At 29.7% G+C, this 72,089-nt stretch overlaps 4 protein-coding genes and 1 pseudogene across 4 annotated transcripts; all 5 read left to right on the plus strand.

Moving 5' to 3' along the window:
* Positions 1–2,479: 2,479 nt before the first annotated feature.
* On the plus strand, positions 2,480–8,705 carry LOC124930404 (annotated as a pseudogene).
* Positions 8,706–17,344: 8,639 nt separating this feature from the next.
* Positions 17,345–22,563, plus strand: LOC124932128 (importin subunit alpha-4-like). The gene is made up of 10 exons (XM_047472732.1): positions 17,345–17,654; positions 17,989–18,085; positions 18,165–18,256; positions 18,356–18,487; positions 18,919–19,104; positions 19,207–19,370; positions 19,545–19,623; positions 20,530–20,658; positions 21,193–21,320; positions 21,896–22,563. Exons 1-10 carry the CDS (start codon positions 17,436–17,438, stop codon positions 22,278–22,280), a joined length of 1,611 nt encoding a protein of 536 aa, XP_047328688.1. The 5' UTR covers positions 17,345–17,435; the 3' UTR covers positions 22,281–22,563.
* A 5,314-nt stretch (positions 22,564–27,877) lies between these two features.
* Positions 27,878–28,721, plus strand: LOC124931583. The gene has a single exon (XM_047472086.1). The coding sequence runs from the start codon at positions 27,968–27,970 to the stop codon at positions 28,529–28,531; it is 564 nt and encodes a 187-aa protein (XP_047328042.1). The 5' UTR covers positions 27,878–27,967; the 3' UTR covers positions 28,532–28,721.
* A 5,805-nt stretch (positions 28,722–34,526) lies between these two features.
* LOC124931503 (factor of DNA methylation 1-like) lies at positions 34,527–38,503 on the plus strand. The gene is made up of 7 exons (XM_047471982.1): positions 34,527–34,598; positions 34,996–35,880; positions 37,025–37,206; positions 37,360–37,449; positions 37,531–37,818; positions 37,915–38,130; positions 38,209–38,503. The coding sequence occupies exons 2-7, from the start codon at positions 35,004–35,006 to the stop codon at positions 38,440–38,442; spliced, it is 1,887 nt and encodes a 628-aa protein (XP_047327938.1). The 5' UTR covers positions 34,527–34,598; positions 34,996–35,003; the 3' UTR covers positions 38,443–38,503.
* A 24,683-nt stretch (positions 38,504–63,186) lies between these two features.
* On the plus strand, positions 63,187–69,012 carry LOC124930406 (factor of DNA methylation 2-like). The gene is made up of 8 exons (XM_047470751.1): positions 63,187–63,325; positions 66,879–66,940; positions 67,243–67,431; positions 67,577–67,789; positions 67,951–68,040; positions 68,123–68,395; positions 68,493–68,708; positions 68,785–69,012. The coding sequence occupies exons 1-8, from the start codon at positions 63,187–63,189 to the stop codon at positions 69,010–69,012; spliced, it is 1,410 nt and encodes a 469-aa protein (XP_047326707.1).
* Positions 69,013–72,089: the final 3,077 nt, after the last annotated feature.

Raw genomic sequence — 72,089 nt, forward strand, 5'->3', positions numbered from 1 at the left:
AACAATTCTTGTGGATCCATCATCATTTCTCAACTTGATTGAAACTATCCTTTTTATTTTACTTGTATTATCATTTTCTATGTAAACAACTCCATCATCTAGTTCTATAAAGTTAGAGAATCACTCTTGAACTAGTGTCATATGATAAGTGCAGACTGAGTCTAATATCTATGCGTCATAATGTGATGTTATGTGTGACATCGCTAAAGAGAATTCTGAATATGCATCGCTTTTGTTTTATGCAAAATTTGCATTTTCATAATATTTCTCATTTTTTTTCAACTTTGGGCAGTTATTCTTCAAATGTCCTTTCTCACGACAGAAACCCACATTCATCTTTGACATTTTTGTTTTTCGATCATTCTCCTCTCTCTTTTGATTTGCTTTGTTGACGGCCCTTGCCACCAATGTTTAATCTGATGTAACTATTTTTTTATTTTGTCATATTTTCTCAATTCGTGACTATATAAAACAGAACTTACATCATAAAAAGATACATTTATTTCCCATTAAATAATGTTCTTTCTAAATGTTCAAATTTATCAAGATTGGACGATAATATCATCAAAGTCAAATTTCATTCTCAAATTATACATCAAGATTTAAAAAACATGTTACTAATTGATTAAACTTAGTAATGTGTTCATCAATGGTGGGATTTGATTGGTAATCAAACCAGAATAAACGTTTTTTCATAAGGAGCATATTCTGACCACTCTTCTTCAAAAATTTATCATTCAATGCTTGTCATAATTTTTGTGCAAAAGTTGCGTTCTTCACGGCATACTTCTGCTCTCTAGACAGACACGGTCAAATTATTTCGCACGTCAATCAATTCATGATACTTCATTCTTTTTTCTTTTTTCTTTTATATCATCTAGTTTTTTTGACCTCAATAGCAGCATTTAGACTCTATTGAAAAATACAATATATAACCTCACCTTGCCACATGCCAAAATTCTTAGTCCGTCAAATATTTCCATTGCAAATTTCAAATTTGACATTGGGGTCCTCGTCCAGGATGTGAAAGGAGTTGATACCTTTTCTAAAGACTCATTCGCCATGACAATGAAGAATCTTCGGCTCTGATACTATTTGTTATGAAAACTAACAAATCAAATTAAAAAAATACATAAAGAATTTAATAACGGAGTTTAGCCAAATGTTGTATACGTCTCTGAGTACTAAGGTTATCAATTAATAAAAAATAAGAGATACAAATATTATGAGCATCAAATCAAAGGGAGAAGAGTTTCTTTTATAGATTAAAAAACTTCTCTTCCTCCATCATCTTCCGATGTGGATTCTAATTATGAGGAGATTTTCTTTTATATACTAAGAAACTTTCCCTACTCCTATCGTCATCCTATATGGATTCTAATTATGCAAAAAAAAAGCTTTTTTATAGAAATTTTGTGAAATAATGTCTTATTTATAGAAATACATCAATAGATATAAAGATTAAACTATTAATCTTAAACCAATTAAAAACTTAAAATTTTCTATAATATAAATATTAAAAAGACAAATAAAATACAACACTTAAAATGGGAAGAATGTATAGCATATGAAATATATCTATATAAATATTAAGAAAAATTATAAACTCAGCGAAGATGTAGCGAAAGTAAGTCTAGGAATCGGACGCGGCATGCCATGTAGAAAGGAAAGAGAAAAATTAAAAATGTCCCGAAAGTAACATTTTGGGTCTCGAAATGTCCCCAAAAGTCACATTTCGAGTCCCAAAATGTCAGTTATTTTTCAAATTCTAACGTGGAGGCAACGTGGTAGACAACATCGCATTCGTGGTCTTGTTTTCGCTGCCCCTTCGATGAGTTTATCATGTCTCATATACTTATATAAAGAAAGGTAATATAAGAATCACGACTCGGGCCATGAATGCGACGCTACCAGTGACGCGAAAATGTGACATGGACTATATATTTAAATAAGTTTTAATAAATGAAGTATACAATTAAATAAGTTTTAAGAAATAAAAATTGAATGTTCTCTCTCTTCACTCTAAATCTCATTTTTTTCCTTAAATAGTCCCAAGTGAAGTTGTCCATTGTTGTCTCATTTATCAAAATAACATAATTTTGATAAATTAGACAAATAAAAAATTATATATATGAAATAAACCATAAATCTTAAACCTTAAATCCTAAATTTTAAACCTAAACCTTAAATCTTAAATCTTAAACCCTAAAAAATTATATATATGACATTTTATTTTAATATTCAATTTTCTCTTTCCTCTCTTCACTTTCTTGTCTCTTCAATGAGACAGCAAGTGGGACATTATCTTGGGACAGTAGATCCGAATTCCATTCTCGGAGCGAGGTCGGAGTACTATTCTAGGGTGGGACAACAATATTGTATCCCATAGTATAAACATTGTTGTTTTATCTTAATTTTTTATACTTTTATGTTTTCTTACGTCATCATTTTCCTTTTATCTCTTTTCTATCTACTAATAATGATACCAAAACGCTCATCACAGAGTCGTCGTCTCTTAATTGTCTACGGCTTTCGAGAACTGCGACGATCTAATCCCTCACCTCGTCACCAATCTCCAATCCACCTCAATCGACGAACAAAAACAAGCATCCATCGAAATTACACTCCTTGCCAATAATAAATCATAGAATTGAATTAAAATTGCAAGAGTCGGCGCAATCAAACCGCTCATCAATCTAATCTCATCTTCCGATCCAAAATTAGAGGAATATGGCGTCATGATTCTCAATCTCTTGCTCTCTCTACGATGATAACAAAGATACAATAGCATCATTCAGTGCAATCAAACCACTTGTTAGAGCCTTGAGAATGTGTGCATCGATGATAAAGGAGAATGTTGCTTGCGCTCTTCTCCGACTATCGCAAAATGAGGAACACAAGTTAGTAATTAGACGTTTAGGAGAGATTTGTCGCAGATAAACCTACTAGAAACATGTAATTTCCGAGGGAAGAAAGACGCATCAACTGCGTTGTATTCGTTGTGTTCGTTAAATCGAAGAACCGAATTAAATACAATAGTCGGTGCAATCAAACCGCTCATCAATCAAACTCATCTTCCGATCCGCAATTAGCGGAATACAGCGTCACAGTGATTCTCAATCTCTCGCTCTGCGTGTTGGGTTTTGTTTGGACTCCCAACTATGTAAAAGGATTGATAGAGTTCAAGTTCACTTTTAATTCATTAAGGGTATTATAGTATTTAAAGAGTTATGTTATAACTTAATTGCTCTAGTATTTAAAGAGCGACAGCATCATTAAGAAGTAGAAGTCAAAAATTAAAAGAGAGGAAGAAAGAGAAAATCTTGTAGCAAATTTTCACCTACAGCCGCGCAGGTTCATCAAACTCACGATTGGAGATTTAAACGGAGTTTTTCTGGGGCTTAAAGGTTCTTCCTAATTTAAGGTTTTATTTGACTTGTTTGAGACCAAAAGGTTGTATCTTTTTGGGTATGCCCTTTTATCTTTCTGCGGTATTAAAAGGTTGTTAAACCTTGTTTGTATTCCCAACTCTGATTTTAGTGAAGCTTTAATTGGACGTAAAGTCCCGTGGTTTTTACTCCTTGATTTGAGGAGGTTTTCTACATAAAAATTATGTGTGTGCATTGTATTATTTATTTCCGCTTTTACTTGTGCTTTATTTGCTCCTAAGTTTTTCAATCAAGTAGGGAATATAATATACATTTTTTCCTACAAGTGGTATCAGAGCTTGGTTAGCTGTTTAGGACTTGATTGAATTATGGAGATAAACACAAGTAGGATGATTTTGCTCAATGGTTCAAATTATCAAATTTGGAAAGGAAAGATGAAGGATTTTTTATTTGTTAAGGCTTTACACTTACCTGTTTTTGGTAGTGAGAAACCTGCATCCAAATCTGACGAGGAATGGAATTTTGAGCATGAACAAGTATGTGGTTTTATTCGTCAGTTTGTTGAAGAGAATGTTTATAACCACATCCAACATGATACAAATACACAATCTTTATGGAATAAACTTGAAAAATTATATGCTTCAAAGATTGGAAGTAATAAATTATTCTTGCTTCAGAAATTAATTCATTTGAGATATAATGATAGTGCTCCTATGGCTAATCATTTAAATGAGTTTCAGGGTGTTCTTGATTAAATGTCAGGCATGAGAATAAAGTTTGAAGATGATATTCAAGGACTTTGGTTATTGACTACTCTACCCGATTCGTGGGAAATGTTTCAGGTTTCTCTTTGTAATTATGTTGCTAATGGTGCAGTAACTCTATAGATGGTCAAAGGTGGCGTCATAAATGAGGAATTAAGAAGAAAATCTCAAGGCTCTTCGATAAATTTAAATGTGTTAGTTACTGAAAATAGGGGGACAGATGAACGGGGGTTGAAAAGACAATACGAGACATAAGAGTCGAAGTAAGTCCAAATCCAAGTACAAGTCAGCTAAATGTTATCATTGCGGTAAAAGGGGGCACATTAAGAAAGACTGTTTTAAGTTGAAACGCGAAATGAGCGGATAATCAAAATAAAGATGCTGGTGAAGATCACGCGTCAATAGTGACTTCAAATGATCTTGTAACTGTCCACGATGAGAATACAATTAACCTTGTATGTAATGAGTCGAGTTGGGTGTTTGACACCGGAGCTTCCTTGCATGTTACGCCAAGGAAAGACTATTTTACGTCTTATACTTCAGGTGATTTTGGAGTATTGAAGATGGGTAATGACGGCTTAAGTAAGGTTATTGGTATTGGTGACGTTTGCTTGGATTCTGGTAATGGGTCAAAATTATTACTTAAGGATGTTCAACATGCTCCAGATATTATGCTGAATTTGATATCAATTGGAAAACTTGATGATGATGGTTTCACGAGTAGTTTTGGTTCTGGAAAATGGAAACTTTCAAAAGGTAACTTGATTATAGCTTGAGGAGAGAAATATTCTAATTTATATTTGATGCAAATTTCGATATGCAAGGATAGTGTGAATGTTGTATGGAGTAAAGATGCTTCTAAATTATGGCACAGAAGACTTGGTCACATTAGTGAAAAGGGATTGAATCTGTTGGTTAAGAAAAATGCTATTTCTGGTTTGAGTGAGACCGATTTAGAGAAATGTTCTCATTGTGTTGTTGGAAAACAAACTAGAGTATCGTTCAAGCATAATCTTCCTTCAAGAAAGTTAAAAGTCTTAGAGCTGGTGCATTCAGACGTTTGTGGTCCTTTAAAGGTACGAACTATTAGTGGTGCTCTTTATTTTGTAACGTTTATTGATGATCATTCCAGGAAGCTTTGGGTATATATTTTGAAGTCTAAAGACGAGGTTTTAGACAAGTTCAAAGAGTTCCATGCTCTTGTTGAAAGAGAGACCGGGAAGAAGATCAAGTGCATTCATAGTGATAATTGTGGTGAATATTGTGGTCCATTTGATGCATACTGCAGACAACAAGGGATCGGACATCAGAAAACACCTCCAAAGACTCCTCAGTTGAATGGTCTTGCAGAAAGGATCAATAGAACAATTGTTGAGAGGATCAGATGTTTGCTTTTAGAAGCAAAGTTATCTTAAACGTTTTAAGATGAAACATTACTCACTGTAGTACATGTTATTAATTTGAGTCCTACAGTTGCTTTGGACGGTGAAGTTCCAAATAAGGTATGGACTCGTAAAAATATTTCGTATGATCATTTACGAGTATTTGGATGCAGGTGCTCTGTTCATATTCCAAAAGATTAAAGATCAAAGTTGGATGTGAAGAGTCGAGAATGTATTTTCTTGGGCTATGGCCGAGATGAATTTGGTTACAGATTATACGATCCAGTTGCAAAGAAGCTTGTCAGAAGTAGTGATGTCATCTTTTTTGAAGATGAGACTATTGAAAACATTGATAAAGCTAAAAAAAGTGAGTTGAAAGAAAAAGGTGATTGGATAGATTCAGATCCAGTTCAATTATCTGAATCACCTAATTCAATAGAAAATCAGTTGCAACAGGATGATTCTCAAGATGAACATAACGTTCAAGTGGAGAATATTAGTAACGAGCAAGAGGAATTATCTACAATTCCATCTAGAAGATCAACAAGAGATAGACAACCTTCTACGAAATATTCTATTAATGAATATGTTTTAGTGACCGGTGGGGGAGAGCTAGAGTCGTATGAAGAAGCTATGGATAGTGAATCCAAGCATAAATTAGTTGATGATATGAAAGATGAGATGCAATCTCTACATGATAATCATACTTTTGAGTTGGTAGAATTACCAAAAGGAAAGAAAGCTTTGAAGAACAGGTGGGTATACAGACTGAAGCAAGATGATCATACTTCAGCACCATGATACAAAGCTCGTTTGGTTGTCAAAGGGTTTAGTCAAAGAAAGGGAATTGACGTTTAGTCAAAGAAAGGGAATTGACTTTGAAGAAATTTTCTCTCCTGTTGTTAAGATGACTTCAATCAGAACTATATTAAGTTTGGCAGCTAGTCTTGATTTGGAAGCTGAACAGATGGACGTGAAGACGGCATTTCTTCACGATGATTTAGAGGAAGAGATTTATATGGATCAACCTGATGGTTTTGAGGTCAAGGGTAAAGAGAATTGTGTTTGCAAGTTGAATAAGAGTTTGTATGGATTGAAGCAAGCTCCACGACAATGGTACAAGAAGTTTGAGTTATTTATGAAGCAGCACGGATATAAAAAGACTATTTCCGACCATTGTGTGTTTGTGCAAAAATTCTCTCCTAATGATTTTGTTATTATGTTACTTTATGTTGATGATGTGCTTATTGTTGGTCAAAGTGCTATGAGAATTGATAGGTTAAAACAAGACCTAGGGAAATCCTTTGCAATGAAGGATCTTGGACAAACAAAGCAAATTCTTGGAATTAGAATCAGTTGTGACAGAAAGATGAAAAATTTATGGTTGTCTCAAGAAAAATATATTGAGAAAGTGTTACAAAGATTCAATATGGAGAATGCTAAAAGTGTCGGCACACCTTTAGTGGCTCATTTTAAATTGAGCTTCGAATATAGTCCTTCAAATGATGACGAGAAGGAATATATGAATAATGTTCCCTATAGTTCAGCTATTGGTAGTCTTATGTATGCTATGGTTAGCACGAGACCAGATTTAGCTTATGCTGTTGGTACTGTCAGCAGGTTTCTTTCAAATCTAGGAAAAGAATATTGGGAAGCGGTGAATTGGATATTGAGATATCTTAAAGGCACATCAAGTATGAAACTTTGCCTTGGAATTGAGAATCTGAATTTAGTTGGTTATACCGACTCCGATATGGCAGGAGATGCTGATTCAAGAAAATCCACTTCAGGGTATTTGATTAATTTTGGGGGGGGCTATTTCTTGGCAATCAAGACTATAGAAGTGTGTTGCATTGTCAACTGCGGATGCTGAGCTTATTGCAGCAACGGAAGCTTGTAAGGAGCTAATTTGGGTTAAGAAGTTATTATTTAAACTTGATATTGTGCAAGAAAGGTATGTGCTTCTCTGTGATAGTCAAAGCGCTATTTATCTGACGAAAAATTCAACATTTCATTCTAGATCTAAACATATTGATGTGAGGTATCATTGGATACGGGATGCGTTAGATGAAAAGTTGTTGATTTTAGAAAAGGTGCATATAGACGATAATAGCGCTGATATGATGACTAAGGCACTACCACTAAGCAAGTTCAAGTTTTGTTGTTCAACCGCCGGGTTGACAACATCTTTCCCATAGTTGTGAGGGGGGAGTTTGTTGGGTTTTGTTTAGGCTCCCAACTATGTAAAAGGCCCAATAGGGTAAAGTTCACTTTTAATTCATTAAGGGTATTATAGTATTTAAATGGTTATGTTATAACCTAATTGCTCTAGTATTTAAAGAGCGACAACCGTCATTAAGAAGTAGAAGTCAAAAATTAAAAGAGAGGAAGAAATAGAAAATCTTGTAGCAAATTTTCACCTACAGCCGCGCAGGTTCATCAAAATCACGATCGGAGATTCAAACGGAGTTTTCTAGGGCTTAAAGGTTCTTCCTAATTTAAGTTTTTATTTGACTTGTTTGGGACCAAAAGGTTGTATCTTTTTGGGTATGCCCTTTTATCTTTCTACAGTATTAAAAGGTTGTTATACCTTGTTTGTATTCCTGACTCTGATTTTAGTGAAGCTTGAACTGGACGTAAAGTCTCGTGGTTTTTATTCCTTGATTTGAGGAGGTTTTCCACGTAAAAACTTTATGTGTGCATTGTGTTATTTATTTCCGCTTTTACTTGTGCTTTATTTGCTTCTAAGTTTTTCAATCAAGTAGAGAATAGAATATACATTTTTTCTCAACACTGCGATGATAACTAAGATATAATAGCATCATCCAACGCAATTAAACCACTTGTTAAAGCCTTGAGAATAGGTGCATCGACGACGAAGGAGAACGCTACTTGCGCTCTTCTCCGACTATCATAAAATGAGGAAAACAAGTTAGTAATCAGACGTTTCGGAGCGATTTCACCGCTGGTAAACCTACTAGAAAAAAGGTAATTTCCGAGGGAAGAAAGACGCATCAAATGCGTTGTATTTGTTGTGTTCGTTAAAGGAGAATAAGATTAAAGTTTTACAAACATGGATAATGAAACCTTTACTTGAATTAATGACGGATTTTAGTTCAAACATGGTGGATAAATCTATATTTGTGAGAGCGTTTTTGTATCATTATTAGTAGATAGAGAAAAGAGATAAAAGGAAGATGATGAGGAAAGCCAAAAGTAAAAGTACAAAAATAATTAGACAAAACGACACAGATTAGACTGTGGGACATAATATTGTTGTCCCATCCTGGGACAGCAGATCTGAGCTCTCTCGATGATGAGTCCGGATCTGTTGTATCAGTGCGGGAAAGAAATTTTGTGTCCCACAACAAAAACGACATCGCTTTATCCTTTTAAATCTCTGGCTTACACCATCATTTTATTTCTATTTTTTCTATCTACACTACACATGCTCTCGAGAATTTTGGAGGTGATTTTAACGGTAAACGTAAGTGATTAGATAAACAAATTAGCTTTAACAATATATATATAGATAGATAGATAAAAAAAAGAAAAAAAAAATGTTTTCTTTGTTTACAATTTTAAATTTGCAATTATTACACCCGCATAAATAACCAGGTCACTTGATTATTGCTTTCAGATTATTCTGCATAAAAACCAAATGGTTAAACGGTGATGTGTATACTCCAATAAAAACTCTAATTAATATCAAGCTTTTAACGTTAGATTAGAACTTTCTTTTAGAGCAACTATCTGTTGTGGAGTCATATAATATAGATTTTTCTTGATATTCCACTTTTATAATGATCTTCTTGAACGTTCAACCTTTCATTTTCAGTAGTCAAGGGTGTAGTGCGTACGTATTACTAGATTCATTTAACTATTTCCCCTTTTGATTATCTAAAACAATTGTGTTAGGAGCAGAAAACTAAATAGATAAATTTTGGTAATTCGATTGCAGTATATTGAAATCTTTCAGTTGGATAAGTAGGTAGCGATGAGCCCAATTGGTCGAGCCAAATGACTGTAACCATAAAGTTTGCCTAGTGTATTAGACGACTGAAAGATTGAATGAGGAGTGTTGTACGTAATTCAATATGTCCATTAAAGATTTTTCAAGTAAATTTGTAGTGTTTGGAAATGCTTCAGAGTAGATAGAGAAAGTCTTATATGTTTTTAGAGAGGAAGAGGAAGAGGAAGAGGAAGAGGAAGAGGAAGAGGAAGAGGAAGAGGAAGAGGAAGTAAATAAAATGAAAGTAGATAGAGAAGAGAGATAAATTATGCAAGCCAAAAATTAAAAGGATTAAAACAAAATTAAATTGATAAAACGATGTCGTTTTTTTGTGGGACAAAGTTGTTGTCCCACCCTGGGACGAGGTTGCATTTTCTACTTTCAAACCCTCTATGTTTCCTCTCACAGGGAGGGGGGCAAAACAGACATTTTACAAAAAAAAAAAAAATATTTCACTTTTACCCCTCTCCTGTGAGAGGAAACAGGGGAGCATGGATGGTTTGGTAGCAGAGAATCCTTAGTGTCCTGAGACAGCATATCTAGACTCAAAAAACTCCTATGTGCTCCATCGCAATGCTTCCCAAGAGCTCGGATCTGTTGTCTTAGGGTGCGACAACAATTTTGTGTCCCAAAGTAAAAAAAAAAAGTGTTGTTTTATCCAATTTTTTATATTTTACCTTTGATTTACATCGTTCTTTTACTTTTCTCTTTCTCCCTACTTTTCTTTTAGCAATACATCAACATCTTCGTCTATAAATTAGATGTTATAATTTTTAATCTAAATCTTTATTCTTTAGTTCTATAATTTTAATACTCTATGTCGATAAATTGAGATAAACATAAGTTGCGGAAACGTACCTGAATCTGAAATGAAGAACGGTTCTTCTTGAAATAAACATAAGTCATTCTTCGTTATTCTCTTCTTCTTGATCTTCTCTTAATCTTGGATTTTCTTATTCTGGATCTGGACTTGGATCGGAATGTGGATCTTCTTGTTCTGGATTTGGACCTGGATCGGAATGTCTGATGTGGGTGGGGTTTAAGTCTTTCAACCCTATATTGATAGCCCTCTTGAGTGTTCTTGAGAGATAAATCGAAACTTTATTGCCTGATGAAAGAAATAAATAGGTAGACTATCTATATGGGTTGGGGACCTAGCCCTAATATACCCATTTATTATTCGGCTCATCAACGTAATAATAAATGATATTTCTACTTCTACACAAATAATCCACATATTTATTATAGATGTCTAAATAAGCCCCATAATATTTATATTTTAATAGATCACTTTAATTGAGCTTTAATCTTTATTATGATAACAAATAATATACAATTATAAATAATATATGTACCCAAATATTAGAAATAATTCCAACAATCTCCCACTTGGGTCATATAATATTTCCTTCAATTGTATATTATAACCTTAAGAGCTCAAAATATTGTTATCATTTCCAAATACATTTATATCAATCTCGTCCATCAATTATATCAACATAGGATTAAAGCGATTTTTTTTACATTAATTCATAACCAAACCCTCAATAGACACATATGTCAATAAAAATCAAATGACATAGATTAAACATGGGTGTGTAGTGTGGATTAAAATGTAGTGTGATCTTTAACATGTTTAATACCAACTGGTCCTCCTTTATTCCTTATAGAGATCAATCTGAATAACTTTATAATCTTGATTTTGTAAAACTAAATCTTTAATTTCTTTAGAAACTGATTCTTTAATGTGCACATAAATTCCAAATTATATTTATACAAGCATCACAATACAAACTCCCACTAAAACTGTATATCATCTAAATATGTAATATCCATATGAACAATATGCTCATGAAAGACCTCGGATAAAAAATATTTAGAGAATTGATCCGTAATTTTAGAGTTTGTCCAAATATGCTCATTAGATAAGTAAACATTCTGAATTCTTTATTTTCCAAATAGTTCGACTTAGTCGAACTCATATTACTCTTAAAGTAAAAGAACTGTAAATTATTGTCACGTAATATTTTTAGTGGTCTTTCTATATCATTCATAATTTGTAACCCCATGATAAAACTTTGCAGACAGATTCTTTAATTGGATGCCACAAAATACCTAATAAATTCTGCCATCATGTCGAAATAATTCCAGTGTCTGCTTAACACTCTTACAAGAATTAATTCTTTAAACTAATAATTAAACTAAAAGTATGTGGCACGAATTTCTGACTTATTTGGTATCCAACAAATGATCTTTATCCGATTCGATTTCACTATATGAGTATGTAATGTTTGTTCTTAAAATGTCACATTACTTGTTTGGTTACTTTTTTAATGATCCAAACCAAGATCCATCAATTATTTGTCCAACATCATAAATACACTTAATTTCTTTATTCATATAATCTTGAGCATACATTAGACTCTTATTTAAGAAGTTTTTTGTATTTAAGGTTAATCTTAAAGTACTTGTGAGGCTAAATTTGTCTCTAGATCTTTTAGAATATCCAACAATTAACATCTAACAATTATTTAGTCCAGTTTATTTTCTTTGGACCTATAAAGTTTAACCTTAATTGGACATCCTCAAAAAAATTCACTAGTTGTTTTAGTTGAAATTTTATTGCGTATACAAGTTGTAATTTTAAATTATTCTCTCCAACAAAATTAATTATATGGAGATATTCCATAAATGTTTGTTTCCAAATAAAAAGTATCTTAAATAGTTCTTTATTTCTTCATCTTTAATATGAATTGTCAATGTCCACGCCGATATTTCTTTCATCATCAATTGACTTTTGATAATTAACTTAACCGTACATGAACACATTTACTTTAGAACAAGAAGATTGAGTACTGAAGTTAAATTACTCTTAGAACAAAAAAAAATAAACTATAATATGTATTCTTTTATGCACCACTTTCTTTAGTAATTTTCTTTTAGGTGCAATATTTATAATTCTTACAACTTCATTTATTTATTATCTATTAAGGTATTTACTAAGTGAATACTATTTATATTATTTGTGTTTCGACTTTTTTATTTTTCTTACACAAAATATGATGTGAGTTCATATAGAGACTAAGTCTCCCTTTAGAGAGCGGCAATTCACATCAATTAACTTAAGTGTGAATAAGAAAATCCAAATTAGATACATGAAAATACATTAGTATAGCTCTAACTTTAATACAATAATTTTGAAACAAAATAAAACATATATTATGGTGTATTTCTTATGATATCTTTAGTCTAAAAATATCCTTAGCAATTTAAACCCTTTTAGATATAATTCTTAAAAATAACAATTCAGATACGCCTTAAAACTTTATTATATAAAATGAACTAAGATGTTGACAAGAAAAAAAAAATCGTATAAACAGAAGTGTTAACTTAATTAGATAACAAAATAAATGAACAACCATACTCACAAAATTTTAATAATCACATAAATTCAAAATAATGGTACGTCTCATCATAAGGTACCAAACGCAACATTAATATTTAGTCTTTGGACATTAAATATTAATTTGCAAACCGTACTCTTTTGTAGTAATCAAATATTAACAATAAGTCCTGTCAAACAATTGGTTATCTTTGGATAGTCTAATTATTCACATGGCACACCGAATAATTGTTACATATTTATTACCACATGTGCATAATGTTATTCTGACTAATTATTTATCTTCCTTTGGGCCGATTAAATAATCGCATGAATTACATACACACTACCTTCTTAATTTATAAAACATATTAACCTACACAAGAGAGCCTACTTTGGTAGGATGTTGCTTCAATTAATTGATTAAATAAATTAATAACTTATGTACATACTTTAAGTGTGTAACTCGACCAATTATTAAACTTCATTTTGTTCGATTAATAATCGCATAGTTACAAACACAACCGTCTTAATCTTATAAAACAAATATGTTTTATAAATTAATAATTTATACATTATTTAAATTTGCAATCCGACCAATTATTAACTTTCCTTTGGAGCGATTAACAACTGCATAATTACAAATTTAAATGGGCCTAAAATTGTACCAAATTTTTGAATGTGTTATTAATACTAAAAATCCGAATGTTATTTTATGTACCAAAATCGCATAAATTCCAAATGCGTGTAACACAAAACAAATAATTATAATTTTACTCATCACCCAAATACTTCTTAATAACAATCAACACAATATATATACATAAAGACATAAATATGTAAATATAAATAACTGATAATTCATTTAAATATAATAATATAAAATTCTTAATTCTGAATAAATAACTTAATTCTTGATAAATAAATTATTGACATTTATTTATTTTTTAATAGTAAATTATTATTAATAATAAAATAATAATATTTCTTTTATTTTCTTTCTCTTTATTCTTAACTTTTTCTTAATTTATGAACATATTTATATAAATAATCAATACATTAAATTCTTTATTTTTGACATTTTCTTAATTTCTAAATATATTCATATACATAATTAATACATTAATTAAGTCATAAATTAAATGTAAGTATTCATCAGTATTTATACTAATTCATTAAATATATTACAAACAATCAATATTTATAGAATATGATAAATAACTATTTTTTCTTTACTTAATCTCATATCATAATTTATATACACATAATTTCATAATTTACTTTATTTCATAATTTCTAATTTAAATTTTCATAAAATATTTAAATTTTATTTTTAATTGTATATTAATGTATTAATATATTAACAGTATAAATATTACTTAATCTTTAATTAATTAAAATGATTGTTATTTTTATTTTAATTTCTTAATTAATAATTAGTCATAATTAATTATTATTTTAAACTCTAAATTACTCAAATAATTATAATAATTAATTATTATTCTAAAATTGAATTCCTTAATTCCTTATAATATTATTATTATGAATTCTTAAATGTATAAATAATTTGAATATATATATAATATATTAATTAATAAATATAACTCCCGAATAATAATAAATATATATATATATATAACCAAAATATATATAATATATTAATTAATATTTCCTTAATTATCTAACTAATAACAATTAATAATAAAGAGATATTAATTTGACCAATTCTTAAAAAAATGTTTCAAACTTATGTATCATTAATTTCTCTCTATATATAATTAATTAATTCCTTAACTAATAATAATTAATTATTATTTTAAAATCTGAATTCTTTAATTACTTATAGTTACTAAATTCCATATATATATATATATATATATATATATATATATATATATTTAATTATGATTTAAATAATTAATATAATAAAAAATTTAATTAATTATATATATATATATATATATATAATTTCGTGAAATATATAATTAATTAATATTAAAATAATTGTTATTAATATTTAGAAGATTTTTTAAAACAAATGTTTAACTTCTTTAAGTATCTAATTAATTAGATATATATTATATCTAATTAAAATGTAAATCATTCTTTAATTATAATTCTTTAAATAAAATCTATTCATCATCTTCTTGAATGTTCATTTTCTTGAATTTCTTGAATGAATATGTAAAATTATTTAGATACTTTATGTCTTGTTCCTTTATTTTAATTTAACTCAAAAGTTTATATCATTATATACATCAAATATGGTTATTATTATTATTCATTAATTCATTCTATCATTATCCGTTCTAGCCAAATTAGATCAAGAACATATAAAAAAAATGTCTGATCATATTCTTAAACATTCTTATAAACTTAAATCTCAATAAATCGACATAGAGAAGGCTCTGATACCACTTGTTAGAATCTTTAATCTAAATCTTTATTCTTTAGTTCTATAATCTTAATACTTTATGTCGATAAATTGAGATAAACATAAGTTGCGGAAACGTACATGAATCTGGAATGACAGTTCATTAAGTCGTTCTTCGTTATTTTCTTCTTCTTGATATTCTTTTGATCTTGGATTTTCTTGTTTTGGATCTGGACTTGGATCGGAATGTGGATCTTCTTGTTCTGGATTTGGACCTAGATCGGAATGTCCGATGTGGGTGGGGTTTAAGTCTTCCAACCCTATATTGATAGTCTTCTTGAGTGTTCTTGAGAGATGAACCAAAACCTTATTGTCGGATGAGAGAAACAAATAGGTAGACTATCTATATGGGTTGGGTATATGGTTTGGGGACCTAGCCCTAATATACCCATTTATTATTCGGCCCATCAACGTAATAATAAATTATATTTATGTTTTTACACCAATACTCTCCATATTTATTATAGATGTCTAAATAAGCCCCATAATCTTTATACTTTAATATATCACTTTAATTGGACTTTAATCTTTTAATATGATAACAACTAACCTACAATTATAAATAATATATTATAAATAATATATGTACCCAAATTTTGAAAATAATTCCAACATTAGATTCATCGTTGCCGTCACCACCGGACGGCGATTTCATAGTATAATCGTTACGAGACGACCTACCTGCAGAAGCCAACCAAACGCAGGCACTAGTAGCATCGTTGTAATTCCAATAAGACGATGAGAAAGGCGCTTGAGTCCAGTTCGTCTTCATGAGGCCGCCTCGAGTGGCCCAATTGTCATCGTTCCGTAAATTGGAGTAAATCGTCATTGGTTGGCTCTTCAGGTAATAACCGCGTTCTTGAATCCTAATCAGTGTTTCGCCTACTGAAAATATGATGCGTCTAGGATTCTAGAGGATCCATACATTCTTCACACAAATGTGTTCAGTCAAGGAAAAGGAAACAGAGCAACAATTCTACCTTGGTTCGATCCTAAGAACTCGAAAAAAAATTGTCCCACGTCGATCCAGGCGACATTGAATCAAACCGTATTAGTTACAGTTCAAGAAATGATTAACATTAATGATTAATGATGAAGATTGATGGTGTACCGTTAATAGATAAGTAGGGAAATTAATAAGAAGTAAAATGATGATATAAGCTAAAGGTAAAAATATAAAAAAAAATAGGTCCGAGTATTTAACGTGGGACACAGAATTGATGTCCCTCTCGTTACTCTGTAACTGTATATTTTGAGATCACAAAATAGATAAAACATTGTCATTTTTTTAACACGAAAATGTTGTTCCATTCTGAGATAGCAATTCCAAGCTCTGTTCAGATGAGTAATAAAAAAAATAAAGAAACACCCTCCAATACTAAAAAATCAGAAAATGACACAAAATAAATAGAGGTGAATGGGGGTAAATTAGCTCAAAACCAATTATTCAACCCAACCACTTTTGATAAGCTTTAAAAATAATATCTTTTTGATAATATATCAAATAAGTTTGTGCAATGTAGTGAGTTTTTAATACTAGATTTTTTTCTCAATCAAAATAAATATTTAGCTAAAATATATAATTTAAAAAGTTATGCATATGTATTTTATATATGGTTCAAATGAGTTTATGTAATCCCCTTTTCTAGTTTACCTACAACAAAGATGTATATTCACAGTCTTTCTGAGGGTCTGGGTCGAGTCGAGTCGGTTAGATAACAAATTCTGCGTCTAATTAGATGGTTAAGTGTGTTTGCGAACTATTTGCTTAATCTGCAAAGTTTAATCGCATTCTAAAGAAGAATAGAAACTCGGCGTAAAAAAAAAAAAAAAAAAAACTATGTAATCATAATTATAACTTTTTATAAAATATTATTTTGTGATGAGAATTTGATGGCCAATTTGAGCTTTTTTTTTTTATTAATAAAAAAAATAATGAAAAAGAAAAGGAGCTTCTGGCCGACTGATTTGAGGTTTTTGTTCCTTTTGAATCACTAAACTCCTCTTCCTCCATCAAGACACAATTTGTCGAGAGAACATATTGAAGGAGAGAAAGCGCAGCAAAATCAACAATGTCCTTGCGGCCCAATTCTCGTACCGAGGTTCGGAAGAAGTCTTACAAAGTAGGAGTCGATGCCGATGAAGCGCGGCGTCGGAGGGAGGATAATCTGGTCGAGATCAGGAAGAACAAACGCGAAGACAATCTTCTCAAGAAACGTAGAGATGGGATGCTTCCTAATTCTCATCAGTTTCCCGATGCTTCTCACACTGCTGCTCTCACCGTGAAGAGGGTAATTCTTCGTTTTTTCTCTTCTTTATTTACTTTTAGGTTGTCATATTACGATGGGAGATTAAACGTGGGTAATCGAGTGGGTATTCTTTTCTGTTGTTATATAGAAACTTGGTGAAGTTGAAATCCATTACTGAATCTGGCAATTGAGCTTTTTTTGTTTAGTTCATATCTTGAACTCTCTTTTTCATATTTACTAGTTTGTAGAGGTTCTTACATCCAAAATTCAATGTATTTAAGGGATTTAGTTAGCTTCTGAATCTTATTTGGTGTATGCTTAATTATGTTGGTGTAATTTCTTGTTCATGTTCTCTCTTTATTCCCATTACTTACAGTTGGAAAGCATCCCTTTGATGGTTGAAGGAGTATGGTCTGAAGATCATACTGCACAAGTTGAAGCCACTACTCAATTCAGAAAACTATTGTCAATTGGTATGGTATCTTATTTTTGTTTCATTGATTCAATCAAGATTCTATTGCAAGAATGGTTGATTATCGATATTCTGTGTAGAACGTAGCCCTCCCATTGACGAGGTGATTAAAGCAGGCGTTATTCCCAAATTTGTGGAGTTCCTTGGGAGGCAAGATTTGCCACAGCTGCAAGTATGTTTCTTTTTGTTTCTCTTTCCAACACATCTGACATGATCCGTTTGAAGAATGAATGGAGGATGGAAACTTTTATATTCCGTTTCATTTTGGCAGTTTGAGGCAGCTTGGGCTTTGACGAATGTGGCATCTGGGACATCAGAGCACACAAGAGTTGTTCTTGAACATGGCGCTGTTCCTATGTTTGTGCAGCTTTTGAGTTCCGCCAGTGATGATGTCCGAGAGCAAGTAAACCCCATAAGTCTCTTGAATAACATCATTTTGGGCGGTTTATTTGAATTAAGTTAAAATCATTTAATTATTTAGATTCAGCTCAAAGTTTAAAAAAAAATCAAGCTAAAAGGTTTGGCTTTATTCAGTAAGCAATGAATGATTTAACTCGGTACTCTAGTAAAAGTGTCCAAAAGAAACCCGAAAATTAACCAAAATAGTCATTATAAGAGCAAAATAAGCTTTCAATGAAATCAACTTACTTATCAAGCACTTAAAATTTAGATGTTTTCATTTGGTTTATTCGGCATTTATTTTTGTAAAACTTTAACCCATTCGGCGCTTAAAATTTAGTATTCAACACTTAATTTCCAGATCCATTTTTAACTTTAAGCTTTTGATTTGATTAGTTCTCATGAAATTCTTCATTATTTCTTTTCATACAACAGGCTATATGGGCATTAGGTAATATTGCGGGTGACTCTCCAAGTTGCAGGGATTTTGTTCTGAGCAATGGCGCACTGATGCCCTTGCTAGTGCAATTAAATGAAAACTCAAAGCTATCGATGCTGAGAAATGCCACATGGACTTTGTCCAATTTTTGTCGTGGAAAGCCTCCCACTCAATTTAACCAGGTTCTAAACAAAAAAAAACTAGAGAAATCAGATAGAGTAGTTAATAAAATTATTTTTGGTATGATTCACAAATGCTACAACTTCTGTTTTGGCTTCTATCAGGTTTCACCTGCATTACCTGTTCTTAGGCAACTCATATACTTGAATGATGAAGAAGTTCTGACAGATGCATGCTGGGCTCTCTCTTACCTTTCTGATGGTCCAAATGAAAGAATTCAAGCTGTAATTGATGCAGGTGTCTGTCAGCGACTTGTGGAACTTTTGGGGTATGTCTCTTGTTTATTCGATCTTTTAATGTGGAAATTGACTTCCTGTTGATGAGTTCTAGAGTTCTGTCTTCAGTTAACTTTTTATTGGAGCCAGTTTCTAACGAGCTTTTCTACTACTATATGACGTCTGAATAGTCTGTTTAAGTAACTAATTTTATTTTTATTTTAAAGCCATCCATCGCCTACAGTTGTTATACCTGCACTAAGGACGATTGGAAATATCGTCACTGGTGATGATGCTCAGACTCAGGTATTGATGACTTCTTTGGATATTTTCCTTTTGGAGGACTTTGATGTGCATTTCGATATTACTAATAAAATCTTGTTCTTCTTCCATAGCCGATGCAACTTTCGTGTTTACTATGGTTTGAATTATCATTTAAAAGATAACAAACAGATTCTTCTTATCTTGCTTCTGGGTTTTTTGTTCTTATTCTTTATAGTCATTTACTTATAAGAAAAAAGGGATATAAATCTACTAAGTTACCTAACCTGATTAAATAGTTGAACCCTACTTGACATGGTAAACTAAGGCCTTGTTTGTTGTGGATTAGTTGTATTCAATCCAAACAATGGAACATCTCATCATCAAATCAATCATTTATTCCGTCAAATCATTCGATTGATTAGCTAAAATACCCTTTACTTTTATTCTTTATAACATTTTAAAATATTAATACTAAAGATATTTTTGTCATTCCATGTTTTTAATCAAACAAGATTTTTTGTCTAAAAAGCGAGATTCGAAGTAACCCCACATAAAACAATGCCTTGGTCGAGAATCTATGCTACGACTATGAGTATAAATCTTATGTCCAGACAAGCATGTTTTCAGTCCTAATATCAGAATTTTTTTTTCCTGTTGAAGCTTCGTTTTTCTATTTGTTGAACTTTATCTTTAATGCAAGAAGTCGTCATATGCCATGTAGGCAATCATACTATAATCTGGCTCATGTTCCGATTCTTGCACTTCTGGCTTTGGCAATATGTTATGTTTTACTTAACTGGAACACATTACCACGTGAAAACCTATGAAACTGCAAATAAATGCTGACATATTCCTTTGTTTCTTCATCTATATATATACATATATATATCCTTTTGTTAACCTCCTCAGTCCTCAAGGAGAAAATGACATGTATTTTTTTGTTTATAGTTTATTATTGACAATCAAGTCCTTCCATTCCTGGCTCAACTACTTATCCAAAATTACAAGAAAAGCATAAAAAAGGAGGCATGTTGGACAATTTCAAATATTACTGCCGGTAATAAAAATCAGATTCAGGTAAGAAAAGTTTCCCAAGTAACTTCATTTATCTTTCTTCTTCTTAGCGGCATATGCTTATGTAAAGTGAAGTATTTCTGGTTTGAGATGCCCTCCATGTGAAAAACATAGCTCGTTTATGGTCAATTTGATTAGTTGCTTTCCAGTCAATTATTCTCGTCTCTTTGCTTCAGCATTTTTCCTGTTTAGTATTTCAATCTGATTGGGATCATGAACATGCATGAACTACTTTTATGTTGTGCTAGTCTCCTCCAGAGAAAAAACAGATCTAAAAAGAAAGTATTTCTTACTTTTTGCTTGCCAATCTTTCTGCATTTTTTGCACATTAGTTATTTGCATGCTACTCGTGATAAGATAAACAACAAAAGAAGATGCTTGCCTGTCAAAACATCCTAACGTGCCAACCCACTTGCATAGTTGAACCGTTATCTGAGGAATTTTATTTTATTTTTGTAATGTTGTTTGTTCATAACAGTTTCTGTAGCAATTCTTAGCCTTCTATAGTTTGTAACAAAAATAAAATTATCGTCACAGGCTGTTATAGATGCCAACGTCATCCAGCCTCTGATAGCCCTTCTTCAGCTTGCTGAATTTGACATCAAGAAGGAAGCAGCATGGGCCGTTTCAAATGCCACTTCTGGAGGATCTAATGATCAGATCAGGTGCCCCCTTCACTCCTAGGCCTCATCTGATGTGGGGTTGTTTTGAAAATAATCTTCTTGTTTTGCATGAACCTATTTGGAAACTGGTATTTTGTTATAATCATGATTCCATTGAAAAATTGCCAAAACTATAACTGTTTTTTAACCTTTTTTGCGATTGTCATAAGATTTTTTCTTAGATCATAATTGTTTAGTTTAAGCACATCCAAGGCAATTCAAGTGGTAAGAGGTTGGGGTCTAAGGTTCGACTCCCACTGAAATCACCTTGATTGATCCTTCTCCATGGAAAAACCTTAGTAAAAAAATATAAAAAATTAAATCATATAATTTTCTGGATCATGATCGAAATTATAATGTGTTTTTTGTTGCTTCATTTGCTATACAAATTATTCTTTATTTCCCTATCCAAGTTATATTGTAGATTTTCCGAATCGTGATTAGATCACGATCCTAATTTTCTAGATCTTTGTGATTTTTGACAAATATAACCAATGTATTTTTTCGTGATTACTATCAACATGGCAAAGATTTATAACAAAAAAGTAATTATTTGGGTCAAATGAATGTCTTAACAGGTACTTAGTCAGCCAGGGTTGCATAAAGCCACTTTGTGATCTACTAGTCTGCCCAGACCCGAGGATTGTGACTGTGTGCCTCGAGGGGCTAGAAAACATTCTAAAAGCGGGTGAATCCGATAAAGAGGCAGGTATGAACGATGGGATAAATTTATATGCCCAGACAGTTGACGAATGCGATGGGCTTGAGAAAATCGAGAGCCTTCAGACTCACGACAACAATGAGATCTACGAAAAAGCTGTGAAGATTCTCGAAAGATATTGGGCAGAAGATGAGGACGAAGCAGAAGGTGGCTTTCAGGCTAACATGGATCCTAACCAGCTTTCTTTCTGTTTACCAAACAGTGTGCCCAATGTGCCTTCTGGTGGGTTCAATTTTGGTTAGAATCGGGATTTCTGTTTTGCGTGTTTTCCTCTGCTCGAATATGCCTCGTTCAAGTTTGGTTACTTTTTTTTTTGTTTGATTTACTTGGTAGTTTGTTTGTTTGTTTGCTTGCATGAGTTTCACCTTCTTGGCATATAGGATTGAATCTTACAGCATGGAGTTTATGACAATGCTCTCTATAAGGGTTTATTTTGATTTGTTTTCTTTATTATCATTTGTATTGCAAATAGCACTCAAAAGGAATGTCATAAATTTTATTGTTATTTTTTGCATTAAGATGTCATTATTGAGTTGTTTTACTATAATGATTAATTCTCTCGTTTTGGGATTATGTTATTTGGGTTATGCAAAAAAAAAAAAAATAGGCTGAATTGTTTAAAAGGGTTTACCATTATTATAAATATATAAATAAATAAAGCAATTTATCATTATTAAATATGTATATAAAGTATATATTTATTTTTATTTTTGAAATAGGTTCAAACTTTTATTAAAAAAATGCAGCGGGAGGTAAAAAAACAAAATTCTCATCTCGTACAAGTTCCTCTTTTTTGAATTGAAACGAACGTGTGTAACATAAGTCCTTTAAGACGCTCGTATTCATAACTTTTCGCTTCGAAAATTTTTCTATTTTTTTCTTTCCAGATTGTTCACCACATGATAAGAGGAATTGGTTTTCAATCGTCCGTGATTATGTTGTTATAAATAATTCAATTAATTTAATCTAGAAATCAACGACTTTTGATTGTGTATCTCATTGAAATTGAAGAAGTTTCTGCAGAAGAGCCAACATACTCTTGGCAATGTCAAAATGTTGAAGAATGTGATTAATGAATTCTTCACTCTTTAAACAAATGTTACATCTGTTAGCGAGATAAAATTCTTTCTTTTTCAATTTGTTAGTTGTTAAGATTCCTCCATTAATATAGTATATATATTAATTTAACATGTTAGATATTATTCACTTCAATTTAAGAGACAATTGAACTTATAACTAACATTTATCTTATTTAAAAATTAAATTAAATTTTATTTAAAAATGTGACTAAAAGAAATCAAATTTTATTTAGAAGCACCTCTAAAATTAGGTTTGGTTAAAAATTGGTATAAAAAGATATATGGAAATAAAATTTTAATTTAAATATATTGCTTATTTTATGGATTATTTTTTTCAGTTATAAAAATATTGAATCAAGACAATTAAACGTAAAATAAACTAAAAAAACATTTAATTATCAAAATAAAAAAATAAAAAATAAAAAATAAAAATAAAAAATCCTAAAAAATCAAGATCAAACAAGCCTACGTATTTAAATTGTTTTAAAAAGAATAAAAATTTACTAAAATTTGTAAAAGGGTCTGAATTTTGTTCTTTGACTAAATTAGTTGGATTTATGGCTACGATTTTGAAGTTTCCAAAATGTCAATATCATCAATAAAAAAAAATGTGATTTTTTATTTATTTAAATTAATTATTAATGAAATTGATTTTGTTAATATTATTATTAAATTTCTTTTTTTATGTAAAAAACTTATTTGTCCACAAACAAACATAATTATATTCCCTTTTAACTTAAAAAATTTTTAAGATGAAAATGAACTCAATCTAAATATTTTTTTTATATTAACTTTTACTTAATAATATAACTAAAAATAATTACTCCTTTATATAAGTGATCAAATGTTTTAAGTAAATATTTTATTCTTAATAATTTTTCAATAAATTTAAAATGGGACTTAACAATATTTCAAAAGACCCTTTATTTAGTTAACACAATTTTAACTTAACCTCAATTTTCTTAATTAAGAATATATTAAAAAAATTATTATTATGATGCCATGCCATTTTTTTTTCTCTTTTTCTCTTTTTCATTTTGTTAATTATGTTTGTAACTCTATTTGATTTATATATTTTTTTTCTAAGAATATTTGATAATAATTTACAACTTACAATACTAAACTCATAAATAAGCCCTTTTAAGTATTTATTAACTTTCAAATTTTCTTTAAACTATTATTTTTTACATATAAGCCTTAAACTACCAATTTATTTTTATAATGATAAATTTTAATTGATAATCTTAAACCATATTTTTTGGCTTAGATTTTTAGTTACATGTGACATTTTTTTCTAGTCAAATTTTTATCAAAAATTGAGTTTTTATTTTCTTATAAATATTTGTGTGATAAAAAAAAATATGATTTCCACAATAAAATATTTTTCACGATTTAGAGTTTAAATAAAAAAAGAAAAAATAATTACTAGAAAATAGTTCATATCAAAACAGTTTCAAATATAATATCTTATTTTTAAAATAAAAAATAGTATAAAAGTGAATTTTAAAATAAAGAATACTTTAAAGTTTGTGTATGTTTCTCTTTAATTACAAAATTAATAAAAATAAATACATTTTTCGCATTATTTACTTCCGCTCTCCTCTTCATCTCTTCTCATTTTGAGGACCATCTCTAGTTACAAAATATATTATATATATATATTAATCTAGTTATTATTCTTGTAACAAAATAATCCAAATAAAATCTAAGATTAATTTTATAAATTAATGATATCATAAAAATTAAATGTACCATAAAAACATATATAGAGTGTTATGACATGTGTAGTCATAACTCATAACCAAACACAATACCACAAACAACATATGATTAGTGTGTAAACAAACTTACAATACAATCCCATATAAATAATTCAAACCCATTGTCATAGAAAATAAAGAAAACAACCAATTTTGTTTAGCCGAGGTCAACACAGATCTTGAAACCTTGACTTATGCATCCTATGGTTACAATGTAAAGTTTATGAGCTTTCATAATACAATAATACTTGTTTTTATTAATCTAATTTGTTTTAGTACACCAATAAAAATAAATAAACATATCAAGTAAAGACATTTATTATTTAGTTAGTTGTTGATAGTGCAATTAAAATTCATGGTTGATGGTGAGACAGATGATACATATTAACATTCACCAGACAACATTGAAAGCTCATAAAAGAATGGTAGCTGGCTGGGCCTAAATGTGAATATAGCCATCAATCAAATGTTCACTACCAAACTTATACCAAAATCCATCAATCTTATTCTTCATACATTAATTTCCATTCATTTTAAATCATTTTTTTGTGATTAGCTGATTTATCATTCAAACCCACATCCACATTCAAGTTTCAACCATAAGATAATCTAATTTTCTTATGGACAGTTGGGTATTTTATTTAATGTGTTCATTCAAATATAGAGATATAAATGGAGGAGATCCCAATGTATATGGTTGTGTATTTAATGGGTAGAGTAATGCATCTAACCATTACTAATGTTTGAAACCACAAATTCTCTTATAAAGAATAGAATTAATTTATACATCTCCTCAAAGTACCTTAATTTGACTTTGAGCCTATATAGGCTATAAATGTATATCCATATGCAAAATGAGTGTACCTACAATTTTTACAAAGTGTGGTCCAATATTACTTTTAAATGTCACGTTTTTTATGGTACAAATCATTACACTATTTATTGTAAATTACATGAATTATACATTATGCACTCAAACCCTATAAAATGAATCATCTTGCTAATGATGTTTCAATTTTAACTTAGAGGTTCATCATAAGAATAAAAAATTGTAGTGTACCGACAAATATATATGAAAAAAAAAAGTAATATTACAAACTTAAAGTTGTAATAGTTCCTTTTTTGTCACCATGTCATAATAATTGTTATGGTTATTAACTTATTGGTTGTAACATCTACCTACTTTCTATCACCATTAATACCCTCAACTAAAAATATTTAATACTATCACATATTCACATCCTTCCCAATTAGCACCTAACCTTTCCTTAAATTACCTAATCTGCCACTACTTAGGTAATCAATTTTCTTATAAGTGCTCAATACTAAAATATGACCGAAAAAAACAAAATAAAAAAAAGTAATGTAAGTTGATTTTGAAGAGATATTTTTTTATATATATATAAAAAGATTTAAAGAATATTAATATATAATAATAATAATTTAAAAAATATATATATATTTTAGTGTTTTAGTTAATGAATTGATTAATATGATTGATGAGAGAGTTGATAAAGTAATATTTATGGGAGTCTAAGATGCCTACTAAAATCTCATTTTTTGGTTGGAGTGTTATTCACGGCGGAATTCTCACTGACCATAGATGTATAAAAAAATGCATGATTATTGTGAGTCGTTGTCGTATGTGCTATAAAAAGGTTGAGACAACTTCTAATCTACTTTTACATTGTCACGTTGCAAATATATATGAAGTCTTTTGTGGAATTTGACTGGAATACAATGGGTTATGCCGAAAACTGTTAGTGGTTATTGAGAGGCATGAATTGGGACGACTAAAAATGTGAGACTTAGAAGATTGGTCTTTATTCCTATAATTTTCTGGTGGATTATCTAGTTGAAAAGAAATCGGAGAACTTTCAACAACGAAAGTAGACCGTTAAGGATTATTCACAATGTCATTATCATGACGATGTCGGAAATTAGATCAGGAAAACCAGTGAATTCGTGTGCAGATCTTATTACCCTTTTTGAAGATTTTCAAGTCAATTAATTATTCTAATGTAATCAATTTATACCTAATTTGTTTTTCATGTCATGCTTTGGATTCATTGCAAGTTATTTAGATATTTAAGTAAATTAATAAAAGAAGATTATTTAATAACTTCTAGTTATATGGTTTCAATTTCTAAAATTATTGTTTTAATATTTGGGTATAATTAGAAACGGCATGGGTGGTATTATACAAGATATACTAATATTGTCAGATATTTTGTTACTATATATAAAGATTTTATTGTGATTTCATCAAATTCTTGAAAATTTGTTTGGCATTTAACCTAATATTCAGTTAGTGATCATCAAGAAGAAAACTAACTTATGACCTATGACATTTTGTTTTTTGAGAAGCAAAGTGAGCTTGATGATGAATGATAGTTGGTATATTTTTCTCAAAATGTTTCTAAATATCAATTTATATAGTTTGTCTATTTTTTTTATTATTATTGAAAAACACATTATATAAAACCGAGTTAATAAATTCAATTTCTTTAAAGATGAGTTGTGCAAAAATTCAACTTAGAATAATGATTTGTTTGCATTTTATTTTTATAAAATATTAAAGGAGAAAAATAAAAAATGTAAGAATTATAAAATTGTAATTAAAGGGATCACAACTTATATAAAACAAAAAATAATAATTCCATCCACCCTCTAAATAATCAAATCCCTCAATACATTCTAAGACATTCTCTATTCTTTAAAAAATATATATTTTATTATTATATATTAATATATTTTATTTTTGTTTACTAAATATAATAATTTTCTCAAAATCCAATGGATTACCAAACAAATAAAAAGAAATAATTTGTGGACAATTTAATTTTTATTTACAAACATAAAAAGTTGAATTCAAATTTCAAACACATGAATTTAAGGTTGGATGGTAATATACACAAAAACAAGGGGCAATAATAAAAGAACCAATCCATCTTCTTTGTCTACACAATCCAATCCACTATATAATAACAACATAAACCCTAAAATGAATCCACAATCACAAAACCATAATACAGAGAAGAGAAGATCAATACTCAACCCAACTTATTATCAAACATTTCTCGATCAATCATGTCTTCCACTATCATCACCGACGAAATCAGATCCAAAGCAGATGAATTCTACCAAGGCCACGAAAAATGTTCAGAGAAATCAAAGTTCTTACTCAATGAAGTTGGCTTACCCACTGGTCTTCTTCCTCTTAAAGACATGATTGAATGTGGTTACATTAAAGAAACGGGTTTCGTTTGGATGAAACAGAAGAAGAAAATCGAACATAAGTTTGAAAAGATTGGAAAACTTGTTAGTTATTCTGAATTAATCACTGCCCAGATCGAACAAAACAAGATCAAGAAACTTACTGGTGTTAAAGCTAAGGAACTTCTTCTCTGGATTACGATTAATGAAATTTGCCTTGAAGTTCCGTCCACCGGAAAACTCAAGTTTCAGACTCCGGCTGGACTTTTCCGGCTGTTTCCAGTTTCTGCTTTTGAGGAGATTGTGGGAGAGAAGAAGGATGCGGTGATTACTCAGGAAGAGGAGAAAGAGAAGGAGGAGGAGGCTGAGAAGAAAGTTGTCGCCGGCGCCGGCGCCGGAGCTGCTACGGTTGTTTCTGTGGAAGTGAAGGAAGCTTGATTGATTAAGAGGATTAATTAATAATAATAATTGTTTGGTTGTTCTAATTAATTATGTTACTTTTTTCTGGGTAAAAGAGGAGCATCATTACATGTTTTGGTTAAGGACTTATATCCTTAAGATGTAACGGATTTATTATAAGTGACTCCTTATAAATAAAATATTGAAACAAATCAATTAAAATGGCTAATTAATTTAATTTAAGTAATTTTAAATTAGTTCAATTATAATTTTAAGATTTTACTAATAATATATAATTAATATATATATATATATTTTTTTTTTTTTTGGGTTAATCTATGAATTTTTATGGGATTAGTTAGTTGAGCACTTGCCAATTGGCATGCGTATGCGTCTGTCCCTGCCAATTGAAGTTGTCAGATCCATCTTAGAAGGAAATTCTCAGTCGATTATTGACTTTCTCCTACTCTAATAAACAAGATTTATTCTTTTCTACTGTCGATCGAGGAAAGGTTTAGAATAAATGTTTTTACCAGTAATGTCGAATAAAAAGAACGTATTGTGCCTTCTCCGGGGCCAGTCATTCTTAACATCTTCAATTTTTTATAATAAATGTCTGTCTTTTTATTTTACAATTTTAATGTGATTTTTAAATTTATTATTAAATAGTTGCACATAAAATATTACAAAATTAGAATGGTTTAAACCTAATAAAAATAAATAATGACATAAATTTTTTTTATGAAAAAAAATCAAAAAAAAAAAAGAAAAAGAAAGAAAGAGAAGCAGGGACGGATACCAAAAGATTATAGCACAATATTTTTTTTAAGAGAGCGATGAGCTCCTAATCAATTTCACGGGCTTTTAAGAGAACGAATCTTAAAAAGTGTTAAAATAACGAAGTTATTGATAGGAATGACAACAGCCCAACGAATATCTTACGAACAGGCTAGTGAAGTGTCAATCTCCAAACTCGGTTTTCATTTTATTATCCGACTCTGACGAGTATCTATATTTCTATTTTCATTCTCGATTTATCGGGTACCCTATTCGATTAAATACTTACAAGATTGTAGAAAGATGGTAGAGTTTGAAGAAAGAAAAAACATAATTTATTTAAATAAGAAAATAATTTTAAAATTAATAATATTAAAATATTAAAAAAACTAAAAAAAAAAATACTTTCATTGAGTTATAGAGGTTGAAAAATAGAGTTAACTAAAAGTCAAAAAATTAATATAAAAAATAAAAATAAAAATAACATTTTATTATTAAAAGAAAGTTAAAGAGTAATGAAAAAAAGAAATAACTCTTTTTAAAAATATTAAACATAAAGTTGGAATAAAATGTGAATAACAGTAAAAAGAAATTATGAATTTAAAATATATATTTTTTTTATTGATGTGACATTTAAAAGGTTATATTAAATTTTAATAAAAAAATATTTTATTTTTAATATTAATATAGTTGGTAATGGATTTAGGATTCACACCTTCTATATTTTCAACTCGTATTTGATCGAATATTTTTTTTCCTTCCTATGTTCGATCGTAAATTCGATTTAAAATACCTAAACTCGACAATTAAGTGCCAATTTTTATCCCTAGTTATATATGATATGCAAAAGTGGCTTCTTAGAAAGAATACGAGGATCCATGTATGTAAAAGAATAAAAATATTTTATATGTTTCTCATCTCACCTAATTATGGTATCTTAATTGTATATAAATAATAAGTTTTATGAATAATTTATAAAAAAAAATACACTTAAAAGGTGTATTTGATTAAATAAAGATGAGAAAAGAAATGAGATTAATAAATATGAAGAATATGAATTGAATATAAAAGATTGAAGTGTGTTAATTATTACTATTACACTTTAAATTGTAATGTTAATTAATTTTAATTATGATTTTTTAATATTATTTATTCATTTTTCATTCTTTTAATATCTGTACTGTAATAATAAAATCTTATCATGATAATGCATAATAACATACATATATAAGAAGCTATTTTTTTTCCATTTTTCTGGCCTGTTCCACATACGAAAATAATATAATTTTGACAAATATTAGAGAAAACATCAAAATGATGTCGTTTAGATTATGGAAAAGTAAATGGTATGTTGAGTTGTGAAACCTACACTTATAATAAACTCTACAATTGTTAATTAGAGTTACTAGGTTTGTATTTGAGTTTAGGCTTGGGTCTGACCAGAGTTATTTATATTTTATTACATGAATGTTTACCCTATAAATATGTTATTACTAAGAGTTTACATGTTAAGACATAAATCTAGAGAGATAAAGTGTGAGACAAAAAAAATTATGTATTCCTTCTTCTTCATAATGAAATATGGTGGCTGCTGAAATGGATGTAGCTCAATTTGAGGGAACTACTATAAATATGTGTCTTCTTATGTTTTTCTTTATTGAGAACTTTTACACACCGTTTCAAATAAGTCGGATTTGAGAGATACAAATCATAACAATTGGTATTAAAGCAGCTATGCTAGATCTGAACAATGGAAACAATGACAAGCGAGAAAAGTATAGGATATGAGATTGGAATATTCGATTGGACAAATTATGTCTTCTAGGGGATGCAGATTGAAAATTATCTTTATGAAAAGAAGCTTTATGTTCCTTTGAGTGAGAAATCAGAGACGATGAATGAAGTTGAATAGAAACTTCTTGTTAGACATGTATTGGGAGTTGTCTGATTGACGCTAGCCAAGATGGTTGCTCACAATGTAGCAAATGAGAATACCACAATGGGTCTGATGAAAACTCATTCTGATATGTATGAGAAACCATCTACTAACAACAATGTACACTTAATGAAAAGACTCTTTTACTTAAGAATGGTTGATGGTACTTCTGTCATTACACATTTGAATGAATTCAATACACTTGTGAATCAATTGTTATTTGTTGAGATTGATTTTGAGGATGAAGTTAGTGCCCTGATTTTGTTAGCATCTTTACCAAATAGCCGGGGAACCTATGATGAAAGCAATTAGTAATTCAGTTGGAAATGCTAAACTGAAATTTGTTGAAGTTAGAGATCGTATTCTTGTTGAAAAGGTTCGTAAAATTGATTCTAGAGAAATGTCAAAGATTATACTCTAAATGTGGAAAACATGAACAGAAGTAATGATAGAAATTTCAACTAAGGTAAGAGTTGATCTATGTCGAGGAACGGAAGGAGTTAGTTCAAGTCTGGGCGAACATTTGAGTGTTGGAATTGTGCTAAACAGGGTCATTTGAAGAGGAACTACAAAGCACCGAAGAGAAACGGTGATAATAAAAATGATGTAGCCAACGTTGTTACATAAACGTTACTGATGCGTTACTTATGTATGCTGGTAGCCCGATAGATTTATGGGATTTGGACTCGGTCGCGTCTTTCCACACCACTGCCCACAAAGAATTATGTGACTGGAAACTGTGGGAAAGTTTATCTCGCAGATGGTGAACCACTAGATATTATTGGCATGTGGGACATCAAATTAAAGATGGAAAATAGTTCTGTTTGGAAGATTAATAAGGTGAGACACATTCCAGGTTTAATGCGCAATCTGATTTCTGTTACACAACTTAATGAAGAAGGTCACAATTTCAGTTGTGGGAATGGTGCATGGAATGTGACTAAAGGAGCAATAATTGTTTCTCGAGGTCACAAAACTGGAACGTTATACACGACTTCAACTTACAAAGAAACAATTACTATTGTAGTTGATGACTCGAAGAATAGTGAGTTGTGGCATTGTAGGTTGAGCCATATGAGCGAAAAAAGGATAATTTTTTTTTAAGAATGGACAGATTTCAGACTGAAGTCTGTTGAACATCGATTATGTGAAAACTACATTCTTGGAAAATAGAAACGGGTGAGTTTCTTAAAAATTGGAAGGAGCTCAAGAAAGAAATGCTAGAGTTGGTACACACTGATGTGTGGGGACCTGCACCTGTTTCTTCTATTGGTGGATCATATTACTATGTGACTTTTATAGATGATTCGACAAGAAAAATATGAGTTTACTTTATTAAGCACAAGTCTGAAGTATTTTTGTTATTTTCAAGAAGTGAAAGACTTTGGCTGAAAATGAAATAAACTAGAAGGTTAAGTGCTTGAGATCCGGCAATGGAGGCGAGTACATCAGTTCAGATTTCAGAGAATATTGTGCTATAAATGGGATTAGTATGGTGAAGACTATTCCACAAACATCTCAAGAGAATGAAGTAACTGAATAGATGAATCAAACATTGAACGAGCGTACTAGAAGCATGAGATTGCATGCTAGGCTGCCTAAAACCTTCTGGATAGAAGCTATCAACATTGTTGCCTACTTGATAAACAGGGGACGCTCTGTTCCTCTTGAATTCAGAATTCCTGAAGAAGTCTGGAGTAATAAAAAGGTAAACCTTTCTTATTTAAAAGTGTTTGGTTGTTTATCATATGTTCATATTGATGAATGTGATAGGAGCAAGTTTGATCCAAAGTCTAATAAATATTTTTTCATTGATTATGGTGATATCGAGTTTGATTATCATTTATGGGATAATCAAAATCGGAAGATCACTCGTAGTAGAAATGTTATCTTGAATGAACAAATTCTCTACAAAGATTGTGTTAGGAGGACATTATATAGTGATTCCAAGTTTGAAGAGTCTGGTACGATCGATTTGAGAGAATTTTCAGTTGAATATATACCGACTGTCGAAGAAGACCAATGTGTTGTTGAAGATGAAATCGTTGAGAACGTGGCCCTAGAGGAAAATATAAAACATCGGTTATACAGTTGAGAAGATCGTCAAGGAATCGAAACCAATCGAGAGGTGGTCTCTATCTCTGAACTATATCTTGTTGACAATTATAGGTGAACCTGAATGCTATGAGTAAACAATACAATCTGATGAATCACTTAAGTGGGAGTCTACATAATAGAAAAAATTTTACCAACGAACTAACAAACCAGAGTGACCAAATCCATTATATACATAAAAAAGTAAAAACAAAGAAACACATGCCACATAACTTCACAAACTAAAAGCAGAGAAAATTTACCAGCTAGGTTACAAAGCGATTTGTGTTGTGCTCGCATCCGGTGGTAGAAATACGGGGATAAATGATCAGCTAAAGAAAAGAATTAGAGTTTAAGAGAAAAAAGAATTAGAGTTTAAGAAAGTAAACTAAGGAAATTGGAGGAGTTAGAGGAATTGAAAATTTCAGCTTTAAAAAGTACGAGAAGATGGCCAAGGCATAGTTTGATGGAGTGAAGAAGATGAATAAAAACAATATCATACCCCAAATTAGAGAGGATTGAGCGAATTCTTAGTATAAGTTAATCATTTTAGTATTCATTAATTATATATATAATTTTAAGAAGAATCACATATTATTCCCCTTTTATTACCTAATACAAAACCATCAAACGAGGGTTACACAAGTTTTCTATCCTAACTCTATTTAGGTTGAATAGAATATGTAGGACCATTTTTCCTCTATGCTAACTAATACTTAAAAAAAACTTCAAATTATTTTTTTTAATATATATGAATAAAATAAAAAATAATAATTTAAAATAAAGGATATTTTAGTATTTTAGTTAATAAAATGAGTGATGTGATTGTTGAGAAGTGGTTGATTTGAAAATTAATTTTTGATGAGTTTTTTAAAAAACCCAAAGAAAACAAGGCCATAATATTTTGTAAGTTTTAATTTTTTTTATAATAATTTGATTTTTCAATATATTAATTAAACTATTTGTTATAGCTATTTATAATTACACAAATATAAAAACAAACATTATTTAATATTTTTGAGAAAGAATAGATTGACACGTGCCGAAATTGGACTATTCAGGATAAATATTAGTTTAAACAAGTTTAATGTCAAATATTATTAAAATAAAATATAGAGTAAAAAATGTACAAATAATTATAATTATAGGACAAATTTGAAATTTATTCCTATAAGGAAATGGAGACAAACAAGGTTTTATTTTAGCTCGGAAAAAGAAAGTTTTGTCTGAACGATTCCCTGCACGTTTTTTCCGTCGATATAGATTCCCTGTACAATTTTCCGGCGATATAGATTTCCGGTACTGAAGTTTCCGATCATTACTCTCTCCGTTTTCTCCTTATACACGATTATGCAAATAGGCTCTGTTATTTTGCGTATTCACAAACGATTGTAGGTTGATTTGCTTAAGTCATTGTTGTGAGGATTTCCCTTTTACTGTTTACTTCAGTTTCGTTTCTTAGTTGATAACTTGTTTAATACACTTATGAAGGAATTTGGGTATTTCTTTCTGAACAAAAGTTGTCCATGCAAAGCGAAAGCGAAAACTTTACTCTGTTTTTGTTCAGTTGTTGTAAAAGAACATACATGCAATTGCAAACTAAGGTTTTGTCTAGTAGGGTAGTAGTTAAATTGATATATTGTGAATGGGTACTGGGTTTTTTTCATTTCTTGTATTTATGTTTTGGTTGTTTCAGAGAAGAAGATGGACAGTAGTTCAAATGAAGAGTCTGATTTTAGCGATTCAGATATTAATGAATACACAGAGAAACCATATGAAGGACTGAGATCTGGTGAACTTAAGGTTAAGCATGTGAATGGATTCCTCAGGTGCCCATTTTGTACAGGAAAGAAGAAACAGGATTACAAATATAAAGATCTGATGCAACATGCATCTGGAGTTGGTGTAGGTTCAAAAAGTAGAAGTGCTAAACAGAAGGCAAATCATCTTGCACTTGCAAAGTATTTGCAAATAGACTTAGCCCATGAAGCAGAGGAAAAGCCGAGACGAGTTGAGAAACCTGAGAAGGATGAACTATATTATTGGCCTTGGAGTGGAATAGTAATGAATATTTCAAGTGAACCAAAAACTGGAACAGATAGCAGTGACTATTGGGTAAATTTGTTCTCTAAGTACAAGCCTGTAAATGTTCAGATCTTTTGGGATGAAAACCATGTAAAGGGCCAAGCTGTTGTAACCTTTGATAACGATTGGGTTGGTTACAGGAACGCTATGGAGTTTGAGAAGTCCTTTGAGGCTTATCGTCGTAGTAAGAATGAGTGGAAAGATGATGAAGATGTTTTGGGATCAAATATCTATGGGTGGGTTGCACGTGCAGATGATTACAACTCCCAAGGTCAGATTGGAGATTACCTTCGTAAAAAGGGCGAGTTGAAAACTGTATCTGTCGTTGTGCAAGATGAATCTCATGGTAGACTGCTGATGGTTGAGAATCTTGCCATGGAGATTGAGGTTAAAAATGAATATATCAATCAATTGGAGATGAAGTATGAACTGTCTACACTGTGTGTGAATAGAATGCTCGAGGAAAAAGATAGATTGCATCTTGCTTTCACTGAAGGTTCTTTTCCTCCACTTGCAAATTTGTTTTGTCAAAATTGCATTCTTATTTTTATAGCCCATTTCATGTTTCAAGTTGCATGTACTTCCTCCAATTGTGTGAATATTTGGATAAGTAGTTGTTCATTGTTAGTAAGAATATAATGTGCTCTCTTTCCCTTTTGGACATCATCTCAATGTCTATTATGTACCAATCTTTTCTATGAAGTGGCTTAGTAGTTTGATTGCATAAATTACCCCAAGCCAATGTATTTTTGTCATAATTGTACTCTTATTCTTATAGCCCATTTCATTGTTTCAGTTTAACGCTCTTCTATTTGTGTGAATATTTGGATAAGTAGTAATGCATTGTTAGTAAGAATATAATGACATATTATGTACCAATATTTTTTATGAAGTGGTTTAGTAAATTTGATTGCATATATTTGACAAATCTTTATAAATGTCAATAATTGTACAATCATATTTACCTTTTAAGTTTACCTTGTTTAGAGAATAGAATCATTTTGTTATCCTTATGATCATTGATGACATGCAAATTATCGTCTTATAGAAACAAAGAAGATAAAAGCACCTTGCACAAGAGCATGCACAAGGGTTTTTTTAGATGAACAGGAGAATATTTGGAATAGTTGTGCATTGTTAGTAAGAATATAACATGCTTTCTTTCCCATTGTAGTCTGCAGGGAATATTGTGGACTTGATCGATGAACTGATACAAAAATAGCATAACTCCTACCAAATTACCAATCACATGTGTTCTTGGTTTGAAATTATTTATTGTATTTTTCTTTCCTTCTCCATATTCTAAATTGAACCCTGATATTACAAAAGGGAATGGCTCGAATGGGCTTGTACAATCAGGCCCAGTTTGGTAGTTGGGAGTTCTTTATCTACTAGGGTCAATTTTTTATCATTCATTAATAAAATTGCTCTAATGGGTTTGCTTTCTTTCCCTTTTGGATATCATCTCGATGTCTCAATCTACTTTTTGTTTCCGATGAAAAGAGATATTATTGTAGATTATGGAATGATTTAGTAATTTGATTGCATGAATTTTCCCCAAGCCAGCCATATAATGTATGGGAAATAGATTTGTGTTCATCTGATGATCATTGATAACATGAAAATTTATTGTCTTGTAGAAACAAAGAAGATGCAGCACCTTTCACAAGAGCATGTGCGTAGGATTTTAGATGAGCAGGAGAAGATGAAACATGAACTGGAAGTTAGGAGGAAGGAACTTGATACATGGAACAGAGAGTTAAACAAACGTGAAGCTTTGACTGATCGCGAAAGACAGAAATTGGATGATGAGAAGCAAGAGGTTCTCTAATGTTGTCACCAACATTTCATCTTTACTGTTGGTTGATATTATTTTATCAATCAAACTGAAAACTATAGTATTGGCTCATGTTTTTCTATCATCACTTTAAAAACTATTGGTCCAGAAATTGATAGTGATGTTGCTTTTTTACAGAATACAACTAAAAACAATTCACTTGAAATGGCATCCTTGGAGCAGAAGAAGTCTGACGAGAATGTCTTGAGATTGGTTGAAGAGCATAAGGTTCATAATTTTATCTGATCACATTTACACATGTTCTTAATTTCTTTTGAGATGTTTTATGAGTTTGATTTGAATATGCAGAAAGAGAAACAGGAGGCATTAGCTAAAATTCTTGTACTGGAAAAACAACTGGATGCCCAACAGATGCTAGAGATGGAAATTGAAGATCTGAAAGGTAAAATGCAGGTGATGACCCATCTTGGAGATGACGATGACGAGGCTTTACAAAAAAAGATCAAAGAGTTGAATGACGAACTGGAACAAAAGCAAAATGAGATGATTGATCTAGAGGACCTAAATCAAACCCTGTTGATCAAAGAAAGAATGAGCAATGACGAAGTACAAGAAGCTCGTAAAGAGTTTATTAAGGTATGAGATCATCTCAATCCTATATGGATTGTGGCTTAAGAAGTAGATTCATTAAAACTTTTGTATTAGATTAAACCTCTTTATTCGTTTGTTCAGGATCTTGAAGAGTCGATGGGTAGTCGTGCTAGTATTGGGATTAAAAGAATGGGAGAGATTGATAGAAAGCCCTTCCAGATTGCTTGCAAAAGAAAATACCCATCTTCAGATGTAGACATTAAAGCCTTAGAGCTATGTTCCTCTTGGCAAGAAAATATGAAAGACCCTGAATGGCATCCCTTTAGGGTCATTATGAATGCAGAAGGAGAACACGAGGTACAAAACATCTTACGCCTTTTATCAAATTCAAACTGAAACACTAATTGTTTGTGTATTTTTGTCTACAAAATTCAGTTAAGTGTTAATGAAGATGATGAAAAACTGAAAAGTCTAAAGCAAGAACTCGGAGTTGAGGTGTACGAAGCAGTTGTCGTAGCGATGAAAGAAATGAATGAATATAATCCTAGTGGCAGTTATGTAGTTTCAGTACTATGGAACTTTAAAGAGAATAGACAAGCTACACTGAAGGAAGTTATCGCGTTTCATATCAAGAATCTGAAAGCGGCTAAGCGCAGAAAGAGGACTTGAAGAAATAAGGTTAGTTTTTGCTGCTGTAACTATGAAAAATTATCTAGTTTTTTTGTTTTTTCTGGATTTTTCAATGAGTTTGATTTACTTTTAACTTTGGAAACATCTTCTTATGAAATCTATATTAATGAAGATGGTACTTTGAGACTGTTGCAGATTGATTTTTTTGAATTTATTGTGGTTAATTGAATAGTACATGTTGGGGTATTTTATTTTCATCAAGAGGCATAAGGCATGAACACTACTTTATATAATTCTTCTTATTTTTTTTCATTGTTTTATAAATTATAAAAAATAACACTAATTTATATATATTTTTTTCACTACTTTATATATTAAAATAATTTTGTTAATGTTTTTGATATTATTATAAGGAAAAAAGTTTTTTTAATGACATTTTTTCCATTTTTGGAAAAGAATGGGTCAAATTGAGTAAGTTAGATTATTTTAAATATGTCCAACCAATTTAATAAAGCACCCCACTTTTATTCTTATTTATTTTTGCTAGAAGTAAAAATTGAGAGTTAACTAAATTTTAAATTATAAAATTGTAATAGTAAAATGAACGATTTGAATACAAGAGAAGTGAAACCTCTTGGGATGTTAGTTATTTATTTTATTTTTTATTTTATTTAGTTTAAGAGACTTTTACCATTGTAATTCCATTTTATTTTAAAGTATTTTAAGTGTGAAAATTGAGAATACGGGTCATAAAATTAATTAAATAATAATAGTAAATAAATAATAAAATTAATTGTATTTATAAAATTAATTATATAAATTTATTTAGTTGAATAAAAAATAAAATTTTAATCTGTATATATATATATAATTTTATATAGGATTGAAATTATTAATAAATTCATAAAATTTTAACTTGTTTAAGAATTTATCAGAGTTAAATTTGTTAGTTTACTGTTATATTGTTTGATAGAAAAAATACCTCTTAAGAATTGAGAGTACTTGCCTATCAATAATGGCTTGCTTAATAAAATGATGTATTTAGATTTATTATATTTAATAAATTGTTGATGAATATTTTTTGGGTACAAATCCAGTTATGATTAATATGAAAATTGTATATCTCCTACCACCTAATATTTTATAATATTTTATAGCTGAAACAAAATTTATCAGATTTCACATTAAGATGGGAATATATAATTAAATGAGATGAAAATTGGAAGATGAAATGACGATCTCTATTTTGAAATAGGCTTTGTTATGCTTTTGGATAAAAGATAATGTAAACTTCAATATATCAATTACACCTTGTTTGGATTTAGGTTAAATAACTAATGTAATTATTTAAATAATTTTGTTTATTTAAAATTATGAACAAATAGATTTTATAAATAAAAATATTTAACAAATATTAATATAGAATATAAAATTATTATTTAAAAAAAAAACAGATTTTTTAAAATATTTTAGTTCACCATCATTACAAAAATAAAAAAAAAAAATATATCCCACTTTTAATTTTCAGTCAAAATATGTTAGGTTAAAATATGTTAATTTAGTTGTCTTTTAAAACAAGAAATTATTTTGAGAAAAAAATAAGATAAAATGCACAATAATTATGAGTTCGAAAGATTTGATTCCATTTGAGTTTATATCATTACGAAGATATTTTCTACTGAAAATTGTTTATCTTCAGTTTTTAATAAATCGTCTTACATGAGGTTCGTCAGCTATTCTCAATTCTTTCGTATGAATTTTAATTTTATTCATTTTTTTATTTCATTAAATAAACGATCCATAATATCATATTTTCCAGCTTTTGACCTACTTGAGTAACTGTTAATTGATAATTTGGTATTTGACCACCAATAGTTTTTAAAGTCTTGATGCATCATATTATCATCTACAAAGAGTTGGTGGAATACAGACATCAATAGAGGTGAAATTGAACTTCTGATTCAAGTCGGTTCAGTTTAAGCGACTACGAAAGTCACCTAATGAGCATAAATTGACGCTTTTTTATGTTTTTCCCGGGAGAACGTTACAGACACATTTAGTTAATATTGTACTTTACGACAAATGTATCTATCTATTCCTCTAAATAAAAGAAAAATATCCAAATTTTCGTTCTAATTAAAGTCTTGATATATAACATTTAAATATTAAAATTAATAAAAATAACTTAATTTAATTAGCTACCTATTTTATTTATAAATTTAATACTATATGTGAAAATTTAAATTTTGAGATAAACAAAATTTTGATATATTTTTTGACGTATTATCTGATATGATAATAATTAAAGACATAAATTTAATGTATAATTTAGGATTAAAAATGAACAAATAATATTGTATTGTTGGGTGTGAATGCAATTGAAGTTTGGCTCAGTTTCTCTTGTTTATCGATTTCGTTGCATCACTACCTCATCAAAGGCGGCAATCCTTTCTCTAGTCTCCAAACACCACAAAGGAGCTTGACGTCTGCCTCCTCCAAGAGAGTAATATCTATTTATATTATTAGGTCAAGTCCAGTAAGTGAGTTACTAGAGATTGGGCCACAATGTTGGGCCAACTAATATCCAACAATCTCCACATTTGGCCCAAAACAGTGCAAAACACAATCACGGAATCACAAGACACATCATCGCCAATTTATTACCACCGAGGCAACAAAGAGAATACCCAAGGTAAACTCGTGTCACAAAGGCCAAGGGCAAGAACACAAAACATGCGAAAATCACAAAGATCAAATGCAAGAGCACAAAGCATGCGAAAATCACAAAGATCAAACGTAAGAGCACAAAGCATGGAAAAATTACAAAGATCAAACGCAAGAGCACAAAGCATGCGAAAATCACAAAGATCAAATGCAAGAGTACAAAGCATGCGAAAATCACAAAGATTAAACACAAGAGCACAAATCATGGGAGAATCACAAAGATTGAAGGCAAAATCACAAAGCATGATAAAGGACGAACCTCACAGAGCTTTCCCTAAGTCAAAGTTTAAAATCCGTTGACATGAAATAAAATTTTCAGCAGGTAAACACTTAGTACCCATATCAGCAAGATTAAATTTTGAAGGAATTTTCTCTAACTTAACAATGCCCTTTTCAATAATATCCTGAATGTAATGAAATCTAACATCAATGTGTTTAGTTCTATCATTAAAAACATTATTTTTACACAGTTGAATAACAAATTTACTATCAGAAAACACAACCACATTTTTGTTAAGAAAACCAATTTCAGACAAAACAGCCCTAAGCCAAATTTCTTCCTTAAAAGCTTCAGTGGCAACTACATACTCAGATTCTGTAGTAGATAAAGCAACAATGGGTTGAAGTTGAGACTTCCAACTTATGCAAGAGCCACACAAAGTAAACACATAGGAAGTAGTATATTTTCTATTATCCCTATCATTAGCATAATTGGAATCCACATAACCAACCAACTTAGTACCTACAGAACACTTAAATAATGTCAAGCCAACATCAAAAGTGGTTTTAGATATCTCAAAAGCCATTTCAAAGCATTCCAATGAGGCATACGAGGGTTAAATATAAATCTACTCAAGCAATTAATTGTATATACAATATCAAGCCTAGTGCTAATCATGAGATACATAACAGACCCTATAACATTGGAATACGACACCTTCTTCATTTTAGTTATTTCAGTTTTAGTCTTAGGAGACGGATCCTTACTTAATACAAAGTTAAAAGTAATAGGCACATTCACAGATTAAGCATTAGACATAGAAAATTTACTCAAAAATTTAACAACATATGCACTTTGATTCAACACAAGAGAAAATTTTGTTCTATCTCTAATGATATTCATGCCCAAAATCTTCTTAGTATCATCTAAGTCTTTCATGTCAAAATTTTCACAAACCAATTTTTGCACATGCATAACAGACTTTTGACATGGGCTAACAATCAACATGTCATCTACATACAATAAAAGAAACATGCATAGAGTCTATATTTTTGAAGTAAATGAAATGATCATAAGACATTCTTTTAAACATCAAAGATTGCATGCACTTATCGAACTTGATATTCCATTGCCTAGGAGATTGTTTTAAACCATACAAGGCTTTTTTTTAACAAACAAACATGATACGACAACTTGGGGTCAACAAACCCCTCAAGTTGATGCATATAAATATTCTTATCAAGTTCACCATGTAAGAAAGCAGTAGTAACATCCATTTGTTTCAATTCCCAATCAAAGTGAGCAACTAATGCAAACATGATTCTAACAGTAGTGAATTTGACAACATGAGCAAAAATTTAGCATAATCTATTCCTTCATTTTGAGTAAATCCCTTGGCTACTAACCTAGCCTTGAATATAACTTTTTTAGACTCTTATTTTACATTATACAACCAATTGCAATCCACTAAGGAACAATTATGAGGTTTGAGAACAAGTTTCCAAATATCATTGATTCTTAGGGAATTCATCTCATTATTCATAGCAATAATCCATTTAGTAGAAAACTTAGACCTCAAAACTTCTTTGTAATAGCTAGGCTCATTACAGTCTAGGGATTCAAACATGTTAAAAGCAAATTCAAACATATTGCAATCATTCAAATTATCATCCCTAAATCTAGTAGGCAATCTAACAGTTCTTCTACTTCTATCCCTAACAAGTTGATAGTCATGCAAATCATTAGACAAATCATGTGAATTAGACAACACATTTGAATAATTCAAATCATCAAGAAAATCATGTGAATTAGACAAAACATTTAAATCATGCAAATCATCAATATCATGCACATTATCATGTTCTACCTCATTGAGAACATTCACATCATGTTCAACAGGTCGATCAAAAACTACAGGCACATGCTCCACCTTATTAGGACCATCATTAACATGAGTGGAGGACATAGGCAAGCAAGGAAAATCATTCTCATTAAAGACAACATCTCTACTTATAACAATCATAAGCTCAGGTTCACTCCTATCCCAGAGCCTATAACCTTTTACCCCTTCAGGGTAGCTTAAGAATACACATTTCTTGGACCTAGGATCCAACTTGTCAACCTTTTGATACACATAGCCAACACAGCCAAATACTTCCAAGTTGCTCAAATCAAGAGGTTTACCTGAAAACACATATTTAGGACATTTCCCTCCTAAGGGAACACTAGGGGACCTATTTATTAAATAAGTAGTAGTATGCAAAGAATCCCCCCAAAACTTCTTAGACAACCCATATGATGCTAACATAACTCTCACATTTTCTAGAAGTGTCATATTTTGTTGGGTCAAATTAGTTTGACTAACGATATTTTGATGATGAACTTGTGTAAAACTTAAATAAGAATGAAATTAATCCGTCTAAGTATTTTTGTGTAGGTGCATCAAAATATGATAAGTTAGACTTGGGTTGAATCAAGTCTATTAGACGTATTAGTAGTTAAACATGCAGTCTAACAGATACGTAGTTAGACATGTAGTCTAACAGACACGTAGTTAGACGTGTAGTCTAACAGACACATAGTTAGACGTGCAGTCTAACAGACACGTAGTTAGACGTGTAGTCTAACAGACACGTAGTTAGACGTGTAGTATAACAGACACATAGTTAGACGTGCAGTATAACAGACACGTTGTTAGACGTGTAGTATAACAGACACATAGTTAAACGTGTAGTATAACAGACACGTAGTTAGATGTGTAGTCTAACAGACACGTAGTTAGATGTGCATTCTAATAGACACGTAGTTAGACGTGCAATCTAACAGACACGTAGGTAGATATATAGTCTAACAGATACGTAGTTAGACGTGCAATCTAACTGATACGTAGTTAGACGTGCAGTCTAACTGATACGTAGTTAGACGTGCAGTCTAATGGATGAAAGTTAGACGTAGGGCGTCTAAATCTTTCAGACTAGTCTGAAGTGACCCGTAGTTAGACGTGCAGCCTAACTCCATTAGACTTGGTGGTCTAATGGATCCCTCTATTAGACGTATGTGTCTAACTTCATTAGACTTGGCAGTCTAATGGAGCACGTCTAATGTCTCACTTCAACAGTTGTTTGAAGTCAACATCCGTATATCCACGATCAACTAGCTATACGCTACTCCTGCTCCACTCATCTGTGCAGATCAGTACGACAGCCAGTTGCATCCAATGAATGAATTTCACGTAAGTAAATATTCTTTCCATTACTTGTTCCTTGTAGGACAATTCTAGAAGAATATTCGGCGCACTACCAGATTGGTACGGCCACGATCTTTGTGCACAGAGTTTGTTGTACTTGTGTACTATGGAGGCTTTCCAATGGGTGCTTTCCACGTTTCAATGCAGAAGATTCGACCGTTGGTACCTATCTTCTATTTAAAGATCTTCAAGGACAACGGACGAGCGCCCGAACTTTACTTGCTTACTAATTTTGTACATCAATAGAGAGATATAATCAAAACATTGTCTAGCTGAGTGATATTCTTAAACATACTATAAGTTGAATAGAGTTTGTTCTGTTCAACAGTTATCTAGCAAAGAAACTGTATTTGATTCAAAGAAAAAGTATAGTGAATCCTTCCGGTGATTGGAAGAATGGGTGACGTAGGAGAGTTTGTTCCAAACATCATAAACAACATGTTGTGTCTTTTACAATTTGTCCTCTTCTCCATCATTGGTTCTTAGCTTCAAACCTGAGCAAACGTTTCTGCACTTGAATCGCTTCAAGAGTTTGCAAGGGTTTGTGAATAATAGAAAGTGATATAAATCCCTAATAAGATTTCTATCAAACCGTTTTTGCAAGATGTTGTCATCAATACATAGACCCCCGTCTCTATTGGTGCCACCGATCCTTTCAATTGGTATCAGAGCCCTGTTTCTATTCTCAAGCTATCACCAAGAATGTCGACCATATACAAAGATGTCAGTGCTACCGCAATCCGCGCATTCTCAAAAGAAAACTATATTGTGTGGAAGAGAGTCTGTGCTGACCTTTCCTCTTTTCATGACGACATGTGGAGTGTTATCACAGATGGTCCCATCAAGATTGAAAAGGAGAAATCTGAATAGACCAGTGAAGACAAGAGGAGAAACAACCTCAACAACATGGCATTAGACGTCTTGTACAAATCTCTTGATGACAACATGTTCAACTACATCATCGAGTGTGAGACTGCTAAGGAGATCAAGGACAGACTCACCCAACTATGTGAGGGCAATGAGAAAATGAAGGAGAACAAGATTATGGTTTCCACTCAACAGTTCGACAGTTTCAAAATGCGTCCTGGAGAAACAATGACCGAGTTTGACGCAAGGTTCAACAAAGTTGTCTCCACTCTATCTATTCTTGGCAAGACTTATAGAAACAGGGAGATTTCTATCAAGGTCATGCGTGCTTTACCAAGGGAATGGGACATAAAGACGATGGCTATGAGGGAATCCAAAAACCTCAACAAGATCGTGCTCTTCGATTTGTTTTCTGATCTCAAGGCTTATGATTTCGAGTTGAACTCAAAAATTGAAGAAGATCAACCCTCGTCCATCATCATTGCCAAAGCTTTGGTGACTGTAGAAGAACCACCAGTGCTCCTAATGTGAAGACAGCTGCCCAACAGCTCAGCAGCGATGCCATGTCTCTCTTCGTGAAGAAGTTTGGCGACTTCATGAAGAAGAGAAACTCTAACTCAAACTCTTCAAATTAAAATGATAATAAGAAATTCAAAACTAATGTTAAGTGTTTTAACTATGGCATCTTAGGTCATTAACAATCAGAATGTTGGAAGCCGAAGTATGATGAGAAGAAGAAGGACGAAGAAAAGGAGATGAAGGCTCTCTTGGAAGGGGACGGGAAGAACAAACAAAACTATAATGATTCATACTCTTCATCCAGCGACAGTGATGATGACAAAGTTGCATGCTTCATGGCAAGAGAAGAAGAAGAACCTCAGGAATCTAAGGTGGATTTTGCCTTTGTGTATGCGTTCTATCAACAGGAGGTGGTCGACATGTTTAGATCTCTGGAGTATTCTGGTCTAGGGAAGTATCTCGGTAGGTCGTTTATTTTCTACGATAAGGAAGTCCGGGAGTTCTTTAAAACGGAAACAATGGTAGGTGACTCTATCACGACAACGGTGGACGAAACAATTATATCTTTCGACGAAGCGTCTTATGCGGAGTTTTTCGAACTTCCATCGGAGGGCCACACGTTCAATCTTCATCTTCTATCTGAAATCCTTACGGAAATGAAGACTGTATTCTCAGCCGACGACTTAGAAATCAGGATAAATGGGAGTAAGAATGTTCTCAAACCCCATTTATCCTGTTAAACGATATTATTGCGAAGGCTCTTCAAGGAAGAGCGGGATCTTTCCATCTCTATACTCAGGATCGATTTGACTATATGACGACCATCTTCAAGGGCATTCAAGTCAACTGGGCTTCAACGCTCTTCTTAAATCTATATGGATCGATTGATTCCAAGAAGAAAGAAAGCGTAAGTTTTGTTGCTCAACTCAGTTGTCTGTTGGAACATTTGGGGGTTCCTATGGGAGAGAAGGAGGCTATTTATACTAGTCGTGTGTTCAACATCTTCACCGTCGCCAACACTCTCACTCGAATGAAGAACTCCAAGGAGTCCCCCTCTGGCGCGTTTAGCCAACAGACGAGTGGAAGATCCGTCACTCGTTCTAAGCAACCTGCCGCTTCCAATCTTTCGACGGGGGCTAAAAGAGCAAGAATAGTAAACGAATCAGAGGCTAGTTCAAATAGCTAGAAAAGCTCATCGAAGAAAGACTCTAGGGTAGTTGATTCCAGAGTAAAGTAAGGTCCTTCCGCACTTTCTACTATCCCGATATCTCCGCTTTCTCCCTCCGCCAGTCAGTTAAGAAAGTCGGCGAAGTTCTCCGTTTCAACAAGAGAAAAGTCAAAGGCGCCTAGGGCGTCTAAGTCATTGAAAGCTTAATCGAAGGTAACCTCTACTCCATCTCAGGCCGAAGTGCCTAAGTTTAATATTCCTATGTTGGAACAAGATTTGTCTGTTTCTATTCCTATGGTGGAACATGCTGCCGGGCCAACTATTGAGCCAGGTGGTCAAAATATTGAAAATCTTGACAGGATTCCATCTCCTATCCGCCAAATTGATCAAGTAGCTGCTAAAGCTACCGTTTTTGCCAAAACACAATAGGGTGTTGTTCATACCTCTGCTGTTGTTGTCATGTCTGAACAGGCTCTCTCTTTTCCAAATGACGAGCCACCAGTATCCAAACGTGTTCAAGAAGAGTCTGTCGTGACAGAAAAGATAGTCTAGTCTAACGTCTCATCTGGGCTTTTTGCAAAACCCTTAACTCCTCATGAGAGTCACTAGGAGAGCTACTGTCATAACTATCGGGGAACCAAGGCCAATTCCAAAACCTGTTTTGGTTATTGGAAAGGGCAAAGCCATCGTAACCACATCAAATGAGGACGTTTTAGAGGCAACATGTATTGTGAACTTAATGATGGATTAGGACAACGTAAAAGCTGCTGCGAAGATTAACATCTTCGATACCTGGGTTATGAACATAATGTCCAACAAGTATGATCAAGTCATCAAAGGAAGAGGTATAAACGAGAAATGGATGAAGTTGGTCAACATAGAGAAGCGAGTCCTGAAATGGGCTAAAACTTCTGAGGTCTATGAAGCCCTAAAGAAAAAGGAGCTGGTTGAAGCCAATCTCAGAGGTAGAGCTCTTTTTCCAATGCTCGAAGCAAGAAAAGCAAACTTCAATCCAATGGATAGAAATGTTGATGCAGAGGAAAATGCGTTAAAGAAATTTGAAGAAATCATGCAAGATTATGTCTCAATCGTCCTTAGATATGTTCATGAAGCCATTTGTTCAGGGGTAAATCTGTTCGGTAATTCTTAAGATGAAGACGATCTGATGCAACTTTCTGAAGATATTGACCTGATCCTACCGGAAGATGAGCAAGTCGCTGCTCACCTCATTGAACTAGGAAATATGTCTGTTGAAGAAAAACGCTTTATGGCTCAGCCCATAATTGAGCAGACTTGGGATATAGTTCAACCTGATCCAATCATTGAAGAAGAAGAGAACTATGCCGAACCTGTGCAACCGAATGCTATTCAGGAAACAGATTCGCTGGAATCCCCTGTTCTTGAAACAGAGGCATTTCCAGTGAAGGAGGCTGAAGCTAGTCAACCTATTGAAGCACGTTCTGAGGGGGAATCCTCAAAAGAAAAGGAATCTGATAAGAGTTCTTCCGCTGAGGGGGAACAAGACAACGATGATAAGTCATCAGAAGGAATACCGTTATCTCTATGCTTTATTCCTGGCTCACCACCTCCTCGATCATCTCCTGAAATTAGAGCTGTGAACATCTATGAGAAGGTTGTTGACCTTCCTCTTCACTCCGACGGACCTTCTGAACAGATTCTAAAGGTGTGTGAAGAAATTCTAGGAGATGAAGATAAGTCTAAAGATATTTCTGAGACAGATGAACTAGAACAGTCCTTGCAGGTTCATACTCATGTTAGTCCTATTCAAACCGCTCATGCCGACTCTCATGAAGTGTCATCAAATGAAGAAACTTCCTTTGGAGGGGCAAAGATGTTAAAGTCCATGGCAGAGATGATGGGCACTCTTCAGAAGAATGTGTTGAACTTGTAATCCAAAATGATAAGTATCGAAAAGGGTCAAAGATCAAACACGAAAGAATTCGCTTCTCTTCTTGAAACTCAGAAAGAAATGGAGAAGACCATGAAGAGGAACACGTATGAGATCAACATCCTCAACAACACCTATTCCAAATTCGAAAAAAACTTCTTCAAACGGCAGTCCGAAAGATTTGATTGTGAAAGGGAATTTAATATTGATCTTCATCAAGAAGTTATGGCTGGAATGAATATGGTTCAAGGTCAAATGGTTGAGTTAACCAATCATATGAAGTCGATGCTGAATGAATGGAACAAGCTGATTCTTTTGCAAGACAAATTCAAGCCGTGGAAAATGCCGAAGCTGCAGCTAATAAAGAGAAAAGCCTCTTATCCCTTGACGTTGATAATGTTAAAAAGGGGGAAGGAAGCTCAAGAGGTGGTGGAAGTAGTAGAGGAGGTGTTTCGACAGGCACCAGATCCAAAAGAAAACCCGTTTATGAAGGAGGTTGCAGACCAACCAAAAGAGGTGGAGGTCGCAGCGGTGACCGTTGTGGTGGAAGCTGTGGAAGAGGTGGCTGTGGTGGCCGTGCTCTCCCTCCTTTTCAAAACCTTCTAACTGGTAAAGGGTTTACTTACCCAAACGTGAAAAGGGAAGAACAATAATTTTCTTTTAAATTACTTTCGTTGGATTCTGAACGCGGTTTTTAGAACTTGGCTTTTGGAATTTGGATTTTGGTACTTATGTTTAAAGTTTGTGAACAAATGTCACTCTTAATTTAATATGATGAATGCCTATTTTTCTTAATTGTAAGAAGTTTTAACATCATCAAAAAGGGGGAAATTGTTGGGTCAAATTCGTTTGACTAACAATATTTTGATGATGAACTTGTGTAAAACTTAAATAAGAATGAAACTAATCCGTCTAAGTGTTTTTGTGCAGGTTCATCAAAATATGATAAGTTAGACTTGGGTTGAATCAAGTCTATTAGAGGTATTAGTAGTTAGACGTGCAGTCTAACAGACACGTAGTTAGACGTGCAGTCTAACAGACACGTAGTTAGATGTGTAGTCTAATAGACACGTAGTTAGACGTGCAGTCTAACAGACACGTAGTTAGACGTGCAGTCTAACAGACACATAGTTAGACGTGTAGTCTAACGATGAAAGTTAGACGTAGGGCGTCTAACTCCTTCAGACTAGTCTGAAGTGACCCGTAGTTAGACGTGCAGTCTAACTCCATTAGAGTTGGTAGTTTAACGGATCCTGCTATTAGACGTAGGCGTCTAACTTCATTAGACTTGTCAATCTAATGGAGCACGTCTAATGTCTCGCTTCAGCAGTTGCTTGAAGTCAGCAACCGTCTATCCACGATCAACTAGATGTACGCTACTCCTACTCCACTCATCCGTGCAGATCAGTACTACATCCAGTTGCATACAATGAATGAATGCCATGTAATTAAATATTCTTTTCACTACCTGTTCCTTGCAGGACAATTCTAAAAGAATATTCGGCGCACCACAAGATTGGTACGGCCACGATCTTTGTGCACAGAGTTTGCTATACTCGTGTACTATGGAGGCTTTCCAATGGATGCTTACCACGTTTCACTACAGAAGATTCGACCGTTGGTACATGTCTTCTATTTAAAGATCTTTAAGGATAACGGAGCTCCCGGACTTACACATCATCTTACGAATTGCTTACTTGCTTACTGACTTTGTACATCAAGAGAGAGATAGAATCAAAACATTGTCTAGCTGAGTGATATTCTTAAACGTACTGTAAGTTGAACAGAGTTTGTTCTGTTCAACAGTTAGCTATCAAAGAAACTATATTTAATTCAAAGAAAAGTATAGTGAATCATTCCGGTGGTTGGAAGAAGGGGTGACGTAAGAGAGTTTGTTCCTAACATCCATAAACAACCGGCTGTGTCTTTTACATTCTGTCCTTTTCTCTATCATTTATTCTTAGCTTCAAATCTGAGCCAACGTTTCCGCACTTGAATCGCTTCAAAAGTTTGCAGGGGTTTGTGAAAAATAGAAATTTATATAAATCCCTAACAATATTTCTATCAAACCGTTTTTGTAAGAAGTTGTCATAAATAGTTAGACCCTTCGTCTCTATTGGTGTCACCGATCCTTTCATATTCATCCTCTCAGTAACACCATTCTATTGTGGTGTTTACGGCACAAACCTATGTCTTTTAATACCCCGGGTAACATATAAATCATTCATCTGTTTATTACATAATTCAAGACCATTATTTGTCCTAAGAGTTTGGATTCTCTTACATATTTGATTCTCAATCAAAATCTTCCACTCCTTAAACTTTTCAAAAACATCAGACTTATGTTTCAAAAGTTACACCTAAACTTTCCTAGAATAATTATCAATGATGGATAGAAAATATTGGTTTCCCCCATGTGTAGCAACACTAGAGGGACCCCACACATCAGCATGCAAATATTCAAGGATATCAGTAAACTTAGACACGTTTGGGTATGAGGTGATGAGAAAACTCACTTTATGATGTTTTCCTAGAGCACATGATTCATAAAAGGGGATTGAGAACATTTATCACTACCAAAGTGACCACCTTTATGCAAAATTTATAGACCTTTGTTACTCATGTGACCTAATCTATTATGCCAAAGAACATATTTATCAACAATCATAGAGTTCACAAAGTCACAAACAGTCTCAGCATGACACACATACAAATTATTCATCTTTTTAGTAGTAAAGATAACAAGAGACACACGTAAAATTTTCATAACACATTTCCCCAACTATCCCTCCAAACCATCATTCTCAAGAGATGCACACGACAATAAATTATATCGCAAATCAGGGACATGTCTCACATTCTTCAAAGTAAACACATAACCACAAGAGAACCTTAGGCATACATCACCTATTCCTAACACATTGCAATTTTTTGAATTATCCATAGACACAAAACCATGTTCAATCTCTTTATAGTTCGAAAACAAATCTCTAAATGGAGTCACATGGAAAGTACAACCAGAGTCAACTAGCCAATCGAATTTGCACAAAGAATTAGATAACACAAAGTTCAAGCTAACATAATCACATAGATTATTAATCATAAAAATATCACCCATATTATCCTCACAAAAAGCCACATTAACATTTTTAACATGCTGATTTCTCTTAAGCTTAGAACAGTCCTTGATAAAATGACCAGACTCATGACAATTATAACACTTTCTAGCACTAGACCTAGACTTAGATCTACTTTTACTAGCAGGATGAGATTTCTTACCAGAACTCTCATTACTGACATTCTTTTGGGCACTCGACCTACCCTGAGATTTACTCCTCACATGCATGACTTCCCCACCAGACTGTTTACCCCTCTCAGAGTGTCTCAAATCTAACTCCTTACTCTTAAAACCATTGACAACAATATCAAGAGTGATATTGTCTCTACCATACTTAATGGCAGCCTTCACATCATTAAAAGAATCAAGAATAGCATTCAACAAGACAATGAGGGCATACTCATCAATGTTCTTATCACCACACAACTTAATATCAGAAATAAGTTTAGTGAAAACATCCAGATTATCTTCAATGTCCTTGGACATATCCAATCGAAATTTGAAAAACTTTTCAAGTAAGAACATTTTATTAGGCAGAGAAGTTTCAGTATAAAGTTCAGACAATTTATCCTACAAGGTTTTGCACACTCTAAATTACCAATTTTTCTCATAACAGAATCAGATAAATTCAAGTATATAGAGGCACAAGCATTTTCATTCATTTCACTATTTTTCTCAACGGTATCAGTAACATCGTAAACCTGACTAACAACTTTAAAACATTTTTTCTGAATCAAAACACATTTCATTTTTTTTAAATGCTAAAATCAGTTTTTCCATCAAAAGGAACCATACCATATTGATTAACACCAGACATGCTATCAAAGAAATTAAAAGTAGTCAACAATCAATTGACAAAAATTAATAGGAGGGTTCAAGCTAATGATACCTTGCGAAACTCACATAAAGTTTCGACTTACCCACCCCACTCGGGGATTTGCTACTCCGTCTTATCAGTAGTGGCACAATGGCGACTTTGATTCTCAGCGGTCGCGACAAACGCGACACCGACAATGGTTGAACAGGACAACAACGACTTCTTCTCTAGAGGCGACGACTTTCTTCTTCCTCCAGTAGCAGCAGAAGTAGAAAATAAAAGTAGCATGATGAAAGAATAAACAAATCTACGCTTATTGGTGAAGATAACTCATATCCTCCAACCCAATCTCAAACTCCAATTACAAACCCTAAACCCTAGCTCTGATATCATTGTTGGGTGTGAATGCGATTGAAGTTTGGCTCAGTTCCTCTTGTTTATCGATTCCGTTGCACCACTACCTCGCCAAAGACGACAACCATTTCTCTAGTCTCCAAACACCACAAAGGAGTTTGACATCTGCCTCCCACCAAGAGAATTGTATCTATTTATATTATTAGGTTAAGTCCAGTAAGTGGGTTACTAGAGATTGGGCCAACTAATACCCAACAAGTATAATGAAATCTTATTTTGGAGTAAAATAAATCTATTCTAATATAACAATGATAAAATGATGGGAGATACGGATTGAAATACTTGTGGATTCAAAATTGAAGGTAAATAATTTTTGGATTTGTCTTATTTTTGTATTTTTTTTTAACATTTATATATTTTATTTTAAGCATATAAATTATTATGCATTCAATTAACCAATATAAAATTCAAATAAACACAATTTTGTATTTTCCGTTAGCGTTTGGTACGCGGTACTAATAATATATGTATAAGTTGTAAGGGGTATAAATTGTAAAAATTTACTACAAAGTATGAATTATATAGGTTATCAGTGTTTGATAGAGAATATAAAATATGTATAAATTATATAAGTTTTATTATTTTGTGTTTGGTTGGTGGTATAAGTGAGGGGAAATTTGATGAAATGACACTAAAGATTGGGTTATTAGCTATAAGTGCCAGCGCATAAAATTAAATGCGCCGGTGATACTTTTTTTGGACAAAAATATCCTCGTTGCGTCACACAACCTCCGGTTGCGTCAACCGGCATTCGCAAGACGCAACCGGCAATTGCGAGACGAGTTTTTTTAAATAAAATAACAAAAATAAAAAACAATTGCTTCTCGCGAATGCCGGTTGTGTCTTGCGAATGCCAGTTACGTCTCGCGATTGTAGACGTCTCGCGACATGGGCAAAATCATCCGAAAAAAAGAAAAGTGTCACCGACGCATTAAAATTTATGCGTCGGCACTTATAATAAATAATCCAATCTTTAGTGTCATTTCATCAAATTTTCTTAAGAGAATAGTACAAAGTTTAAAAGTCTATTTTACCTTATAATTATATATATTATTTTTATTTTAATATATATTTTATAGGTAATTTATATTATTAATTATATTGAAATTAATATAATTATTATATAAATGTATTTTTTTTTATATAAACAATACTATTATTTGGTTTTAATTATTTTATATATAATTTTTGATAATTTAACTTATATAATTATATATATAAAATTTATTTATATATCAATTAATATTTAATAATTATTTTTTAAATTTATGTATTATTATAAATATTTGTATTTAAAAAAATATTAATTGTTGTATAAAATAAATATTAATATTAATAATTTTATAAAATAATATTTGAAATTTAAAATGGTAAAATTATAAATTAGTTTCAAAAATAAATTATATAGATATAAGTTGTATTAATTAATGATATTACTAATTTATTTAATTAATTATAAATATCATTTAATAATAATTTTATATAAATACAATTTTATTTTGTAAATTAATATTATATATGATTATTATTTTTTAATTAATATTATTTTTTTTAAACAATTATTATATTTCACTATATAAAAAAAATTTACTTTTAAATTTTTTATACTTATAAAATATAAGTTTTTGTTTACAAAGATAAATAAAAATAAATAACTACGTACTTATTATTATTATTATTTAAATTAGAAAATTAAACACAATTAAATATAAATAAGTATTTAGTTATAATTTTATATTATTATTATTATATTTTAAATATAATAAAGAAATTAAAATTTTAATAATTTTATAAAACTAAAAAATAAAATAGAAATATTAAAATTTATACATGTAAATGGTAAAAGTAGTTATTATAAAAGTTTTACCTAATTAATTAGGTAGATAATAATAATAATCACCCAAACAAAAATTCTAATTTATTATAGATATAATCTTATATCTCACACCAAATCTATATATAACTAATGACGCTTAATTTAAAATATTGGAGGTGAAAAACACGCTCTCTCTACAATCATCCACAAATCAAGTCATTTCTCTTTCCTAATTTAATTATATTAATTATTTTCTCTCTCTTAATATATATATATATATATATACATTTATTTCATAATATATATATATATATATATATTTCTCTTCCGTAATATAATTATTAGTTTTCTCATTTTATAAGAGTTTTTCTCTCCTATCATAATTATATTTCCATAATTATTAATTTATCTATAATATATTTCCTAATTAATTTCAGTTTTTATTTTCTCTCTCATTATATATATATATAATTAATTAATTTTGTATAGCTAATAATTAATTAATTTTTTATTTTATCACTTTTTCATTTATATATTAAATTTCCTTCCTAAATAATGAAAAGTCTTTTTTTTAAATTATTAGTCTTCATATTTATTAAATTAATTTTTAGAAAAATCATTAAAATATATATATTTATTTTCTCCTCATATTTATTATGTATATATATTTATTTTCTCCTCATATTTTATAAATATTTCTCTCTTATCATAATTATCATAATTATTAATTTATTTTTATTAATTTATTTTTATTTTATTTTACTAATTTCTCTTTCCTAATTATTATTTTTATTATTTTATCTTAATATAAAAAACGTTCAATTTAATAAATGAAAGATTAGAAATAAATAAGCAAAAACGTTAAATTTAATAAATGATAAATTAATGAGAATTAAACATAAATAAGAAAAAAAAACAATATAAATATTTGTGAACTTTTATTTCTCTCACATGTTCCTTTTTTTACTTTTCCGTTTCTCACTTATTCATTTTTTTACTTGGGATTTTGGACGTGCGAGACACTATCATGCACTAGATGAATGATCTTCGACCTGCTGAATGACAGCTTCAACGTTGAGGATTTCGAACTGAAGCGGGTGAATTTTAAAGACAATTTCACTATTTCCTCGATCTGTGGTAAGCTTTCTATTCTTTTTCTTTTTCAAAAAATAAACAGCATATATCTTAGGAAGTCTAAATTAATTTATCTTTTACGGTTAAAGTGATGCAATGCTAACTGGATGATGGTCTCATTGACCTTTTGTGTTAAATCTAACATATGATCATTGCCAATTTTGAACTGGAGCTGATGGATTTCTAAGTCTATTCACTCCCTCTTTAGAGAAGATTTTAAGAGAGAACAGTTTAATATTAATTTTTTAAATAAATTAAAATATTTATAATTTTTTATTTTATTAAAAATATAAAAATTATGTGTAAAAATATATGAAATATATATAGAGAATGAGAAAAATAATAAATATATATATAAATATATATAAATATATATATATATTTATATATATATATATAAAAATGAGGGAAAAGAAAATAAAAAATTAATTAATTATTAGAGTTATAATATATATATATATAGGATGAGAAAGAAAATAAAAAAGAAAATTAATTAGGAAATATATATTATTAATATGATAGAGTAATGAATATTTAATATTTAAAATGGAGAAATTTGTAATTTTAGTGTAAGTTTAATTCATCCTATTAAACGTCATTATATATATTATTATATCATAAATATTTATATAAAAAAATAAATAAATATTTAATATTAAATATAAGTTTATATAAAATTAATGAATAAAAATAATATATATAAGACATATAATAATAAAAAATATAATTAAAAAAGAAAAATTAAAAAAGAAAAATTAATAAAATAAAATAAATTTTAATTAGGAAAGTTAAACCAATAATTATAATAAGAAGAATAAATTAGTAATTATGTATAAGTAATTATGATAGAAGAGAAAATTCTTATAATGGGATAATGTTTAATATTGGTTTTTAAAATTTTATTTGTAAAATAATATAATTTTTTTTTGTATTATTATAAAATTAATGATAAAATATAATATATATATATATATATATAATGAAATAGAAAATAAAATATAAATTAATTATTAGGGTTACCAAATTTATATATATATATATATATATATATATAAATATTAGTTAGGAAGAAACAAATAATATATATAAATTTAGGAGAGACACACATTTATATATATATTTTTCATATTGTTTTATAAAAAAAATTTGATAAAAAAAAAGAAATTAGTAATTACAAAATGAGAGATAAATTAATAATTATTATATATTTTTTTTCAGAAATTTGATTCGTTTACGTATTTATTTATTTTCATAAAATTTACTTATATTATCAAACAATTATTAATAATTAATTATATATTTATATTATATATTTTCTCTTCATATAAATATATTCTCTTTTATTAAATTAAATATTTTATAAAAAAATTATTTATATTTTTCCTATATTATTCTGCAAGTATATACCTAATAATAATAATTCTCAAATTCTCTTTTATAATAATTACTAATTTAACTTTTATTTCATAATTATTAATTTATCTTTCTTTCGGTTAATATATATACTAATTTATTTCTCTTACCATAATTATTAACTTATCTTTCTTATTTTATTTTTATTTTATTTTCTCTCTCATATAAAATATATTATTTTTCACACAAATTACATAAAATATATATTACCTTATTAATAATTTTATATTTAATATTAAATATCTATTTATTTTTATTTTATATAGCTAATAATTAATTTGTTTTTTATTTTATCACTTTTTCATTTATATATTAAGTTTCCTCTCCTAAGTAATGAAAAGTCTTTTTCTAAATTATTAGTATCCATATTTATTAAATTAATTTTAAAAAAATAGTTTAAATATATATATATATTTATTTTCTCCTCATATTTATTATGTATATATATATATATATAATTTATCTCTCATAATTAATTTGTGTATTTTATCTATTTTTTTATATATATATTTATTATTTTCTCTCTCATCATATATATATATACTAATTTATTTCTCTTACCATAATTATTAATTTCTCTTTCTTATTTTATTATCTCTCTCATATAAATATATTATTTTTCACATAAATTACATAAAATATATATTACCTTATTAATAATTTTTATATAAATATAATTTTTTTTTTATATTTTCACACAAATAAATTTTATATTTTTTTAATAAAAGAAAAAATTATATATATTTTAATTTATCTAAAAATTAAATATTTTAAAAACAAATAACATTTCTCTCACCTAAAATTTATAAATATTAAATTTTTTTCCTAATTTTTTTTCTCTCTTATTTTATATATATATATATATATATATATATATATATATATATATATATATATATATATATATAATATACCTAATAATAATAATAATTCTCAAATTTTCTCTTACAATAATTACTAATTTAACTCTCATTTCATAATTACTAATTTCTCTTTTTTTCCGTTTTTATATATATTAATTTTTTATTCCTAATTAATAATTTTTTATTTTCTTTTATAACTTTAATAATTAATTTATATTTTATTTTCTTTTTATATTATTTAATAGATTTCGCGGGGCTCCAATAGCCCCCAATTATTTTTAATGTTTAATTCAATCCAGAATTTTTTAGATAAAGAAGTAATGTAAAAGCCCGTTGTGCGAGAAGATGAGATTGATGCACAAGAGGATGTGGCGTTTATCGCGTCGTCTTCTACTAACATTCCATGCTGTAACTACAGGTATCCTTAAAGTACACATTGATTTTTCTGAGTTTTGATTGATTGTATTCTGTTACACTTTTTGATAGACGATCTACTAGAAAATTGTTCTGTTGCAGGACATCGTAGATGGTGAGTGCATCGTCTTTTTCCTCCGATGAGACGACGGTGGCGATGAAGACGACGATGAAAAGGAGAGATGAGAAGAATCGGAGGAGTGATGTGATAGTTGTAGGATACCAAGTGTTCGACTAAATGACAAGGAGAGGTTCTTACTTTCTCATCTCTTTTAATAAATAAAACTTTTATATATAACTAATGACTTTTATATATAACTAATGACGCTTAATTTAAAATATTGGAGCACGCTCTCTCACAATCATCCACAAATCAATTCATTTCTCTTTCCTAATTTAATTATATTAATTATTTTCTCTCTCTTAATATATATATATATATATACATTTATTTAATAATATATATATATATTTCTCTTCCGTAATATAATTATTAGTTTTCTCATTTTATAAGAGTTTTTCTCTCCTATCATAATTATATTTCCATAATTACTAATTTATCTATAATATATTTCCTAATTAATTTCAGTTTTTATTTTATCTCTCATTATATATATATATAATTAATTAATTTTGTATAGCTAATAATTAATTAATTTTTTATTTTATCACTTTTTCATTTATATATTAAGTTTCCTTCCGAAATAATGAAAAGTCTTTTTTTTTAATTATTAGTCTTCATATTTATTAAATTAATTTTTAGAAAAATAGTTAAAATGTATATATTTATTTTCTCTTCATATTTTTTATGTATATATATTTATTTTCTCCTCATATTTTATAAATGTTTCTCTCTTATCATAATTATCATAATTATTAATTTATTTTTATTAATTTATTTTTATTTTATTTTACTAATTTCTCTTTCCTAATTATTATTTTTATTATTTTATTTTAATATAAAAAACGTTCAATTTAATAAATGAAAGATTATAAATAAATAAGAGAAAAACGTTAAATTTAATAAATGATAAATTAATGAGAATTAAACATAAATAAGAAAAAAAAAACAACATAAATATTTGTGAACTTATATTTCTCTCACATGTTCCTTTTTTACTTTTCCGTTTCTCACTTATTCATTTTTTTACTTGGGATTTTGGACGTGCGAGACACTATCATGCACTAGATCAATGATCTTCGACCTGCTGAATGACAGCTTCAACGTTGAGGATTTCGAAGCGGGTGAATTTTAAAGACAATTTCACTCTTTCCTCTCGATCTGTGGTAAGCTTTCTATTCTTTTTCTTTTTCAAAAAAATAAACAGCATATATCTTAGGAAGCCTAAACTATTTATCTTTTACGGTTAAAGGGATGCAATGCTAACTGGATGATGGTCTTATTGACCTTTTGTGTTAAATCTAACATATGATCATTGCCAATTTCGAACTGGAGCTGATGGATTTCTAAGGCGATTCACTCCCTCTTTAGAGAAGATTTTAAGAGAGAGAACAGTTTAATATTAATTTTTTAAATAAATTAAAATATTTATAATTTTTTATTTTATTAAAAAATATAAAAATTATGTGTAAAAATATATGAAATATATATAGAGAATGAGAAAAATAATAAATATATATATAAATATATATATATATATATATATATATATATATATATATATATATAAAAATGAGGGAAAAGAAAATAAAAAATTAATTAATTATTAGAGTTATAAAATATATATATATATAGGATGAGAAAGAAAATAAAAAAGAAAATTAATTAAGAAATATATATTATTAATATGATAGAGTAATGAATATTTAATATTTAAAATGGAGAAATTTGTAATTTTAGTGTAAGTTTAATCCATCCTATTAAACGTCATTATATATATTATTATATCATAAATATTTATATAAAAAAATAAATAAATATTTAATATTAAATATAAGTTTATATAAAATTAATGAATAAAAATAATATATATCAGACATATAATAATAAAAAATATAATTAAAAAAGAAAAATTAAAAAAGAAAAATTAATAAAATAAAATAAATTTTAATTAGGAAAGTTAAACCAATAATTATAGTAAGAAGAATAAATTAGTAATTATGTATAAGTAATTATGATAGAAGAGAGAAATTATTATAATGGGATAATGTTTAATATTGGTTTTTAAAATTCTATTTGTAAAACAATATAATTTTTTTGTATTATTATAAAATTAATGATAAAATATAATATATATATATATAATGAAATAGAAAATAAAATATAAATTAATTATTAGGGTTACCAAATTTATATATATATATATATATATATATATAAATATTAGTTAGGAAGAAACAAATAATATATATAAATTTAGGAGAGAAACACTTAATATTAAGTTTGTATTTCTAATAATTAATTTTTTTTTTTTACTTTTTTTTCTCATTTATATATATATTTTTCATATTGTCTTATAAAAAAAAATTGATAAAAAAAGAAATTAGTAATTACAAAATGAGAGATAAATTAATAATTATTATATTTTTTTTTCCAGAAATTTGATTCGTTTACGTATTTATTTATTTTCATAAAATTTACTTATATTATCAAACAATTATTAATAATTAATTATATATTTATATTATATATTTTCTCTTCATATAAATATATTCTCTTTTATTAAATTAAATATTTTATAAAAAAATTATTTATATTTTTCCTATATTATTCTGCAAGTATATACCTACTAATAATAATTCTCAAATTCTCTCTTATCATAATTACTAATTTAACTCTTATTTCATAATTATTAATTTATCTTTCTTTCTGTTAATATATATACTAATTTATTTCTCTTACCATAATTATTAACTTATCTTTCTTATTTTATTTTTATTTTATTTTCTCTCTCATATAAAATATATTATTTTTCACACAAATTACATAAAATATATATTACCTTATTAATAATTTATATTTAATATTAAATATCTATTTATTTTTATTTTGTATAGCTAATAATTAATTTGTTTTTTATTTTATCACTTTTTCATTTATATATTAAGTTTTCTCTCCTAAGTAATGAAAATTCTTTTTCTAAATTATTAGTATCCATATTTATTAAATTAATTTTAAAAAAATAGTTTAAATATATATATTTATTTTCTCCTCATATTTATTATGTATATATATATATATATATAATTTATCTCTCATAATTAATTTGTGTATTTTATCTATTTTTTGTATATATATATTTATTATTTTCTCTCTCATCATATATATATATACTAATTTATTTCTCTTACCATAATTATTAATTTCTCTTTCTTATTTTATTATCTCTCTCATATAAATATATTATTTTTCACACAAATTACATAAAATATATATTACCTTATTAATAATTTTTATATAAATATAATTTTTTTTTTATATTTTCACACAAATAAATTTTATATTTTTTTAATAAAAGAAAAAATTATATATATTTTAATTTATCTAAAAATTAAATATTTTAAAAACAAATAACATTTCTCTCACCTAAAATTTATAAATATTAAATTTTTTTCCTAATTTTTTTCTCTCTTATTTTTTTTATATATATATATATATATATATATATATATATATTTATATATATATATATATATAATATACCTAATAATAATAATAATTCTCAAATTTTCTCTTACAATAATTACTAATTTAACTCTCATTTCATAATTACTAATTTCTCTTTCTTTCCGTTTTTATATATATTAATTTTTTATTCCTAATTAATATTTTTTATTTTCTTTTATAACTTTAATAATTAATTTATATTTTATTTTCTTTTTATATTATTTAATAGATTTCGCGGGGCTCCAATAGCCCCCAATTATTTTTAATGTTTAATTCAATCCAGAATTTTTTAGATAAAGAAGTAATGCAAAAGCCCGTTGTGCGAGAAGATGAGATTGATGCACAAGAGGATGTGGCGTTTATCGCGTCGTCTTCTACTAACATTCCATGCTGTAACTACAGGTATCCTTAAGGTACACATTGATTTTTCTGAGTTTTGATTGATCTTGTATTCTGTTACACTTTTTGGTAGACGACCTACTAGAAAATTGTTCTGTTGCAGGACATCGTAGATGGTGAGTGCATCGTCTTCTTCCTCCGATGAGACGACGGTGGCGATGAAGACGACGAGGAAAAGGAGAGATGAGAAGAATCGGAGGAGTGATGTGATAGTTATAGGATACCAAGTGTTCGACGAAATGACAAGGAGAGGTTCTTACTTTCTCATCTCTTTTAATAAATAAAACTTTTATATAATTTTCAGATGAGAGTGCACCTTTCATCATTTTCTCAACTTTTGATTCTAAAAGCTGTCTAAATAAATTTTATTCTTCCTAATTGCTTAAAGTTTGAGCCAATTTTAAACTTTTTTATAATTGAATCTAGGGTTAATTATGAGATTATATAAAAATTCACCACTTTACTTCCAACTCTAGGCATTGTTTAATTCAATTATGACATAACAATGGTTGTCACAGATTTGCCTGGTTTTACTCGAGGACGCTCACCAAGGTTTTGGTTTAATCCATTAATTTCTTAGTCACACAAAAGATGTTTTGTTTTGGTAAAATGAAACTATATATTCATTAATGTCATCATACTGTGGTGCTACTGCTTATTTATAACCATTATGAAAACCAGGTACAAGTTATTGATGGTTCATCTGAACAGCCAGAATACGATTATGATTCAGTTCAGCTTGAAATATAATTGTTTATTCCAGGGAGCTTTCTGAAAAACCATGTTGGGTAGATTATAAATAAATTGATCTTCCAGAAGCATATGAGAAATGGGCGTCATTCAAGGAAAATATTAAAGGACGTGACATTATATGTTTTTTGTATTAGTGCTACCACTGGAAAGGGTACCCACAATACCTGCAGCTTATGAACTCATACTGGTTCAAAGAGAAGACAATATAAATAAAGTTCTTACCCTTTATTTAAAAGAAATCTTAATATCTCTAGAATATTTAAAATCTTATATTAATGTTTAGATACAAAATTGTTTCCAAATATTGCTCTCTTTTAGAGTGGGATGTCTCAATTTTTATTGTATCTCAACTAGGGACATCTTTCTATATCTATAAATTTATTAGCAGTATATTGCACACGTGTTTATGAATGAACCTATAAACATATTTTTGTTTATGATGATGATACAAAGCATAAACTCTTTATTTTTTATGTTAGATTCTCTTTTCATTACTAAACATGAATTGATAATTATATAACTGACAACTTTTCATTTCAGTTACATAGATTCAGAAACATGTTTGGTAGTTTATAACAAAATGAATCATCCAGAAGCACATGAAAAATGGGTATCATTCAAGGAAATTTTGAAGGATGTGGTATTAAATGTTTTTGTATGAGTGTTGTCACGGGAAATTGTACCTTAGAAGTGATATATGCAGCTTATAAACTCATATTGGCTCAAAGAGAAACAATATAAATCAAGGTCTTACCTTTTTTTAAAAGAAATCTTAATGTCTCTAGAATATTTGAAGTATCATTTTGTTTTCAAATATTATTCTCTTTTAGAGTGGGAGGTTTCTATTTTCATTGTATCTCAGCCAAATACATATTTTTGTATCCATAAATTTATTAACGTTTTTTCAGAAGTATAATGCAAAAGTGTTTATGAATGAACCTATAAACATATTTTTGGTTGTGATGATGATACAAAATATAAACCCTTTATTTTTTTTTTATGTTGGATTTTCTTTTCATTACTAAACTTGAATTGATAATTGTATAACTGACCACTTTTCATTACAGTTGCATAGATTCAGAAAGAAGATTTTGATACAAGAGAGAAAGGTATTAGGGTTAAATATAGTAACGAGAATAAAGTGACAGTTATAATATAGTTAATTGTGAAGAGTGTGTAATGAAATGATTTTAGTTGTATCAAATTTCAGCACGTATTGGAAGTATGTGGAGTATATAAGTCTCTGTCTAAATTTTGGTGTAAAGGAGGTGACACCGTTTTTGTTGGAGAGGTTAAATTTAGGTTTTTCTTCTTCCAACGATTTTGTATCTTCTTAATGATTGAGTTATGAAAACACATTTTGCAGATGGAGATGACATGGAATGACTCTAATGGACCAGATGACCTAAATGGAATTAAAATCTTAACTTTCATCTACACAACATGTAAACATAACTGATCACTTTTCATTACAATTACATAGATTTAAAAAGAAGATTTCAGCACATCTTAGAAGCAGATGGGTATAAAAGTCTTTGTCTAAACTTGGTGTAAAAGAGGGTGACACCGTTTTTGTTGAAGAGGTTAAATTTAGCTTATTCCAACGATTTAGTATCTCTTAATGATTGTTATGAACACATTTTGCAGAACACCACTAAATTTACATTAAAAAATTTCATTATTTAACATTAAAAAGAACAAAACTTATAAAATTAATAAAGAAATTAAAATAGTGTAAGTTCATATTTATATAAGAATATTTAGTTCATATAAGATCGTTTATAAAAAAATTAAATAGCGTAAGTTTATATATGTATATATATTTTCTTTTAATATAAATATATATTATTTTATTATTAATTTTATATAAATATTTTCTTTCATTATATATAAAATATTGAATTAAATATCATATAAAAACTTCATTTATATTTTTTCCCGTACAACGTAGGGTATTTTACTAGTAGCTTGAAAGATATCATTATCAATGTTTTATTCATTAAATCATCTCCAACCTATCTACAAACTCAACTACATTATAGGTTTTAATTCTCCGACCCACATGACAAAATTTCTCTCATTCAAACTCAAATATGCAAGGACACTGTTCACATACTCAAAAGGTTTTCAAAACTTTTATTTTAATTATTTTAGTTTGTTTTTAATTTATTTAAATAATTTATTTATATGTTTAAATTATGATAATTTTAAATTGTTTATATCAAAGTTTTAAAATACGCGCTCCAACCGGCGTTCCAACCGGTCCGACCGCGAAACGGTTGAATGGGTGGTCCAGTTTTTGACTTCTATAAGGTTACCTTTCGAACCGGCGAAAAAACGGTTCGACTGGACGGTTTGACCAGAAATCCGAACCGGAAATTTCCGGTTCGAAAGGTTATCCATTATTTTATCGGATCTGTTATACTTTTTCTCCTTAGTAGGCGACCTTGACTCTAATCGTTTCCGCAGACGAAAGTTTAACTAGTGGCAAACGGTGACTGGCCGACGGATGTCTTCAAAGCATCCAATGAAGGAGACAGAGAGACGGGAAAAAAAGAAAGTCGAAGATAGAGAGATAAGAAGAAGAAAGACAGAGAGAGATAAGAAGAAGAAAGACAAAACATTGGACAGAGAGATAAGAAGAAGAAAGAAAGACAAAGAGAGATAAGAAGAAGAAAGACAAGACATTGGACAGTGCGGTTTCTAAGCATTTAATGGGTCGTCGATGGGTTAAATTACAGTTAAAAGAGTAACTATGGTTATGTTGAAAAATGAGAAGTGATAGATTAAAAGTGTAACACGATTAAGGGTAACTATGATTAAGTTAAGAAATGATTGGTTGGTTTGGGAAGTAACATACTTTTTTGGTATTATATTCTTAGTCATTGTCATTTATTATTTTCAATTAATATAAAAATTAAAATTCGGTCCGACCACTGATTCAACCGGTTGAATCAGGTCGGACTAAGTTTGCCCAAAAAACCGGGTTGATGACCGGAACGGTTTTCAGAACATTGTTTTATATGATTAACTTACATTTAAATTTGTTTAGGGTTTAGGATTTTGTCTCAATCAACCATTCCCGTCAGGAGTCGACGGCGGTCAGATTTTACGGTACTAAAGTTTCGTTTCTCACTTAAGATTCGCGTATTCATTTTGTAACAGAAATGGCTAGGATTATTCTTTTACTATTTACTTCACTTTTCCTTTTTAGTTGATCACTTAGCAAGTCGATTTATGAAGAAATTTTAGGTATTTCTTTTGGAATAGAAATTGTCCATGCAAATTGACTCTGTTTATGTTAAGGGTTCATTCTTGTTAGTTGTTGTTATTTATGGCTAGCCAAAATGATACACTACTGTGAATGCATACTGAATTTTACAATTTATTGTATTTATGTTTCGTGTTCTTCTTAGAAGAAGATGGACAGTAAACAGATTACTTCTGAGAATGACCTTGCAAACGAATATCTTCATCAAATGGAGAGTGATATGAATCTTACGTGTTTAAGTAAGATGATTGAGGCAAATAGGAAAGAACTTGATTCTTGGAGCAGAAACATAAACAACGATCATGAAGCTTTTCATAATGACGAGAAGAAAAAGGTTTTATTTTCCTAATGCTGACATGAACAGATTTACTTAATTCATGTTCTTTCCTCTTCTTCACTGTTTTTATTTAATATCAGGTGTGGCTTATTTGAAAACTGTAGTAATTGCTCTTATTTACATGCCTTGTTGCTTTCTATAGAGTGCAACAATAACAAAGATGTTACTTGAAGAAACAAAGAAGATGCAGCAGCTTTCACAAGAGTATGTGCGTATGATTTTAGATGAGCAAAAGAATATGAAACATGAACTGGAAGTTAGGAGGAAGGAACTTGATTCCTGGAACAGAGAGTTAAACAAACGTGAAGCTTTGACTGATCACGAAAGACAGAAATTGGATGATGAGAAGCAAGAGGTTCTCTAATGTTGTCACCAACATTTCATCTTTACTGTTGGTTGATATTATTTTATCAATCAAACTGAAAACTATAGTATTGGCTCGTGTTTTTCTATCATCACTTTAAAAACTATAGGTCCAGAAATTGACAGTGCTTATTTTCATGTTGCTTTTTATAGAATACAACTAAAAACAATTCACTTGAAATGGCATCCTTGGAGAAGAAGAAGTCTGACGAGAATGTCTTAGGATTGGTTGAAGAGCATGAGGTTCATAATTTTATCTGATCACATTTACACATGTTCTTAATTTCTTTTGAGAGGTTTTATGAGTTTGATCTTGAACATGTAGAAGGAGAAACAGGAGGCATTAGCTAAAATTCTTGTACTGGAAAAACAACTGGAAGGCCAACAGATGCTAGAGATGGAATTTGAAGACCTGAAAGGTAAAATGCAAGTGATGAACCATCTGGCCTTACAAAAGAAGAAGTTTAAAGAGTTGAATGACGAACTGGAACAAAAGCAAAATGAGATTATTGATCTAAAGGACCTAGGTATAAGCCTGTTGGCCAAAGAAATAATGAGCACTGACGAAGTACAAGAAGTTCGTGAAGAGTTTATTAAGGTATGAAATCATCTCAATCCTAATATGGATTGTGGCTTAAGAAGTAGATTCATTAAAACTTTTGTATTAGATTAAACCTCTTGATTCGTTTGTTCAGGATCTTGAAGAGTCGATGGGTAGTCGTGCTAGTATTGGGATTAAAAGAATGGGAGAGATTGATAGAAAGCCCTTCCAGATTGCTTGCAAAAGAAAATACCCATCTTCAGATGTAGACATTAAAGCCTTTGAGCTATGTTCCTCTTGGCAAGAAAATATGAAAGACCCTGAATGGCATCCCTTTAGGGTCATCATGAATGCAGAAGGAGAACACGAGGTACAAAACATCTTACGCCTTCTCAAATTCAGACAGAAACCCTAATTGTTTGTGTATTTTTGTCTACATAATTCAGGTAATTGTTGATGAAAATGATGAAAAACTGAAAAGTCTAAAGGAAGACCTAGGTGTTGAGGTGTACGAAGCAGTTGCCGTAGCGGTGAAAGAAATGGATGAATATAATCCTAGTGGCAGGTATGTAGTTTCAGAACTATGGAACTTTAAGGAGAATAGACAAGCTACACTGAAGGAAGTTATCGCGTTTCATATCAAGAATCTGAAAGAAGAGGACTTGAAGAAATAAGGTTAGTTTTTGCTGCTGTAACTATGAAAAATTATCTAGTTTTTTTGTTTTTCTGGATTTTCCAATAATTTAGATTTACTTTTAACTTTGGAAACATCTTTTGAAACCTATATGAATGAAGATGGTACTTTGAAACTGTTACAGATTGATTTTTTTTTGGTTAATTTTTTTTTTAAACGGTTAAAACTATTTCACTAAAATTCCAAAAGTGAGAGGTCAAGAATTATAACTAGACCAACCCTAATTATGATTAAAAAATGATAATCAAACGACCTTAAAAATCTGATTAGTAACAATCACACATACGAAAAACAAAGATTACAAACAAAGAAGATTATAAGTTGTATAAAATCATAATTATCCCAATCAGGATTTTTATTTCCATAATAACCTGATATTTCAACAAGTTATCTTACTTTTTTCTTTGTCCTTCCTCTTCCCTTTCTCTTGCAATGAAAGGTGATGAACTGAAAAAGTTTATGAATACTTCATATTCTTATTTTGATTTTTTGTTTTATATTAGTCCGTTCTGATTTGATAAAAAGAATTATTCTTTAGGATTTATGAGTTCTTCATCTTGTTGTTCTCAACTTGAATTTTGAGATCATTGTCTTTATTTTCTTTAGCTCCAACTTTAGAATCCTCAGCAACTTTGGATTCCTCTATATCAACCTTGGAATTCTCTTTTCCTCTTGATTAGCTAGAGTATATTCCTCTTTGTTTTCATCAGCAACACTTCAACTTGATTTGATTAAGAATACTCAACCATCTCTTCAACATGATTAAGTTGAAGTTCCACCTCCTTTTTCGTATTTCTTTCTTCTTATACATAATTTTCTTTATCTTTTATTTCCTGATCTTTAACCACGTTTTGCTCTTTGATAAAAGACACATTTATTTCATTTTTCTGCATCTTTATTTTATGGACTTTATGAATTTTTTGATCTTCATCCCTAGCCAAATCACAATTTGGGCTTGCATGTTGAAAGGTATTACAGAAAGTGCATCTTTGTGGCCTTCACTCATAAGTGATTTCCATGACAGTATATTTTCCTTTTCTGTCTACTACTGTCATACTCTTCGGTAGTGTGTTTCTAGTATGCACCTCAATGCTAATTCTAGCAAATGATATGTGCTCTCCTCCTTCAGTAATTGGGTCTATGTATAATGGTGTACCCAATAAACCTACAAAATGACTAAGAACTTCTACATTTTACATGTGTGCATGAATATTCCAAAGTTTGAACTATATCTCAGCTGTTTCCTTAGGCTTACCTAATATGTTCAAATCTTCATACCATCTTTCCAACTTCATACAGTTGGATCCAATATATGTTTATCGATATATTTTATTTTCATCACGAGGCATAAGGCATGAACACTGCTCTATATAATTCTTCTTATTTTTCATTGTTTATAAATTAAAAAATATAACACTAATTTATATACTTTCTTCACTACTTTATATATTAAAATAATTTTGAAAAAGTTTTTTTAACGACTCTTTTTCCATTTTCGGAAGAGCACAAATGCATTAAATTGAGTAAGTTAGATTATTTTAAATATGTCCAACCAATTTAATAAAGCACCCACTTTTATTCTTATTTATTTTTGCTAGAAGTAAAAATTGAGAGTTTACTAAATTTTAAATTATAAAATTGTAATAGTAAAATGAACCGTTGAATAAAAGAGAAGTGAAATTCCATGAGGAAGGGGATGTTAGTTATTTATTATTATTTTTATTTATTTTTAGTTTAAGAAACTTTTACCATTAGATTAAGATGACTTTTATGTTACAAATTCGAATTTATTTTAGATTAACTTGAATAAAATATATAAAATAAATAAAAGTTGACATAAAATCTCACTAAATATCATGAAATATATTAAGAATACTCATATTAATTTTAAATACGATGAGATTATTTTTTAAACTCTTAAAAAGTTCTGAATAAAAATATAATAACCGATGTTTTTAAATTTTCTTAGAATATCCCAAAATGTGAAAACATGTCTCAAAATGATATATAAAGTGTTGAGATGACTATTAATTATTAATATAACTATAACTTAACATAAAATAATAAAATATAATGTATGATAGTCAAATAAAGTTTATAATAATTTCGATTGTATTGTGATGACTTTTATATTACAAAACCAAATTTATTTTAGATTAACTTGAATGAAATATATAAAATAAATGAAAGTTGACATAAAATCTCACGAAATTTAATGAAATATATTAAGAATACTCATAGTAATTTTAAATACGATAAGATTATTTTTTAAACTCTTAAAACGTTCTGATTATAAATGTAATAACCGATTTTTTTAGATTTTCTTAGAATATCCCAAAATGAGAAAACATGTCTCAAAATGATATATAATGTGTTGAAATGACTTTTAGTTATTAATATAACTCTAACCTAACATAAAATAATAAAATATAGTATATGATAGTCGAATAAAGTTTGCAATATATTCGATTATATTAAGATGACTTTTATGTTACAAATTCGAATTTATTTTAGATTAACTTGAATAAAATATATAAAATAAATAAAAGTTGACATAAAATCTCACGAAATATCATGAAATATATAAAGAATACTCATAGTAATTTTAAATACGATGAGATTATTTTTTAAACTTTTAAAAAGTTCTTATTAAAAATATAATAACCGATTTTTTTAGATTTTTTTAGAATATCCCAAAATGTGAAAACATGTCTCAAAATGATATATAATGTGTTGATATGACTATTAATTATTAATATAACTCTAACCTAACATAAAATAATAAAATATAGTATATGATAGTCGAATAAAATTTGTAATAATTTCGATTAGATTGTGATGGCTTTTATATTACAAAACCAAATTTATTTTAGATTAACTTGAATGAAATATATAAAATAAATGAAAGTTGACATAAAATCTCACAAAATATCATGAAATATATTAAGAATACTCATAGTAATGTTAAAACGTTCGGAATATAAATATAATAACCGATTTTCTTAGAATATCCCAAAATGAGAAAACATGTCTCAAAATGATATATAATGTGTTGAG

This window comes from Impatiens glandulifera, chromosome 3 (assembly GCF_907164915.1).
Source record: "Impatiens glandulifera chromosome 3, dImpGla2.1, whole genome shotgun sequence".
Lineage (NCBI taxonomy): Eukaryota > Viridiplantae > Streptophyta > Magnoliopsida > Ericales > Balsaminaceae > Impatiens > Impatiens glandulifera.

What these genes read in the sequence shown, in the direction of transcription:
- LOC124932128 (XM_047472732.1), top strand. Translation starts at nt 17,436, where the DNA reads ATGTCCTTGCGGCCCAATTCTCGTACCGAGGTTCGGAAGAAGTCTTAC. An exon ending in CAGAAAACTATTGTCAATTG is followed by an intron (nt 18,086 to 18,164) that starts GTATGGTATCTT and finishes TATTCTGTGTAG; the next exon opens with AACGTAGCCCTCCCATTGAC. An exon ending in GTGATGATGCTCAGACTCAG is followed by an intron (nt 19,624 to 20,529) that starts GTATTGATGACT and finishes TTTTGTTTATAG; the next exon opens with TTTATTATTGACAATCAAGT.
- LOC124931583 (XM_047472086.1), top strand. Translation starts at nt 27,968, where the DNA reads ATGTCTTCCACTATCATCACCGACGAAATCAGATCCAAAGCAGATGAA.
- LOC124931503 (XM_047471982.1), top strand. Translation starts at nt 35,004, where the DNA reads ATGGACAGTAGTTCAAATGAAGAGTCTGATTTTAGCGATTCAGATATT. An exon ending in TGGATGATGAGAAGCAAGAG is followed by an intron (nt 37,207 to 37,359) that starts GTTCTCTAATGT and finishes GCTTTTTTACAG; the next exon opens with AATACAACTAAAAACAATTC. An exon ending in GATTGGTTGAAGAGCATAAG is followed by an intron (nt 37,450 to 37,530) that starts GTTCATAATTTT and finishes TTGAATATGCAG; the next exon opens with AAAGAGAAACAGGAGGCATT.
- LOC124930406 (XM_047470751.1), top strand. Translation starts at nt 63,187, where the DNA reads ATGGTGAGTGCATCGTCTTCTTCCTCCGATGAGACGACGGTGGCGATG. An exon ending in CGACGAAATGACAAGGAGAG is followed by an intron (nt 63,326 to 66,878) that starts GTTCTTACTTTC and finishes AAATTTGTTTAG; the next exon opens with GGTTTAGGATTTTGTCTCAA. An exon ending in GACGGCGGTCAGATTTTACG is followed by an intron (nt 66,941 to 67,242) that starts GTACTAAAGTTT and finishes TGTTCTTCTTAG; the next exon opens with AAGAAGATGGACAGTAAACA.